At 41.8% G+C, this 72,089-nt stretch overlaps 1 protein-coding gene across 1 annotated transcript; it reads left to right on the top strand.

Annotated features, from left to right (window-relative positions):
- On the top strand, positions 21,679–69,158 carry LONRF1 (LON peptidase N-terminal domain and ring finger 1). The gene is made up of 12 exons (XM_018042095.1): positions 21,679–22,503; positions 46,560–46,678; positions 47,921–48,043; positions 51,028–51,177; positions 51,710–51,950; positions 52,051–52,147; positions 54,024–54,138; positions 57,110–57,231; positions 60,234–60,392; positions 60,506–60,668; positions 65,322–65,474; positions 67,789–69,158. Exons 1-12 carry the CDS (start codon positions 21,759–21,761, stop codon positions 67,945–67,947), a joined length of 2,346 nt encoding a protein of 781 aa, XP_017897584.1. The 5' UTR covers positions 21,679–21,758; the 3' UTR covers positions 67,948–69,158.

Below are 72,089 nucleotides of genomic sequence, written 5' to 3'. Positions count from 1 at the left end.
CCATAACTTTATACCTATTGAACATCTTTCCATTTCCCACTCCCTCCCCAAGAAGCCACCTGTGTACAAAGGCAGGGCCTCTAGCAGCTCGGATTCCCCAGTGACTCTGCGCAGCAGATCCAACCCCGTCCCCTCATCACCATCTTCCAACTCAGCATAGACTATTGCGTGAGGGAAGAGAAAACTATTACATTAACTGAAAAGTTACGGGAAATTTTTTTGTTTTAGCAGTTAATATCTTTGAACCAGTAAACACTTTCCTCCATCTATACTTTGTTCTCAGTTATTTTCTGAGAGACACAGAGCAACGTGGAGAGGCGGTTGGGGCCGGTGAGCCACAGAGAAGAGCGTGGGAAGTTTGCCAGTGAGATGGTGGTGCTGAGATCACCACCCCGAGGGTAGGGACACAGAGTCCCGTTCTGTGGTTTGAACAGCCCGTGAGGGTTTTGAGTCATGCAGTAGGCACAGTTATGAAGTATGCTCTTATATCTTTCTGCTTCGTGAGATGAAGGCTGATGACCCAGTGTTGCCAGGAATGCCTTGTGACATTTTTATCAGTGCAACTTTATCTTCACTGTTGGCGATGGGAAATCTGCCCTCATTCCATGTGTGTTTTCTGCCAATTCTTGGTTTTGGGCGATTCAAATGTTTCAGTTCTTTAGTGCTGAAACAGACGCCTCTTGAGGCATGTGGCCCACTCCAAAGATGTGCTCCTTCTCCAGGTCCCTTCTTTTCAGACTCCAGAAGAGTCCATCAGCCAGGGAAGAATCAAGATGGTTCACGTAAGAAGGAGGGGAAAGACAATACCAACCTCTGAGGGTCAGACCACAGTCAATAATTTTGGACATCTTTTCAGCCAGTGAAATGTTGCTTAGCCTATCTTTTTCATCCAATATTTAAATAATCACAATGGTAATACATTACATACGAGTGATGTAGGACAGGTTCAATTCAGTTCAGTCGCTCAGTCATGTCCAACTCTTTGCAACCCCATGAACCGCAGCACGCCAGGCCTCCCTATCCATCACCAACTCCCGGAATTTGGTCCATTGAATCAGTGATGCCATCCAGCCATCTCATCCCCTGTCATCCCCTTCTCCTCCTGCCATCAATCTTTCCCAGCATCAGGGTCTTTTCCAATGACTCAGCTCTTCCCATCAGGTGGCCAAAGTATTGGAGTTTCAGCTTCCACATCAGTCCTTCCAATGAACACCCAGGACTGATCTCCTTCAGAATGGACTGGTTGGATCTCCTTGCAGTCCAAGGGACTCTCAAGAGTCTTCTCCAACACCACAGTTCAAAAGCATCAATTCTTTGGTGCTCAGCTTTCTTTATAGTCCAACTCTCACATCCATGCATGACTACTGGAAAAACCATAGCCTCAACTAGATGGACCTTTGTTGGCAAAGTAACATCTCTGCTTTTTAATATGCTGTCTAGGTTGGTCATAACTTTTCTCCCAAGGAGTAAGAGTCTTTTTCATGGCTGCAGTCACCATCTGCAGTGATTTTGGAGCCCCCTGCAAAATAAAATCTGCCACTGTTTCAACTGTTTCTCCATCTATTTTCCATGAAATGATGGGACTGGATGCCATGATCTTTGTTTTCTGAATGTTGAGCTTTAACATGTGGGACAGGTTACAATAAAGATAGCTTTATTGTAAATTCTCTCATTGGTCAAAAATCATTCACTGTATATTCAGGAATAATACAAGGAAAAGCAAATTAAAGTGTACTGACAGAGGAGAAAAAAGTGGGGGGTCAAAGAAAAGGTTTAGATTTTTACAGCAAAGCAAACCAATACTGATAGATGTGTTTTGCATTTATGTATTTGCATTACCTTTCAGGTAGCCCCTAAAAATATAATTCCCATTGTGATTTATATACATATATATTTGTTTGGCTGCACCAAGTGTTCATTGTGGCATGTGGGATCCCTAGGTGCACCATGCGGGATCTGGTTCTCTGATCAGGGATTAAACCTGGGCCTCCTGTATTGGAAGCACGGAGTCTTAGCTGCTGGACCACCGGCGAAGTCCCTTCCATTGCATTTTTAAGTTAAACTATATTTTTATTCTCAAAAGTTTCTTATTTATCCTCTCTGCTTCAACTCTTCCCTCTCCAACCCAGCCTCTATACTGCAGTCAGAGTGTTCTGTTTAAAATATTAATAAGACCAGGCCAGTCCCCCTGCTTAAAACCTCTCAGTGGCTTTTCTTTTACCTGAAGTAAAATCCAAATCTTTTTTTACCTGAATGATCTGGATGCTGGCTCCTTTCCAACTTCTTGTCCTTCCATACTTTATCCCCATGAATTTCCTCAGCCACACCAGGTCTTCCTTCCATTGCTCAGACACATAGAATTATTCCTGACCTCGTACCCTTTGCCTTGGCCGATCCCTCAGTGCTGAAACTCTTCTCTGCCAGCTTGAAATAAGCAGACCCATCTCATGTTAACATCACCTCTCAATGTTAGTCTTTCTCAGAGTCCCTGTGGGTAAATTAGGTGCCCACTGCCAGGTTTTCAGTTACAGTGACATAGCTTACACACCTTGCACAGCACCGTGCCACACTGGAAGCACGACCTGGTCAGGAGACCAGACTGTCCCACTGGACCGGGAGGTGTCACTCAGCGTCGTGGCCGCAGCCGGGAGCACATTGCAGGCCCACGGTTAATGCACAAGAACAGACGCTGTACAGTCGTGGCAAACTGCACCTAACAGAACCTGTACCATCTTCACCACTTTTCAGTGTAGAGTGCCGTGACATTAAGCACATTATTGTAGTATCATCACCACCGTCCATCCACAGAACTCTTTTCATCCTGCAAAATGGGCTCAATTCATATTTATACAAAGAAGAGATGAGAGGTCCTTGGTCTCGTTTGTAAAGTGAAGACTGCTTTGCCATGGAAAACAATCACTCTCCCAGTTGAACCATTAGAGAAGTTCAGAGTGGAAAATATTTGGTTTTCACAAATAAGGTAAGTGATGGAGGCAAAAGAGCTCTAAAAATACTTGTAGACACAGGCTTGCGGAAATGAGGTATTCCTGATAGATCTGAGGGAAAAGCCTGGAAAAAGGTGAATAAGAAAGGAAGTGAATAATATAGAAATAGATGTGCATTTAAACTCTCTTAGCCTCTAGACACAGTAAGATCCTTTACAGATGAATGCTCGTTTAGATGTTGAATTTCCTTCTAACACGGGCTCTCAGAGGAGCCCGTGGCCATTTGATTACATAAACAAGTAATTGAAAGACAAGAAACCACCCAAGAGATGACTGGTATCTGGGAGGAATCATTTAGGCTTGATTCTTTTGAGACATCTCCAAAGCTGTAAGACTCGAAACTTGCTAATTGACTTGGAACTCTACTGTCAGACAAAATCCTGTGTGTGTTAACAATATTTTGCTAGGAGTTTTGAGTCTTGGGGAGGAGGAAGACATGTATATATAGATATAGATATAGATATAGATATAGATATAGATATAGATATAGATAGATAGATACTAAAAAGATAACTTAAATGCAATAAAAAAAAGAGTCAAAGCAAATTAGAGGGTGTAGAGCAGATATGTACAGATAATTATATACTTATGGGGTGCGCATAAACACTAATTAAAATAAGAGCTGAAGTGGTGAGGAAGACTGAAGTAATCAGGTCTAACCACAGGCAGGTCTAGTAGAACAGTATCTCCCAAAACACAGTGATTTAATATCTATATAAACACTTTTCTAAACTAACACAATTAGCATGAATGTAACTCAAATCTACATAATTTACAAGTGAATCCTTCAGACCTAACATTAAGCTCCGTAAATACCATTATAAATCATTATGTCTAAAATACTTCCTAACAAAGAATTCTTTCAAGAGAAAGGTGACCAGGTATTCAGCTAGGTCAGTTTTTTAAGTTTGACAAAGTTTTTTAAGCTTTGACAAATTTATAGTTCCTTTTATCAAAACCTAACCATAGGACTTCCCTGGTGGTCCAGTGGTTAAGACTCCATCTGTCAATGCAGGGGACAGGGCTTCGATCCCTGATCTGGGAGGATTCCACATGCCTTGGGGCAACTAAGTCCGAGTGCCTTAGAGCCCATGCTCTAGGCAACAGGAGAAGCTACCACGAAGAGAAGCCTGTGCACTGCAACTAGAGAAAGTCCACACACACCCACAAAGACCCAGTGCAGCCAAAACTAAATACAGTTAATTAAGTAATTAGAAAAACATAATCATAAATAGAAATTAAAGACAGACTACCATCAACCCAAAAGAAGCAGTAAAAATAAATGAACTGACTATGTATCTCCAGGGGGTATGCTCTCAAGGTGAGCATCTCTTACTATGAGATACCCTCTTCATAAGGCAGCACTGTCAGGAAGTGCTGAGCTGGGCAGAACTTCTCTGTTCTCATCAGTTATCACAGCATCTTTTGGCTATTGCTCTGCATATTGATGTTGCATAAACATGCTTATATAAGGAAAGGAGAGATAAACTCATAACCAGTGCATCACTGGCTAGGAGTCAGTTCCCTTCAGAGCATGCATCTGTTGAATTGTGCTTTATATACAACACAACATCCTGTTTCAGTAAGTTTGCACAATAAGGTGCAAGCTCTTTGGAGAGTGGCATCGAAATAGACAGTGTGGTTGTCGTTCAGTCATTCATTCGTGGCCAACTCTTTTCAACCTCATGGACTGCAGCACTCCAGGCTTCCCTGTCCTTCACTGTCTCCTGGAGTTTGCTCAAACTCATGTGCATTGAGTCGGTAATGCCATCCAACCATCTCGTTGTCCTGTCGTCCTCTTCTCTTCCTGCCTTCAATCTTCATCAGGGTCTTTTCCAATGAGTCAGCTCTTCGCATCAGGTGGCCAAAGTATTGGAACTTGAGTTTCAGCATCAATCCTTCCAATGAATATTCAGGGTTGATTTCCTTTACGATTGACTGGTTTGATCTCCTTGCTGTCCAAGGGACCCTCAAGAGTTTTCTCCAGCACCACATTTCAAAAGCATCAATTCTTTGGCGCTCAGTCTTCTTTATGATCCAGCTGTCACATTCATACATGACTACTGGAACCATAGCTTTGAATCTATGCATTTATTTCATCTTTAACTGGATGTCACTTCCTATTGCAGGGATCCTTTGTGTTCTACCTAGACACTAATGGTGTATGCTTGTTTTCTTTACCTCTAAAACAAAGTTGTTTATGTTTGTAAGAAAGCTGTGACTTATCTCTTTATTGTCCAGAGTAGCCCCCTTCTCTAGTTTCTTCCCCCCAAAATGCCCAGATACATCCTGGTTGCTATTAAGAACTTTGGCTCTGGGTTTGAATCTAGGCTCTACCTCTTATTAACTGTGCAACTTTGAAAGTTACTCAATGCAGTTTTGTCATGAGTAAAATGTGGTTAATGGTACCTGTCTCAAAGACTGTTAAGGGAAAGGAGATAATGCACATGCCTGTGTCACATAGTAGCTAATAAGTGGCATCTACTTTGACAATGGAATACCCAGTTGCATTTGATGATGTATAAGCTAGGTTGTGTTAAGGGAATACTTTGAAGGTGCTTTGTCACTAACATAAGCAAAGGCAGTCACCCAACCACAATGCTGCCTTCAGGAGGTTAAAGACCTCTTCTCTGTGGCTCAGACAGTAAAGCGTCTGCCTTCAATGTGGGAGACCTGGGTTCGATCCCTGGGTGGGGAGATCCTCTGGAGAAGGAAATGGCAACCCACTCCAGTACTCTTCTTGCCTGGAAAATTCCATGGACAGAGGAGCCTTGTAGGCTACAATCTGTGGGGTCACAAAGAGTCAGACACGACTGAGCAACTTCACTCTGCTACTTGCTGGGATGATGTTACTGTGTAGCATCACACCGTCTTCTTTATTTATTGAGATATAATTGATTTACAATATTGTATTAGTTCTGGGTGTACAACTTAGTGACTTGATATTTTTAGAGATTATACTCCATTTAAAGTTATTATAAAATATTTGATATGTTCCCTGTATTGTATATTACATCCTTGTAACTTATTTCTTTTGTACCCAATAGTTTGCACATCTTAATTTCCTACATTACCTCTTTCCTCCTCCCTCCTCTAATCCCTCTCTCCTCTCAAACAACTAGTTTGTTCTGTGTATCTGTGAGCCTGTTTCTATTTTGTTTTATTCATTTGTTTTATATTTAGATTCCACATATAAGTGTTTTTTCTCTGACTTATTTTCAAAGGTCTGGGTCCATCCATGCACGAGCAAATGGTAAAATTTCATTCTTTTTTATGGCTGAGTAATATTCCATTGTGTATATAGATACCACTTCTTCCATATCCTTTCATTTTCTGATGAGCACTTAGCTTGTTTCCATATGTTGGCTATCATAAATACTTCTTTGAACACTGGTGGGTGCATGTATCTTTTCTAATAGTATTTTCATTTTTTTCAGATAAATGCTCAGAAATGGAATTGCTGGATCATATGTAGTTATGTTTTTAGGGGTTTTTTTGGCTGTAAGTGAAGTGAAGTCGCTCAGTCGTGTCCGACTCTTTGCGAACCGAGGACTGTAGCCCACCAGGCTCCTCCGCCCATGGGATTCTCCAGGCAAGAATACTGGAGTGGGTTGCGATTTCCTTCTCCAGGGGATCTTCCCAACCCAGGGATCGAACCCAGGTCTCCTGCATTGCAGACAGATGCTTTACCGTCTGAGCCATTGCAGCATGCAGATCTTTAGTTGTGGCACGTGAACTCTTACTTGTGGCATATGGGATCTAGTTCCCCTATCAGGGATCCAAACCAGATCCCCTGCATTGGGAGCATGGAGTCTTAGCCACTGGACACACCGGGGAAGTCCTGTAATTTTCTTATGTAGCCACCACTTCACCACCTCTCTCCCACTCACTGTTGAAAAACAATATTCCTTTCTTACACATTTTATGGCACACTTACTTATATTTATATTATTAATGTCTACATTTTCGACAACTGTATAAAGCCCTGTGACGCTGGTGCATGCTGTATATTTTACCATGGTAATTATCTGAAGAATAAGAATAAAGGGGTGACCTCTACCCGCTCCCCTCTGCCACCTTGGGTTTGATGCCATTAACACCACTGCTCCTTTGTTAAGCACACAGCTGTGGTGACCGGGAGAGACAGTGTGCTTCCGTGAACACAGGATTTGCAGGCGGCATCCTGGACTTCTTAACCTGTAGTGTTAATAGAGGAGGTGGCCCCAGACACGATGGGAAGGCAGCTGCTGCAGACCTGGGGGCTGTCTCCTGCTCCCCGGAGCTCCATGGTTACCGGGCTCGGCTTCAGACACAGGTAAGTCGCTTGTGTTCCTCAGCTGGGATGGCCTGGCTACAAGTGTAAGGCTCCACTGATGGTCTTGAGGGCTAAACAAGGTTTTTCTGATGAGTAGAGTAATCTCTCAGAACTGACGGGGACACAGCTGAAGGGGGAAAGAGTGGCCAGTGCCAAGTTTCAGGTGGGGCTGTTGTTTGTTCTGACTAGATGGTTATCTTTACACACTTCAGCAGAAGCTGCCTGGTTAGCTCCAACGTCTTTGCAAGGCCCCGCTGCTTCTCTGGGTGTCTCACCACACCTGGCATGCTCCTCACAACTGGTCGGGCGAGCAGCATAGCACCAGGTCTTGCAAGGCTGGCACTGGTGTATAGGAGGCTCCCAGTCAGCATTTGCATATGGCGTGTCTGTTGATCACTTCTCTTGCTGATCTGGTTAGAGCCGCCCTTAAAGATCAGTGTGCACTTGAATTAGCACACCCTCCCTTGTGCAGCTGCAGCTTTCTGTGCAGGTGGTAATCACGCGTACAGCATGCAGCTTTCCCCTGGGTAATATGGTAACCTGGATGCATAGTTCATGGCCATCTGTTTTCAATATAGCTCTGCGTGGCTCCGCATATTGCAGGCCACGGGGTGTTCAGCAGGCCTGGCGGTCAGGTGGCTGAGCGCAAGGCCTCCTTCTTGCTCCAGAGCACCCTGGCAGGGGCAACTTGGAAGGGATGGGGGCGCTGATTACCCACCCTTCGTCCTTTCAGCCAGCTGGGTACGAGCCAAGGGTCTGGATCCGAACCGCGTGCATCCAAGGGCACAGAGAGAGACGTGGTGGCGCGTTCAGGAAGGGCCTCCCCCCGCCCCTGGCCTCATAGAGAGGCCCGTTCACCCTCTCACTCCTGAACCTGGGCCGAGATGCTTAACTGCTTGCCTTCCTCAAGCCCCCACCTAAAACACCCCGGGGGGCCACCTTTAATCCTCTGTGACCATTGTGACCTAGCGCCGTCACACCGCCCTTTGTCCTCGCCCCCCTGTAACCACCCCCCACCTCGCCCTCGGGGTAGGGACACTATCCACTGCCCACCCTCCACCCCAAACCCTGCCATGGCGCCGATGCCCTGGGAGGAAGCATGGTGCGCCTGCGTCGACTCCGCCTCCATAGGGCACTGCCCACTCCACTGTGGGCGGAACCAATGGAGGCCTTAATTATAAAAGTTGCTGCTGCTAAGTCGCTTCGGTCGTGTCCAACTCCGTGCGACCCCAGAGATGGCAGGGCATTAGGCTCCCCCGTCCATGGGATTCTCCAGGCAAGAACACTGAAGTGGGTTGCCATTTCCTTCTCCAATGCATGGAAGTGAAAAGTCAAAGTGAAGTCGCTCAGTCATGTCCGACTCTTCACGACCCCATGGACTGCAGCCCACCAGGCTCCTCTGTTCATGGGATTTTCCAGGCAAGAGTACTGGAGTTGGGTGCCATTACCTTCTCTGAATTATAAAAGTAGGTTTCACATATGGACCGAAACGACTTGGTTTTCCACTGGAAAAATATCAAAAAAGCAAGGATGTATTTGTGCAGAAATTACAGCCTCTCAGAGCTGGAAGGGAACTTAGAAATTATATATCAAACTCCCTCATCATACTCGGAATCGGAGAAACTTTTGCACATGGGTGCACAGTGTCCGAGTGGCTTGTGAAGTCGCTCAGTCATGTCTGACTCTTTTGCGACCCCATAGACTGTAGGCTGCCAGGCTCCTCGGTCAATGGAATTTTTCAGGCAAGACTACTGCAGTGAGTTGCCATTTCCTTCTCCAGAGGATCTTCCCGACCCAAGGATCAAACACGGGTCTCCCGCATTGCCGGCAGACGCTTTACCATCTGAGCCACCAGGTAAGCTTACTCTTCAGGTGGCTTACCCTCTGGGTAAAACCATTTTTGGCAGTACTGCCTGCAGCAGCGTCTTTTAACTCACACTGTCTCGGCTGTTAGAAACTTCTCTCACGTGTTTAAATGGCTCTATTTCCCCCCTCCCCAGAGAAACACAAAGCAGCTTTGATTTGTCATATAAACAATTCCAAGACATTCTTAAAGCAAGTTGCTTATGTAAACAGATATAAATGAAAGCTTCATAAATTCAGCTCTTGCTGACTGCATTTGAGTTATCTAGTTATATTTGGGGCCAGATAACTTGGCAACATCAAATTTAAGGGAAACAAAAATGGAGCTGTTTAGTTACTCAGAATACCCCTTCTGGTCAGAAAGGTTTGATCTGAATCTAAAAAAGCCTGCCTAAGGGACAGACCTTAATTTTTTTTAAACCTCTGTTGATGTACTAGGGGACATTGATGCAGTATAGTAATATCTGGATTAAGAAATCTTCTAAGGCCAAAGGCACTTGTAGCAACATTATCTTGGTCATAAATGCGTCTGTGGGAATCTTTGGTTCTTTTCACACTGGATCAGAAGTATTGTCACCTGAGATGTGAGTCAGAGATTTTAGGTCTGAATTTTCACAGACAGAAACCAGTGTCAGAATCGGGTTAAATTCAGTTCAGTTCAATTCAGTCGCTCAGTCGTGTCCAACTCTTTGCGACCCCATGAACCGCAGCACGCCAGGCCTCCCTGTCTATCACCAACTCCCGGAGTCCACCCAAACCCATGTCCATTGAGTCGGTGATGCCATCCAACCATCTCATCCTCGGTCGTCCCCTTCTTTCTTTCCCGGCATCAATCTTTCCCTGCCCTCAATCTTTCCCAGCATCAGGGTCTTTTCAAATGAGTCAGCTCTTAGCATCAGGTGGCCAAAGTATTGGAGTTTCAGCTTCCACATCAGTCCTTCCAATGAACACCCAGGACTGATCTCCTTTAGAATGGACTGGTTGGATCTCCTTGCAGTCCAAGGGACTCTCAAGAGTCTTCTCCAATACCACAGTTCAAAAGCATCAATTCTTTGGCACTCAGCTTTCTTTATAGTCCAACTCTCACATCCATACATGACCACTGGAAAAACCATAGCCTTGATTAGACGAACCTTTATTGGCAAAGTAACGTCTCTGCTTTTTAATATGCTGTCTAGGTTGGTCATAACTTTTCTTCCAAGGAGTAAGCGTCTTTTAATTTCATGGGTGCAATCACCATCTGCAGTGATTTTGGAGCCCCCAAAAATAAAGTCTGCCACTGTTTCCCCATATATTTCCCATGAAATGATGGGACCAGATGCCATGATCTTCGTTTTCTGAATGTTGAGCTTTAAGCCAACTTTTTCACTCTCCTCTTTCACTTTCATCAAGAGGCTCTTTTGTTCTTCTTTGCTTTCTGTCATAAGGGTGATATCATCTACATATCTGAGGTTATTGATATTTCTGTCGGCAATCTTGATTCCAGCTTGTGCTTTCTCCAGCCCAGCGTTTCTCATGATGTACTCTGCACAGAAGTTAAATAAGTAGGGGGACGATACACAGCCTTGACGTACTCCTTTTCCTATTTGGAACCAGTCTGTTGGTCCATGTCCAATTCTAACTGTTGCTTCCTGACCTGCATACAGGTTTCTCAAGAGGCAGGTCAGGTGCTTTGGTATTCCCATCTCTTTTAAAATTTTCCACAGTTTATTGTGATCCACAAAGTCAAAGGCTTTGGAATAGTCAATAAAGCAGAAATAGATGTTTTTATGGAACTCTTTTGCTTTTTCCATGATCCAGCAGATGTTGGCAATTTGATATCTGGTTCCTCTGCCTTTTTTCAAACCAGCTTGAACATCTGGAAGTTCACAGTTCACGTATTGCTGAAGCATGGCTTGGAGAATTTTGAGCATTACTTTGCTAGCGTGTGAGATGAGTGCGATTGTGCAGTAGTTTGAGCATTCTTTGGCATTACCTTTCTTTGGGATTGGAATGAAAACTGACCTTTTCCAGTCCTGTGGCCACTGCTGAGTTTTCCAAATTTGCTGACATATTGAGTGAGGCACCTTCACAGCATCATCTTTTAGAATTTGAAATAGCTCAATTGGAATTCCATCACCTCCACTAGCTTTGTTTGTAGTGATGCTTCCAGGATGTCTGGCTCTAAGTGAATGTGAGTGATCTCACCTTCGTAATTATCTGGGTCGTGAAGCTCTTTTTTGTACAGTTCTTCTGTGTATTCTTGCCACCTCTTCTTAATATCTTCTGCTTCTGTTAGGTCCATACCATTTCTGTCCTTTATTGAGCCCATCTTTGCATGAAATGTTCCCTTGGTATTTCTAATTTTCTTGAAGAGATCTCTAGTCTTTCCCATTCTATCGTTTTCCTCTATTTCTTTGCATTGATCACTGAAGAAGGCTTTCTTATCTTTCCTTGCTATTCTTTGAAACTCTGCATTCAAATGGGTATATCTTTCCTTTTCTCCTTTGCTTTTCACTTCCCTTCTTTTCACAGCTATTTGTAAGGCCTCCTCAGACAGCCATTTTGCTTTTTTGCATTTCTTTTTCTTGGTCTTGCTTCCTGTCTCCTGTACAGTGTCATGAACCTCCATCCATAGTTCATCAGGCACTATGTCTATCATATCTAGTCCCTTAAATCTATTTTTCACTTCCACTGTATAATCATAAGGGATTTGATTTAGGTCATACCTGAATGGTCTAGTGGTTTTCCTCACTTTCTTCAATTTAAGTCTGAATTTGGCAATAAGGAGTTCATGGTCTGAGCCACAGTCTACTCCCGGTCTTATTTTTGCTGACTGTATAGAGCTTCTCCATCTTTGGCTGCAAAGAATATAATCAATCTGATTTCGGTGTTGACCACCTGCTGATGTCCATGTGTAGAGTCTTTTCTTGTGTTGTTGGAAGAGGGTGTTTGCTATGACCAGTGCATTCTCTCAGCAGAACTCTGTTAGCATTTGCCGTTCTTCATTCTGTACTCCAAGGCCAAATTTGCCTGTTACTCCAGGTGTTTCTTGAGTTCCTACTTTTGCATTCCAGTCCCCTATAATGAAAAGGACATCTTTTGGGGGTGTTAGTTCTAAAAGGTCTTGTAGGTCTTCATAGAACTGTTCAACTTCAGCTTCTTCAGTGTTACTGGTCGGGGCAGTAGACTTGGATTACCGTGATATTGAATGGTTTGTCTTGGATACAAATAGAGATCATTCTGTCATTTTTGAGATTGCATCCAAGTACTGCGTTTTGGACTCTCTTGTTGACTATAATGGCTACCCCATTTCTTCTAAGGGATTCCTGCCCACAGTAGTAAATACAATGGTCATCTGAGTTAAATTCACGCATTCTAGTCCATCTTAGTTCGCTGAATTCTAGAATGTTGATGTTCACTCTTGTCATCTCCTGTTTGACCACTGCCAATTTTCCTTGATTCATGGACCTAACATTCCAGGTTCCTATGCAATATTGCTCTTTACAGCATCAGACCTTGCTTCTATCACCAATGCCATCCACAACTGGGTGCTGTTTTTGCTTTGGCTCCATCCCTTCATTCTTTCTGGAGTTATTTCTCCACTGATCTCCAGTAGCATATTGGGCACCTACCGACCTGGGGAGTTCCTCTTTCAGTATCCTATCATTTTGCCTTTTCATATTGTTCATGGGGTTCTCAAGGCAAGAATACTGAGATGGTTTGCCATTCCCTTCTCCAGTGGACCACATTCTGTCAGACCTCTCCACCATGACCCGTCCATCTTGGGTGGCCCCACATAGCATGGCTTAGTTTCATTAAGTTAGACAAGGCTGTGGTCCATGTGATCAGATTGGCTCATTGTCTGTGATTGTGGTTTCAGTCTGTCTGCCCTCTGATGGCAGCTGCGATGGCACATGAGCACAGCCGAGAGGAGCTACCCCACATCCACGGTCAGGGGCAGCGGCCAAGAGGAGCTACCCCACATCCAAGGTGAGGAGCAGCGACTGCACTTTGCTGGAGCAGCCATGAAAAGATACCCCACGTCCAAGGTAAGAGGAAACCCAAGTAAGACAGTAGGTGTTGAGAGAGGGCATCAGAAGGCAGACAGGTTAAATCAGTGGCCAGAATCCTGGGAGTTCCTATGAGCTAGTCAGCTAGCATGGGAAGGATCATCACACTGACACTTGTATACCAAAACATACTCTATGTTTCACGTTTTGCTTAGAGCTATGATCAAGATATTTCTGATCACAAGACATTTTATTCATAATTATCATGTGTTTTTGATTTGGTTTCATAATGGAGTCAATGGGATTAATTAAGGAGAGACATAAGAATATGGGAGCTATCCTACTGGGTTAGATTCCTGGACCATTCAGCCCAGGATCCTGTTACTAACAGAAAACTCAAAGGCTGGATCTTGGGAAAGCATCATTGTTTTTTGTTTTTTTTTACTAAATTAAATTTCTGTAGAGTCTCACTTGGGCTTCCCTGGTGGCTCAATGTAAAGAACCATTGACAACTCCTGCTTGCCAATGCAGGAGTCTCAGGTTCAGTCTCTGAGGTGGGAAGATCCCCTGGGGGAGGAAATGGCAACCTACTTCAGTATTCTTTCTCTGGAAATTCCATGGACAGAGGAACCTGGCGAGCTACAGTTCATGGTGTCGCAAAAGAGCCAGACATGAATTAGGAACTAAAGAGCAAGAGTCTGACCTCCTTTTGTAGTATTTTAATGTACCCATTCTTTAGCTTGTTTACAACTCTTTAATATATTTTGTTTATTTTTGTGATAACTAGTGTTCCATACTAGTTGAAAGAGTTCTTTATCTTGTTTATTTCATCAAGTTTGAAAGAGCATCCATTCTCATTTAAGTCTGAACGACTGTCTCCTCAACTAGATATGTTACATTGGTAGAGAAATAAAAGAGAGATTCTTCTCTCTATTGCATTTACCTAAACTAACCTGACCTGCAGCATGTGCTAGACATTGAAAAAAGATCACCTATAATGCATATCAACCTGTGTTTCATGCCTTTCTTCTCCTGTTTTTTCTCGTAACTTTCTTAACAACTAACCTGGTTGCTCATTCTACCATTGTGTCCTCGTCTTGACTCTGATCTGTATGTGTTCACCTCCTGGTTAGGAAGTCCTCCATCATCTGAGGTCATCATCTCTCCTTTCATGACACTGACCTTGTAGACGGCTTGGGACACAGATCACTGCCCTAACCCAGTCACAGGTGTCTTCCTACCTCACATGCTTCCATCTCCTTCACCAGCTCCAATACCCTCCCCATATAGCTAACATACTCCAGTCTTTCAGATGAAATTCTGCAAACATTCACCTTGTCCAAGTCACTCATTATTTTATGAATTACAACCTCAAATCCTTATGATTTATCTAATAACTCAGATTCTTAAAAAGTCACATATGAGCTGAAAATGAGTCAAGCAAAAATGCACCGCATGGCTTTATCCGCTAAACCAGGTGACAGCCCAGTCAAGCTGTATAACCTCAGAAATGTACAAAGGAAACAAAACCACATGGGAAAGAGATGGGAGCAGAGGCTCCTCTGCATTTGATGGGCCTGGGGACTTTACCAGATTGAAGGTCCATTCATGAACTTTCAAGGAGTAAATTCACTGGGTATTGTTTTTTGTTGTTTTTTTTTGTTGTTGTTGTTTTTTAGTATGCTGATGCTACAACTCTACTTCTACTTCTCTAGCTCAAATATTATTTTGTCAGATCCTGTCATAAGAAACCATGTTAGAGGTTCCATTCTATACGGTTAAATCCAGCTGTGATCGTACAGTGGTTCGTACACTGCATTGTGTATCCTTAAATCCATAGACTTCCAACTGTGGCACAAACAGCCAAAGCCATCCTAAGCAGAAGCTGAGCCCCAGAGCACACGTGTGTGTTCACTCTGTGCACCCTCTGTGTGTTGCACTAGAGCCCCTTCCTTATTCTTTCACTCCACAGTTTTTTTTTAAAATTGAGGCTCTATTTATGTGTTCTAGACATTGAAATGGCAACCCACTCCAGTACTCTTGCCTGGAAAATCCCCTGGATGGAGGGGCCTGGTGGGCTGCAGTCCATGGGGTCGCTAGGAGTCAGACACGACTGAGTGACTTCACTTTGACTTTTCACTTTCATACATTGGAGAAGGAAATGGCAACCCACTCCAGTGTTCTTGCCTGGAGAATCCCAGGGATGGGGAAGCCTGGTGGGTTGGACACGACTGAAGCGACTTAGCAGTAGCAGCAGACATTGAAAATCCAACAGAGAATAAAGCAGTTTATTACATAAAGTTTCCCTTGTAGAACTCATACTCTTGGGGGAGACAGACAATAAATAAGAGAAAGAAAACATAACAGTTATATTAGTGATAAAAGCTAAAGATAAAAAACCTGGAAAAAGAGATAGGGAGACTAGGCAAGACATCACAGGTGCCATTTGATCCAAAGTGTAAAGGAAGAAAGAAAGGCAGCCTGGAGATCTCTGGCAAAAGAGTATCCCTGACCGGGAGAACAGAAAGGACCAAGGTCCTGGTGAGCCCAGTGGGTCTGGAGAAGTGTGAGAAGAGGGAGAGCAAGTGGGCTGGAGGCTGGGACAGACCAAGTACTGACTTCCAGGTCATGGATGGGCCTTTGGATTTTCTTCTGAGTTAAAACGAGAAATAACTGCTGTGTTTCGAGGAGCAAACGGTTCGTGTTATAAGATGCTGGTAACAATGAAAGGGTGTCATGACAACAGCAGAGGCCAGTGGCAGGAATCTAGGTGCGAGATGCTGCTGGTGGCTGGGACCAGCGCGGTGTCAGGGGAGGAGCGAGATGGGGTCAGAGTCTGGATATATTCCTAAAGTAGAGTCCAAAGGATTTTCTGGCCCACCATTCATGAAGTGTGAGTGAAAGAGAGGAGTTGAGGATAACTCCCAGGAATTTTTGGACCCATATAAGCATCCCAGCAGATCTTCTCAAATGTTCAAAGATTTTCTGATACACCCAGGAGTTTAAGAAGCATTTCCAAATAACAGTAGTAGTAATAATGCTAGATTCTATCCAAATGAGTAGTGCTTTATAATTTTCAAGTTATTAAAGCTTTATTTGCCATATTAGACTGTTAGGTATTTGTTTTCTTGATTTATGTATACATATGTACATATATTTTTTGTTGGTTATAATTTTCTTTTTATCTGTTCCCACCTGCAAAATCTTCTCTCTTACCTAAAGAGTACCAAAACCCATGATGTTATTTTAGTAGAGATACTGATGGCTTGAGCCAGGTTGATGGTGGGGGTGGCAGGGAGTTGGGAAGCAGAGGGAGCAGAGAGGAGTCAGAGTCTGAATATATTTTAAAAGCAGAACTAGAAGGATTTTCTGGCAGGCCTGATCGGAGGTATGAAACACGAGAAATGAAGAACATAAATTGTCCTAGTGTGTTAATGGTAATGTCTTCTTATCTCTGATTAGGGTGAAGAGTATTAGGTGATAGCATTAATTTGTGTGTGACTCATTCAGCAGTTATTATCTAATGCCCTGAGTGCTTGAGACACATCAGTGAACAAGACAGGCAGAAATCCCAGTTCTCAAGGAGCTTACATTTTGGAGGACAGACATACACACTGTGTGTGTGTGTGCGTGTGTGTATATATATATATATATAATTTCAGGTGACAGTAAGTGCTAAGGTGAGGGGTGAGAGGAGAAGGAAGGAGCATAGACAATACCAGGGGATTTGTATGTGGTTAATTCTCAGAACTTGTTAAATAATGTGTGGAATTTATTCCTATGTCTGTTTCTGTTTAACAGCTTGATACTGGGAACTGCATTCATTTTATCAATTTGACTACCAGTAAAATAGAAGATGGGTTATGTCCTTAGCATTTCTATGTTCTTCAGAGTATTAGAAAAGAACTAAGGATGATGCTCTTGAGCCCTTTGATGGTGTTCCCCATGGGGATGGTGGTTTAGTCACTGAGTCGTGTCTGACTCTGCGACCATGGGCTGTAGCCCGCCAGGCCCTTCTGTCCATGGGATTTCCTAGGCAAGAATACTGGAGTGGGTTGCCATTTCCCTCTCCAGGAGATCTTCCTGACCCAGCGATCGAAGCCGGGTCTCCTGCACTGCAGGCATATTCTTTACATACTGAGCTACCAAGGATAACATTATTTTAATACTGGGCAATAAACTTGGTGAGACAGTAGTCATTGCAGGCCACTGGGTTTAGACATCTACTTACCATCACCTCTATTTAACCTACTCAGTTTGTGCTCATTAGGGCTCTTCACTTAGAACACCATTACTGCAATCATATACTGTATTTTTAGCATCTTATATAAACTTCCCCACAAATGCCCAAGTTATGTAACCAGCTCCCCTCCCCCAGGCTTTTCTCCAGCCTCTCAGAGACTGTTAGAAGGGGCGAGGAGGTGTGTGTGGTGGGGGATCTCTGTCCGGCAACTGAAAACGCTCACGTCCCAGGGCTGGTTCTCCCTCCTCAGGACACGGCTGAGTGTGCACCCATCAAGTGTGTTTCTCATCCCTCCTTTTCGCTTTTCAGCCTTCACCTTCTGCTGTTACATTTTCATCAGGTGTCACGTTGCTGCGCTCCTGTGCCTGGGAGACCATCTGCCTCCTCTCACTGTGTTCAAACCAACCCCCAGGACTCTGCTCCAGAGGCAGGAGGCACCTAAGAGAGTTCCAGTTCTGGCATTTCACAGGTGGCAGATGAGGCTCAGCGAGGCCAGAGGCTTCCTGCCTGGCACAGAGGCACAGACGCGGTCCAGGTCTGTGGATTGTCTAATGTGACTTTCATAAGCGAGCAGCTCCTTAGGACTCAGTATCCTGATGGCTGTAAAACGAGGGGCATGCCAGGTGGGCTCTAAACTCCCTTCCATCTGGGCCTTACGTATCAATATGCTATTGGCTACACACTGATTATATTTCATTTTAGAATTGACTGTTATCAATGCATTGACCAGAATGTTACTAACTGAAATGAATCAGGAAGAGGACATAATTTTGCTTGGCTCTTTAAAGCTTAAATTCTGTCTGTCTTCTTTTTTAATGGTAAGAATGTGAAGAAACAAATGGTAAATTCACCCACAGTTTAAAAAAAAAAGAAAAAGAAAAAAGGAGGTCCAGATACACATCTTCAGCTGACTCGTGCACAGGAAAAGCACTGTGTTACGTGATGCTTAAATAGTTTACCTAACTATATCAGGAAAAGGCTCCTTCTGGCGCAGTGGGGGCGGGGGAGGGCTGGGATACGCAGGGAATGATGGTGATAAGCATTTTCCAAATTAGGAAACAGATATGCTTTTCTTCGTACTCTTACATAACTGATCTATTTTAGAAGACAACACAAAAAAACTGAAATGAAATACAAATCTCATCATTTTACTACTTTGTTAGCAAAGGCACAAGCAAGTAACGCTGGAAGGGAAAGAAAGGAGAGTTTTACCCCATCCTATTCCTCTTGGTCTGGAGGTTACCTCCCCGCCCCCCGCCACCGCCCCACCTCATCCACCACACACACACACAGGATTCCCTCTCTTCCGTGGCAGGCTGCTGGGTGAGTCAGAGACCAAAGTCCAATTTAAAAAAAAAAATGAATGAAGAAAGATACTAATTTTTCTCTCCTCTGAACTGAAAACTCAGCCACATCAAAGTACATAACCTCTCGTGGTGGCACAGAATGACAGTAACTTGTCTTAGAGCCGGTGAGAGTTTTGCCCCAGACTTCCTGATTCAGAGGGAAATTGTGCAGCACACAAAGGCCACAGAGGCAGTACAACCTCTTACATAAATAAGTTACATAAATGAGAACCAGTTATGTAAATGTATAAACCAGCAAACACGAATTATAACCATTCACAAATGCCAAGGAGAACACAGCGAGATTCCTCCTACAGTCCCATCCCCTGCCCCCATATTATCAAAACTGTACTATTTTATTTCACACCAGATTCAGATGTGGCTATTTGTCACATTTATTGGGGAAAGAAATTCCAAAGGACAAATGATGTTTCATACTATTTTCTGAATATTATATTTTACTTTGGGGGGAGATCCCCTAGTTAAACCTGAATTAGATTTGATGAGAAATATAAGCAGATTTACCAACTTACACTTTTTTGTGTAATCATGAACCCCAGGTGTTAAGTAGTTACTATTGTGCATTCTGCAAGTGGCTGTTAAGGATAGGAATACATCACAAAAGTAAATGTCCATGGGCCTATGGATATTTGTTTTATTACTTATGATTTCAAGTTTCAGATGAGTTTGTGGGTATCTGACTAATGTCATCTTCAGTGTATTGAAGGATGGCAGTAACTCAGGGGCCCGGAATCAGATTCAGGGTTGTGCTTGTGAATCAATCACAATACACCCCACCTCCATTGATTGGAAGTTGCTCCTGGGGTTTCAGCTCCAATTTGCTTAGGTTCAGTGTGGATGATGAGTGAACTCCGCACCCTATAGGAACAGGAGCCTAGGCTTTTTCCTTGTTCCCTTGAGGGCAGGGAGATTTGCTAGTCGTGTAGTAGAAATACGTGTAACTCAAAGCAGTTTTGAGCCTAACTGCCTGTTCTGTATAAAGAGGGATGCTGATGGAACGTTAGCCAGGTTCAGACATAGCATGCTCAGGTTAATGTTCTCTTTAGCTGTTTTGAAAATCTCATGTGAAATATTTTTATTTAAGATCTAATAATAGCAGAAAGAGTAGAGTGATTTTAAACCTTTGTATATTTTTAGCTGTGTGATTTTGGGCAAATAGCTTTCCCTCTCTGGGCCATTGTTTCTAACCTTTGAAAAAAGGACAGCTTTAACAATCTATGCTGTGTGCTGTGTTTAGTCGCATAGTAGTGTCTGACTCTTTTTGACCCAATGAACTGTAGCCCGCCAGGTTCCTCTGTCCGCGGGGATTCTCCAGGCAAGAATACTGGAGTGGGTTGCTGTAACCTCTTACAGGGGATCTTGCCCACCCAGGGATCCAACCCAGGTCTCCCACATTGTAGGTGGATCCTTTACTGCCTGGGCCACCAGGGAAGCCCCTAACAATTTAGAACCCTACAATCAAATCTATCAATACTTTCAACAGAGAGCTATAAACTGGTTGCCACCAAGTTTCAAGGAAAGATAACCCATTATACAAAAACCAGATCATTTTCCTTCTTCCTGTGGGCAAAACTGCAGACCTTGCTTGGGTTGCAGTGGTATGGTAACTGCCTCGTGAAAAACATCCATCCTGGCGTTTTCTCTTTAAAAAATGCCAAATGTAGGCCTTAGCCAGTTGTGCAGTAGTAAATAAAATGTGGAGAGGAACCTGTGGGCTTCCTCCCTCGAGATGGGGGACTGAGTTTTAAACTAGAAAAGCAGCAGTAATTTGGCACCAAGCAAAATTGTCTTACACTCTTCAGGGAGTCATGTCAGGTAGGTAGTGTGTGTGTAGAATGTTAGTTGCTCAGTGTCTGACTTTGCGACCCCATGGGCTATAGCCGATCAGGCTCCTTTGTCCATGGGATTCTCCAGGCAAGAATACTGGAGTGGGTTGCCATGCCCTTCTCCAGGGGAGCTCTTCCCGACTCAGGGATGGAACCCAGGTCTCCCGCATTGCAGGCAGATTTCTTTACCATCTGAGCCACATTTCGTTCCTAAAGTTGACCTACTCTAGACTTAGGGAGTCACAAAGTCGTCCCACTGACTGTGCGCTTCCCTGAGACCTCGGCCTCTACGTGTCCATCTGTAAGTTGGGCATGAAAGAAGTCGCTCAGTCGTGTCCGACTCTTTGCGACCCCGTGGACTGTAGCCCACCAGGTTGCTCTGTCCATGGGATTCTGCAGGCAAGAATATTGGAGTGGGTTGCCATTTCCTTCTCCAGTGGATCTTCCCGACCCGGATATCGAACCCAGGTCTCCTGCATTGCAGGCGGACGCTTTAACCTCTGAGCCACCAGGGAAGTTGGGCATAAACCAGTAAAAATGCAGATGAGCACCGGACCTGTGGTAAACTACACTGGGAAGATCCCAGGGGACAGGAACGGGGGGGCGGGTCCCAACTTAGGTGGGTGTTTATGTCAGGAGAGGGATGGTGATTTGGGCCTCAGCCCAGCGAGGCCGGCTGCCGGGCGGAGAAGTGCCAGCGAAGAAGGGGTTAGGGGAGAATCTATGACTGGGGGGTGGGGGTGAGGGCCCCGCGGAGCAATCAGGTGGGGGATGGAGCCTCGGGCTCCTCCGTGCTTTGTTCAGTTACAAGCCAGGCCCCTCTTTCCGGAGAAGCCAATTAGATCCCCGCCGGGGGATCATCTGACCTCGCGCCTCCCGCCGGGAGGGGCTTCGACAGGGGCGGGGCCGGCGGTCGCCTCCTCCGGGACCCGGCCGCGGGCCGTTGCGGGGGAGTCCCGGGCGCCGCCGCGCAGCCCGGCCCCGCCCCGCGCCCGCCGCGCCCCGCCCTCGGGGCTTCCCGGGCGCGCGCCGCCCCGCCGTGTCCGCGCGCCACGCCCCCCTGCTCGCGGGCCGCGTGCGGAGCCGCGCACCCCGGAGGCTCGGGGACCGTGGCGGCGGGCGGCGGCAGAGCAGCCGTCCGCGGGCCATGTCTTCCCCGGCCGTAGCGAGGAGCTCCCCGGGAGGGAGCCAGGAGGTGGACTCGCGGCCGCAGAGGCAGGGCCGGTTTTGGGAAGTGGGCGGCGGCGGCGGCGACCGGCTGGAGCGCGCCGCCGCGGAGTCGGAGCGCTGGGAGCTGCTGCTCCGCCGGGGCGAGCTGCTGGCGCTGGGCGGCCACCTGAAGGGCGCGCTGGAGGCGTACGCGGCGGCGCTGCGCCGCGGGGCCCCGGTCAGGCCCGAGTGCCTCGGCACCCTGGTTGACTGCCTGGTGTTCAACTACCGGCTCCGCCACGGCTTGGGCTGGAGCGCGAGTCCGGCGGGGGGCGCCCACCGCGGCGTTAGCGCCGGCGGGCTGCTTAGCTGCCTGGGCTGCCGGGGCTTCCTCAGCGAGCCGGTTACCGTGCCCTGTGGCCACAGCTACTGCCGCCGCTGCCTGCGGAGAGAGCTCCGCGCGCGCTGCCGCCTCTGCCGGGACCGGCTGCCGCCCGCCGCGGCTGCCGATGCCCTGGGGACCTCCCCGCGGCCGCCTCCGGCCGCCGCCGCCACCGCCACCGCCACCGCCACCGCCTCCGCCTCCTCCGGCTTCAGGACCAGCGTCGTTCTCAACCACCTGGCCGAAAAGTGGTTCCCGGGCCAGCGGGAGCGAGCCCGGGCGGCCGGCCGGCTCGGGGAGCTGCTGCACCAGGGGCGCTACCGGGAGGCCCTGGCCGCCGCCTGCGAGGAGCTGCGAGCAGGTGAGCGCGCGGGCCCCGCGACCGCACCCTTCCTTCCCGACTCGCGGGGCGGCCCCAAGCTCGTCTGCGCCCCAGGCCGGCTGCCTCCCAGGGCTTGCGTCTTGGGGTCCCGGGTTGTGTGTGTTTTGGGGGGTGTGTGTGGGAAGGGGCGGCGCCCCGAGGTGCTTCGGTCACAATGGGGATCGCCCTCGAGCCGACTGTGACGCGGCGCGGGGTTTCCTACGCCTCGGCCTGGCGCTGTGGCGGGCGCGCCCCGAGTGGAGCAGCGCGGAGCGGGTGGCCGGGCGAGGCCGCGCGAGCGCGGGATGGGGAGGGTGTTGGGCGAGCCTGAGCGTCGGCTCGCTTCCTGCCGCGCTCTTTCCGGTAATTGGCCGCCCGGGCCGGGTCCGCCGCGGGGAGACTCCTTGCCGGGGCGGGCAAGTGGATCCCCAGCCGAGGATGGGCGTGCAACGTATATACCTTGGTCTCCCGCAAAAGTCACCCGGGCAATTGGAAGCCGCGGGAGGCAGAATTGCATAAGCCGGGGTGGGTGGGGGTGGTGGAGGGCGTTGTGTAACGGGTGACGTCGGGTGGGCGTGGCGGGAGCTGGGCGCCCGCACCCCGCACCCGGAGGCCCGGTCGGAGCTGCCCAGGGTTGTCCCAGTCTTGAATGAGAACGCCCGGAGACTTGCTGCCTCTTGATGGTTTCCACCTGTCTGTTTCACAGCGTGCTTATTTCAGAAACGCTTGTGCTTCCTTTCGAATGCACGTAGCTCACGGTGAAGATAATAGAGGTAGTCTCTGATGGAGTTCGTGGCCACGCTAGTGTTTGCCTTTCCGCACTCTTGATCAAGCTCTGGCGGCGAAGGGCCTCTGAAGATCTTTGGTCTGTTCTTTCGCCGCCAAGAAGCAGTTTCAGCCTGCTAACCTAGGCTAGCCACTTTTCTTAAGGTGGTTTGGGGCTGTGGAAAGAGACCTTGGCGGAGGTAGTTAGCTGTGTAAAATGAAGCGTTGTAAAATCGGTAGTTTTCTACCATGGGTATTACCTCCACCCCCACTCTTGGGACGTTATCAGGGGCAATATCTAGAGACGTTTTTGGTGACCACCCCTTGTGCGAGTGGAGTGGTGCTGGTACAAACAGTGGGCAGAGGCCACGGAGGCTCTTTCAGTATCCAGTGATGCGCGGGACAGTTTCCCACACAATGATCAAGGCCTGAAGTGTCAGTTTTGTCCTTGTTAACCCTTGTGTGAAATAAGCATATTTCAAGGTGGAATAGAATAATACTTGGAGAATTAACCACCAAGGAAGTAGAATTAATCACCAAGAAGATAAACTGACGTGAGGTTTGAGGTGCATTTATAAACTGTAACTGAAAGCATCTTGGAAGCTTTTTTTTTTTTTTTTTTAACCCTAAGCGCTCAGTCATTTTGAAGTAGTCATCATGTTAAGTCGTTGAATACCTTTAGAATTCAAACCGCAAACTTGGCATGCTTTCATATATTTTCAGTATCTTTACGGGCAGTAGCAGTTATAGAAGTAGCATGATAGACCCAGAACAAAACAGAACTATTCGGAAGACAAAATTCCTCAGCAGCTCATTCTCTCTGGGTGAATCGAGTTTGGATGGTCAACGAAGGACAGACCATCTAGGACGCGTTCCTCAAAATGAGGAAGCAGAAGCTGGGGCAGTGACACGACTGGTCCACAGTCACACATCCAGCTCATTGTGGAGGCAACACTGTGTCCTGAATTTCTCCTAAATGTTGGATCAGGATTCATCCTACCGTTAGGGCTCATCCCATGAAAATGTGTAGCATCAATTCCCAAGGAAGTTTTTTGCCACTAGTGTGAAATAAAGGAGAAACTTACTGACAGCCCTATTCATTATTAACTCCTACTGATTTAAATGGTTTGACCTCTTAAATTAGGCTTTTTGAAAAAATTCAGGTCCTAATCCACAGAAGAACAGGGAGTATTTACTAATTAAGATCTAGCTTAGCGTTCTATGACCAATAATGTTTTTAATTAAAGAAGATTTGGGCCTGGGATTGAGGATATTATTTTTTAACAGGAAAAGATTGAAATATCTACTCTTTCTCCTTTTTTTTCAATTTGCATAGACTACATGTGGGAATTTTGTCCGTTCAGCTGCTTCATTCTACTTTTGCAGGACTAGAACCCAAGACTCCTTTGACTTCGTCCATTTTCTCCTCAGTTTTAGGTCTTTGAAAAATCTGTAATTCCATACTCCGAAATGTGTCTGATTGGTACTAATGAGGATAACTTTTTTCATCCTTTGAATCTTTAGTACAAAGTAGGAAGAAAAAAAATCTTAGAGCTAACAAATTATAGTTGATGGAGTGCAGATATTATGTGTTTAACAGTTTATGAGGGTAAATAAAAAGGTTTAGTAGAGTTATAAATCTACTTGTGCAGTTAAGGTTTAACTTTTTGAGAGCTAGTTAGCTAGAAAGGCATTTGAAATGTGTTTGTATAATTGGACAGCTGTACCCCAGATACCTTCATTATTGCTAACAGTGGAAAAAGACTATAATTTCTTCGTATAATTCTTGCAATGAAACAAGTAAATACTATTAACTAGAAAAACTAATCAGTCTACAGTTAGCCCACACACATCCAAATTTAAGCCCTTTCAACAAGAAAGGAAAGCTAGAAAACCTTTGCCAAAATCAGAACGTTCCCATTGAGATTACATAAGTTTCTGTTGAATTGAAATATATTTAGATAACATTTAATCCATTGATCTTTTGGTATTAACTTTTGGATGTTTCATAACTTTGTCTTTTTGGTATTCAGGAATATTATGTAAAGATCTTTTCTGCTTTGGTTCTTTATACTTAAGACTCTTAAAATGATCCCACTCAGCTATGCTCTTTGTTTTATTTTTAATGAATTTTTACACTGGCTTGCCCCTTTCTCCACGAAGAAGACCAACAGAACAGTATAATTTATAATTTGAAATGGTTAGAAAGTAAATAAAAGTCACAGGGAAGAGAACATTTTATTTAAAACACTTGGAGAAAAAAGTTTTATTTTTAATATTCAAAAAAAATGTTTGGCTATGCTAGATCTTATTTGCAGCGTTCAGAATCTTCTGTTTGTTGAGGCATGTAGGTTCATTTTTGTTTTGTTTTTAGTTGTGGCATTTGGAATCTGTAGATGCAGCATGCGGGGATCTAGTTCCCTGACATGGGATCGAACCTGGGCCCCCTGCACTGGGAGTGCAGAGTCTTAGCCATTAGACCACTGGGAAATCTCTGTTTTGATTATTAGTTATGTATTCCTTGTCAGGTATTTCAAAATGTTTTATATCATTTCATTGTCACAAAGAATTCTATGGAGTACTATTATCCTCAGAGGGAAATTGAAGCGCCTGAGGTGCCTAGTACTGCCTAGTAGTTAGAGCTGTGCCTATTGGTGTCTAACGACCTGGGTTTGAATCCCAGTGCAGTCTCCACCTGCTCTGACCTCCCTGTTTTGCTTTCCTTATCTGAAAAGTGAGCAGTGTCTACCTCATAGATAACAATCGTAACAACAGCCTAGGCCTGTTGTGAGAATTAAGAGAGTCAAAACATGTGAAGTGCTCCGAATGGTGCCTGATGGATAAATACCCAGTAAATATTAATTAAAATATTCTTAAAATGTAAAATTTGTGCCCCAGCTAGGAGATGATTTAGCTAAAATTGAAATCTAAATCTTATAATATCAAGTCCTGTTCTTTTATCTCTACCACATTAATATTACCAGTGTATGTGTGCGGGCTAAGTTGCTTCAGTCGCGTCCAACTCTTTATGACCCTATGGTGGGTATCCTGCCAAGTTCCTCTGTCATGGAATTCTCCAGGCAAAAATACTGGAGTGGTTGCTGTTCCTGTCTCCAGGGGATCTTCCCAACTCATGGATCCAACTCGGATCTCCTGTTTTGCAGGCGGATTCTTTACCATCTGAGCCACCAGGGTATATTAACAGAGTGAGGGTTAAATCCTGATTCTGGCCTACATATGTTAATTAGTAGTAACATTTTAGCATATATCAATAAAATATAGATGCTGCAAGGCTTTCCTGATAAAAAGATTAGTCAAATTATGTGTATGTTAGGTGCTTAGTCATGTCCAACTCTTTGAGACCCGATCGACTGTAGCCCGCCAGGCTCCTCTGTCCCTGGGATTTTCCAGTCAAGGATACTGACATGAGTTTCCATTTCCTTCTGCAGGGGATTTTTCTAACCTAGGGATCAAACTGCATTTCAGGCAGATTCTTTACCATCTGAGCCACCAGGAAAAAAAGATTAGTCAAATTATAGGTAAATACTGAATACATTTAAAGAAAATATAAAAGGTTTTTTAACATTTTATTAGTCAATGAGGTTAACATGAAGAGATTTGAATTTAATTTATCCCCGCAAAGAGTCAGACAAGACTGTGTGAAACTCAGGCTTCACTTCAAACTTATGTATCCCTTGGAGTGGGGCAGGGCAACCCACTCCAGTATTCTTGCCTGGAGAATCCCATGGACAGAGAAGCCTAGCAGCCTGCATTCCATAGGGTGGCAAAGAGTTGTACGCAACTGAAGTGACTTACCATGCAAACTTATGTATGCCCTAACTTACTCTGCCAAATGCTTGAAACAGTAAACATTGACATTTATATGGTGGTTTATACTTCGCAACACATTTTCACTTCCATTAACTGAGGACTTCCCTGGTGGCTCAGACAGTAAAGCGTCTGTCTACAATGTGGGAGACCTGGGTTCGATCCCTGGGTCGGGAAGATCCGCTGGAGAAGGAAATGGCAATCCACTCTGGTACTGTTGCCTGGAAAATCCCATGGACAGAGGAGCCTGATAGGTTACAGTCCATGGGGTCGGAAAGAGTTGGACAGGACTGAGCGACAAAGATCATGCGAGATAGGAGAGCATGCATTAGTACCCCGAATACATAGAATGTAGAAAAAGAGCTCCAAGAAAGTGACTTTTTAAAGGCAAGCAAGTAACCAAGTTGCAACTGAAAGCAGAAACTGGGCATGTGGGTATTGCTTCTAAGACTGATTCATTTTAAAATGAGCATATAAATCTTAAGTGTTCTTGTTATTAACAAGTGTTTATTGAGTGCTTGCTCTATACTAGGCTTTGTTTTAGGTGTTGGAAATACAGAGGTGAATAAAATCAAGTGCCTGTCCTCAAGAGAGTTTGTGTTTTTTGTTTCTCTTAAAGTTGCAGCAAATTAGTATTTCTTGAAAATAGTTAGAAAAGGGGCTTGTTGCTTAACTGATTTCTAACAAACTGAATGTGTATCCTGTATATCTCTGATTCATCTTTCCTTTAATTCAGAAGTCCACTTTTAGGATTTTTGCAGTGTCTCACGGTCACTATTATAACAGCATTTTCTCATTGTTATAGAAAATGAAAAAGGGGGTTATATAAATAACTCTTAAGTGATCTGTTTAAAATAATTTCTATGTTTTTACTTTTTATTCATCAAGCAAATGATGAAAGATTGACCAAAGCTCAGTTATCATAGATTTCTCATTATTTATATATTAAACTTTGGTTTACTCAGTCTTGTTTTTATATTTAGTGAAATATTTCTGGAGGCTTAGGTGTATTCAAGTATAATTTTAAATGTATTTGTATAGTATTCTGCCTCTAATGGCTTCCCTGATAGCTCAGTTGGTAGAGTCCACCTACAGTGCAGAAGACCCAGGTTCGATTTCTGGGTTGGGGAAGGGATAGGCTGCCCACTCCAGTATTTGTGGGCTTCCCTTGTGGTCCAGCTGGTAGAGAATCTGCCTGCAATGTGGGAGACCTGGGTTCGATCCCTGGGTTGGGAAGATCCCCTGGAAAAGGGAAAGGCTACCCACTCCAGTATTCTGGCCTAGAGAATTTCATGGACTGTATAGTCCATGGGGGTCACAGAAAGTCAGACACGACTGAGCGACTTTCACTACTGCCTCTTGCATTATAAAGATATTTTTTGAAATTGTCATTATGTTTTACTATAGAAGGTGAATGATTTAAGAGAACTCTAAAATGCTAAGCAGAAGTTTCTGTTCAATTTTTTTTTTCTTTTTCTTGTGGTGTTAATAGAATAGGATCATTCTTTTTTCTTTTTCTCTTCCCCTCCTTTTGTGCAACCTGCATTACTAACCCCTAAAGATATATCCTCTGTCCATGGAATTCTCCAAGTAAGAATACTAGAGTGGGTAGCCATTTCCTTCTCCAGGGGATGTCCCCGACACAGGTATTGCACGCCGATTATTATCCTCTGAGCCATCAGGGAAGCCCAAAGATATTTCTTACCTGGTCTTTGAGGTATTTGAGTAAAAGAGGATATTTCTTACCTGGTCTATGAGGATTATTTGAGTAAAAGATGTAGAAAATACTTTACCTTGTATTAAGAACTGATGTCATTTATTTATCAACTTGTTTTGAAATATTTTGTAATTTAACAGTAATTGTTATTTATTGAGCGCTTATGTGCCGGGCCTTGTGTTAACTGTTAACATGCATCCCTTTAAGAAAATATTGTTTATTTGGCTGTGCTGGGTCTTAGTTGCCACACATAGGATCTTTGATCTTTAGTTGTGGCAGACTGGATCTAGTTCCCTGACCAGGAATCGAACCCATGCCTCCTTCATTGGGAGAGTGGAGTCTTAGCCACTCAACTACTAGGGACGTCCCCTCACAACAGTCTTAAGATGTAGGTATCTCTAGCATTTTATAGGTGAGGAGACAGAGGTTCAAAGAGTTAAATAAATGGTCAAAAGTGAATCAGAACCCAGATCTTCTGAATCTAGTGGTTATGATCTTAATTAGTACACCAAACTACTATTCCTGGACTTTATTAATCGCTAATAACTTGTCAGTCAGCAGCTCTTAGTTTAACTGTGATAACCAAGTTCTATAGAAAAAATTTGGTATTTCAGTTAGCCATTGGAATTCTTAAACTAGCTGAACATATAAATATAAAAAGAAAAGACACTCAAGAGGAATGATAAAAAGGAAATGAACAGGGAATTTTTATACTTACACATAAATAATTCAATAGCCAATAAATAGTTTTAAGGTCAAACTCACTGAGAAAAGGCACACTAAAATAATGATGCTGTTTTTCATTTGTATTTTTAAATTATTTTAAATGAAACAAAGATGAATATTTTTTAATGATTAAAAAGTTCACAAAGATAGACATTGTAAACCATTAGACACCTAATAACAAAGGAACAGATACATCAGAAGAAATATAAGGGAAAACAAAAAATATATAATCATAATGAGACATACTAACTTTTCTCTAAGAATATTTTATGAAGTGCAGAAAAAAGAAAGAATCAGAGCATCTTGAATGATATCGTTAATAACTTGAACGTAATTTGTTTAATTAATGTATATTAATCTGATATCCTACACAGATATATTTAAAATTTTGTATCTCGTATGTTGTTGTTAGTGTCCATAGGAGATTTAGAAAAAGTGGCAAAAAGATAAACATTACTAAATTTCAAAAAGTAGAATTTTTGGTGATTCAGTTATACATATACCCATATTATTTTTTAAATTTTCCATTACAAGATATTGACTATAGTTCCCTGTGCTATGCAATAAACTTTTGTTGCTTGTTTCATATGTATTTTTTAAAATTAGAAATCTAGCATTCTATTCATAATAAGTTGAACAAATGGAATCAAAATGTCAAAAATTTTTTAATTAGGCAAAAATTCATTTTCTAAAATATGTTATACATATTATTTATATATATATATGTATACTAAAGCTTTTCTACTGTGCTTGAGAAAGAACATCAAAAAAAAAGGGGGAGATGGAGAAATCGGAAATAATAAAGTAAATGAAATGGGAGCACTGAATATGAAATAGAAAAAGTGAAACAAACTAAATAAAAGTAAAAGCTCCTCATATAGTCCAGTTGTTTGTAAACATGGCTGCTCGTTAGAAGGAGAAGGCAATGGCAACCCACTCCAATACTCTTGCCTGGAAAATCACACGGACGGAGGAGCCTGGTGGGCTGCAGTCCATGGGGTCGCACAGAGTCGGATACGACTGAAGCGACTTAGCAGCAGCAGCAGCTCGTTAGAAACATATCTGGAGCTCTGGCAAAAAGAAAAAGCAATATCTGGGCATTCCCCCCCCCCCACAAAATGCCATGATAATTATGATATGTATCTGGATTTTAAAAAGTGATTACAGGTTTTCCTATTAAATGGTAGTTTTGGTGATACAGAATTCTATTTTTCTGTTGACCAGTCATGATACAGTGGTATTAAGTGGGTAATAGTTACATAATCACAGTAGTAAAAGATGTTTATCAGTTCTTACAATCAATAGCCAGACAAAAAATAAAAGATAATTACAGTTGCAAGCCATAATGGGAACATGATTAACCTAATAATATGAAATACATACAGTTTGGGGGGTCAAGCAGAGTGATGTGATAAGTGGAAGTGCACGTGTTTTCCGTGTGTTTTCATCTGCTCAGCCAGTCTGTCTCTTGGTTGGTCCTTTTAATTCATTTACATTTAAGGTGATTATCAATATGTATGATACTATTACTGTTTTTTTAATTTGGGGGGTTTATTTTCTGTAGGTAGGTCTTTCCCTTCTTTTGTTTCCTGCCTAGAGAAGTCCTTGAGCATTTGTTGTAAAGCTGGTTTGGTGGTGCTGAATTCTCTTTTGCTTGTCTGGAAAGCTTGTCATTTCTCCATCAGATCTGAAGGAGAGTCTTACTGGATAGAGTATTCTTGGTTGTTGGTTCTTCCCTTTCATAATATTTCATTTTAAGTATATCATGCCATTCCCTTCTGGATTATAGAGTTTCTGTTGAGAAATCAGCTGATAGCCTGATGGGAGTTCCCTTGTATGTTATTTGTCGTTTTTCCCTGGTCACTTTCAGTATTTTATCTTTGTCTTTAATTTTTGTCTGTTTGATTTGCTATGTGTCTTGGTGTGTTCCTCCTTGGGTTTATCCTTTCTGGGACACTCTGTGCTTCCTGGGCTTGGTTGACTATTTGCATTTCCATGTTAGGAAAGTTTTCAGCTATTATCTCTTAAAATATTTCCTCAGGTCTTGTCTTTTCTCCTTTTGGGACCCCTATAATGCAAATGTTGGTCTGTTTAATGTTGTCCCAGAGATCCCTTAGGCTGTCTTCATTTCTTTTCCTGCCTTTTTTATATCCTGTTCTGTGGCAGTGATTTCCACCATTCTGTCCTCCAGCTCATTTATCCTCTCTTCTGCCTCAGTTATTCTGCTGTGAATTCCTTCTAGAGTACTACTCATCTGTTTGTTTCTTTTTTAGTTCTTCTAGGTCTTTGGTAAACATTTTTTGCATCTTCTCAATCTTTGTTGCCATTTTTTTCCAAGATCCTGAATCATCTTCACTATCATTATTCTGAATTCTTTTTCTGGAAGGTTGCCTATCTCCTCTACATTTTAGTTGTTTTCCTGGGGTTTTGCCTTGTCCCTTCATCAAGGACATAACTTTCTGCTTTTTCATGCTGGTTGTGTGTTAGTCTCTCAGTCGTGTCTGCCTCCCTGCTCCCCATAGATTGTAGCCTGCCAGGCCCCAGGCTCCTCTCTCCATGGAATTCACCAGGCAAGAATACTGGAGTGGTTGCCATTCCCTTCTCCAGGGGATCTTCTCGACCCAGGGATCAACCCCGGGTCTCCCTGCATTGCAGGCAGATTCTTTACCATCTGAGCCACCAGGGAAGTCCTTAACTTTCTGAAATGTGGCTTGTTTTACTCGCTGTGGGATTGTGGTTCTACTTGCTTCTTCTGCCTGCCCTTTGATGGAGGAGGCTAAGAGGCTTGTGTAAGCTCCCTGGTGGTGGGGAAAACTGGGTCTTGCTCTGGTGGGGACGCCCTTGCTTACTGAAGCTTTAATCCAATTGTCTGTTGATGAGTGGGTTTTCGCTCCCTCCCTAGTAGTTGTTTGGCCTGAGGCGACCCAGCCCCCAGCTCTAAGGTCAGCTTAATGGCTACCTTCAGGAGGGTTTACACCAAGGGGGACCTTCCCAGCCTGCTGCCTCCAGTGTCTCACCCCTGTGCGTGGCCCCTGCTGACCCACACCTCCCCAGGAGAGCCTCACCCCAGCAGGTGGTTTCGGTTCAGTCTCCTGTGGAGTCGCTGCTCTTTTCCTCTGGGTCTTGGTGTGTGCGTGGTTTGGTTTGTGCCCTCCAAGACTGGAGTCTCTGTTCCCCCAGTGCTGTGGAAGTCTTGTAATCAAATCCCGCTGGCCTTCAAGGTCAGATTCCCTGGGGATTCCCAGTCCCTTGTCGGGTCCCCAGGCTGGGAAGCCTGACGTGGGGTTCCAGACCTTCACAACAGTGGGAGAACTTCTTTGGTATTACAGTTCTTAGGGTTCTCCAGTCTGTGCGTCACTCACCCGGCGGGTATGGGATTTGATTTTATCGTGATTGTGCCCCTCCCACTGTCTTGCTGCGGCTGCTTCTTTGTGTTTGAATGTGGGGTATCTGTTTTGGTAGGTTCCAGCATCCTCCTGTCGATGGTTGTTCAACAGCTAGTTGTGATTTTGGTGTTCTCTCAGGAGGAGGTGAGCGCACATCCTTCTTCATTCCTATTTTCCTAGGAAACAAAAACACACAGGTTCTGGGAGTGTAACATTTTTATAAAAGGAAGGTGAGCAGAATATATTGAAGACTTTGTATAATATATCTACATAGCTTTCTGCACACTCAGCTTTCTAGAAAATAAGGAAATGAGCTGATATGTAAAAGCTTATAGGTAAGTGTTCATTGCAGTACTTTTTATAGTAGCAAAAATTAGAATAGGGAATTTTACATAGATGGTATATATAATGGAATACTTTGCAACCATTAAGTATCTTGTGGATATAATCACATTGATAAAAAGCAGATTATACACAGTATGTATGGTATATTTCATAAAACTATACATTAAAAATGTAATCCACCCACACAGATAAAAAAATACAGGTTATATGCCAACACTGGTTATTTCTTAGTTCATGAGAGCATGAATTGAGGAGCTTAAGACGACAGATTTTAATGAATTGCTTTGTGGTAGTAAAAGGATCTTTGGTTCTTAATTTTCTGTATTTTTCAAAGTTTATAGGTAAATATTTTATAACACTTGTTATTCAAAACAAGTGTCTTGAAGATAAATGATGTGTACACACCTCTTACTATCCATCACCTACTGGAAAACAGATTTCTTTGAGAAGTCTCCACTTTGGAGAATTCTCTTCCTGCAGCCCATGCGGTACCTTGGACCACTTAAAGCTAGTTTCCTCAGATGTGTAGCAGAATTTTATTTCAGTTGTTTTATTGACCTAAGTACTGACGATACCACCATGTCGAAGAGAAGAGGGAATGAGGGCAAGGATTGACGAGCCCAAGGAGACAGATTTTAATGAATTTTCCCTGCTTCAGCAGACATTTATCAAAGCAGGAATAGAGGATACAGAGACAGTAAATAATGGAGGGAGCTCAAAAACAGATTTTTTTATAATTAAATAGATGCCACGCACATACAAGTGATGGAACACGATCGTAATAGCAAACACTTTCGTAATAGCAAACACTTAAGTAGAGCTTATAATGTACCAAGCCCTGTTGTAAGTACGCCCTGTGAGCCCTGTTATTAGCAAAGGTGAACAGCAGGAACTCTGGATCCAGGTGGCTGGAGGGAGCATCTAGAATCCTTCACTTACGAGCTGTTTGGTCTTGGGCAAGATACTTAAACTTTCTGTACTCAGTTTCTTTATAAAAATGTGAACAATGTTAGACCCCCATAGGATTGTTCTGAAGGCTGTAGATCATTTAGAACAGTTTATAGTTTTTGTTGTTACCAAATAACTGTATTAACTGAAAAAAATTATCATCTCACATATTTAAAATTCTTACCCTTTGCTCCTTTGTGTATATTTTTGCATTTAAAAAGTCTATTGAAAATTAGTTCAGTTCTTCCCTTAGGGGTAGTTTTTTTTTTGTAACTTTTATCAGCCATAAAAAGGAACAAATTTGAGTCAGTTGTAGTGAGGTGGATGAACCTAGAGCCTGTTATACAGAGTGAAGTAAGTCAGAAAAACAATACTGTATATTAACACATATACATGGAATCTAGAAAAATGGTACCGATGAACCTGTTTGTGGGGCAGAAATAGAACAGACTTGCGGACACTGGGGGAAGGAGAGGGTGGGACGAATTGAGAGAGTAGCATTGACAAATGCACACGGCCACATATAAAAGACAGAACGAGCACATATATAAAAGACAGAAAGAGCAGGAAGCAGCTGTATAGCCAGGAAGTTCAATTCACATGCCTTGTGATGACCTAGAGGGGTGGGATGGTGGGAGGAGGGAGGTCCAGGAGGGAGGGAGTATACACATACCTTTAGCTGATTTACTTTGTACAGCAGAAATCAACACAACATTCTAAAGCAGTTATCCTCTGAATAAAAATAAGTTTTTATTTTTATTGGAGTTAGGTTAACAGTGTGTTAGTTTCAGGTATATAGCAAAGCGATTTAATTATATATATACACGTATTGTTCTTAAATTCTTTTCCATTTAGTTTATTACAGAATATTGAGCAGAGTTCTCTGTGCTGTACAGTAGGTCCTTATTGGTTATCTGTTTCAAATGTGATGGTGGTGGTGGTTTACTTCTCAGTCGTGTCCAACTGTATGCAACCCCATGGACTGTAGCCCACCAGGCTCCTCTGTCCAGGGGATCTTCCTGACCCAGAAATTGAATTCAAGTCTCCTTCATTGGCAGGCAGATTCTGTATCTGTTTTGTAATAAGTTCATTTGTATCATTTTTTTTTTAGATGCCACATATAAGCAATATCATATGGTATTTTCTTGTCTTTTTCTGGCTTCACTTAGTACGCTAGTCTCTAAGTCCATCCATGCTGCTGCTGCTGGCACTGTATCATTCTTTTTTATGGCCGAATAGTATTCCACTGTGTCTATGTACCACATCTTTGTCCATCACCTGCAGATGGACATTTAGCTTGCTTTTGTGTCTTGCCTGTTGTAAATAGTGCTGCAGTGAACATTGGGGTACCTGTATCTTTTCAAATTCTGGTTTTCTCTGGATACATGTTACGGAATGAGATTGCTGAATCATATGGTAACTCTATTTTTAGTATGGAGATGTTCTTCATAGTGGCTGTACCAGTGTACATTCCTACCAACAGTGTAGGAAGTTTCCCTTTTCTCCACACCTTCTCCAGCGTTTATTGGTTTTGATGATGGGCATTCTGACTGATGTGAGGTGATATCTCATTGTTGTTTTGGTCTGCATTTCCCTAATAATTAGCCATGTTGAGCATCTTTTCATGTGCCTCTTGGCCATCTGTATGTCTTTGTTGGGGAAATGTCTGTTGAGACCTTCTGCCCATTTTTTGATTGTGGTTTGTTTTGGCATTGAGTTGCATGAGCTGTTTGCAGATTTTGAAGATTAATCCTTTGTCAGTTGTTTCATTTGCAGATATTTTCTCCCATTCTGTGCACGCGTGCGTGCTCAGTCATGTCTAGCTCTTAGAGACCTCATGGATTGTAGTCCGCAAGACTCCTCTGTTCATGGGATTTTCCAGGCAAGAGTACTGGAGTGGGTTGCCATTTCCTCCTCCAGGGGATCTTTCCGACCCAGGGATTGACCCTGAGTCTTCTGCGTTGGCAGGTGGATTCTTTACCACTGAACCGCCAGGGAAGCCCCATTTGGTGGGTTGTCTTTTTGTTTTATGGTTTCCTTTACTGTGAAGAAGTTTTTGATTTGATTAGGTCCCATTTATTTTTGGCTTTATTTCCGTTACTCTGGGAAGCGGATCTAAAAAGATATTGCTGAGATTTATGTCAGAGTATTTTCTCCCCATGTTTTCTTGAGAGAATTTTCTAATACCAGGCCTTACATTTAGGTCTTTTCTTTTTAAATTGGAGTATAATTCCTTTACAGTGTTATGTTAGTTTCTGCTGTGCAATAAAGTGAATCTCCCAACTCATCTCTCCCTCTCCTTTCTGCTCTATGTCCACGTGTCCGTGATCTATGACTCCCTCTCTATTCCTGCCCTGGATTTAGGTTCATCTGTACCATTTTTCTAGATTCCACATATATGCGTTAATACATGATACTTGTTTTTCTCTTTCTGACTTCACTCTGTATGACAGACTCTAGGTCCATCAACACCTCTACAGGTGACCCAGTTCCATTCCTTTTCATGGCTGATTAATATTCCATTGTATACATGTACCATATCTTCTTTATCAATTCATCTGTCTTTGGGCATTTGGTTTGCTTCCATGTCCTGACTATTGTAAGTACTGTTGCATTGAACGTTGGGTCATCTGTCTTTGGCCCTTTGCTTTGCTTCCATGTCCTGGCTATTGTGAGTACTGTTGCATTGAACGTTGGGGTACACGTGTCCTTTTGACTTACAGTTTTCCCAGGGTGTATGCCCAGAAGTGGGATTGCTGGGTCATATGGTAATTTTAGTTTTAGTTTTTTAAAGAACCTCCATACAATTCTCTACCATGGCTATATCAGTTTACATTCTCACCAACAGAGCAAGAAGGTTCCTTATTCTCCACACCCTCTCTAGCATTTATTGTTTGTAGATTTTTTTTTTTTTTTTACTTTACAATATTGTAGTGGTTTTCCCATACATTGACATGAATCTGCCACGGGTCTACATGTGCTCCCCATCCTGAACCCCCCTCCCTCCCCCCTCCCCATCCTATCCCTCCTGTATCATGCATTGAACCTGGACTGGCGATTTGTTTCATGTATGATAATTTACATGTTTCAATGCCATTCTCCCATATCATCCCGCCCTCGCCCTCTCCCACAGAGTCCAAAAGACTGTTCTGTACATCTGTGTCTCTTTTGCTGTCTCGCATACAGGGTTATCGTTACCATCTTTCTAAATTCCATATATATGTGTTAGTATACTGTATTGGTGTTTTTCTTTCTGGCTTCACTCTGTATAATCGGCTCCAGTTTCATCCACCTCATTAGAACTGATTCAAATGTATTCTTTTTAATGGCTCAGTAATATTTGATTGTGTATATGTACCACAGCTTTCTTATCCATTCATCTGCTGATGGACATCTAGATTGCTTCCATGTCCTGGCTGTTATAAACAGTGCTGTGATAAACATTGGGGTACACGTGTCTCTTTCAATTCTGGTTTCCTCGGTGTGTATGCCCAGCAATGGGATTGCCGGGTCGTATGGCAGTTCTGCTTTCAGTTTTTTAAGGAATCTTCACACTGTTCTCCATAGTGGCTGTACTAGTTTGCATTCCCATCAACAGTGTAAGAGGGTTCCCTTTTCTCCACACCCTTTCCAGCATTTATTGCTTGTAGACTTTTGGATTGCAGCCATTCTGACTGGCGTGAAATGGTACCTCATTGTGGTTTTGATTTGCATTTCTCTGGTAATGAGTGATGTTGAGCATCTTTTCATGTGTTTGTTAGTCATCTGTATGTCTTCTTTGGAGAAATGTCTGTTTAGTTCTTTGGTCTACTCTTTGACTGGGTTGTTGATTTTCCTGGAATTGAGCTGCAGGAGTTGCTTGTATATTTTTAAGATTAATTCTTTGTCTGTTGCTTTGTTTGCTGTTATTTTCTCCCATTCTGAAGGCTGTCTTTTCACCTTGCTTATAGTTTCTTTTGTTGTGCAGAAGCTTTTAATTAGGTCCTATTTATTTATTTTTGCTTTTATTTCCAATATTCTGGGAGGTGGGTCATAGAGGATCCTGCTGTGGTTTATGTTGGAGAGTGTTTTGCCTGTGTTTTCTTCTAGGAGTTTTATAGTTTCTCGTCTTACGTTTAGATCTTTAATCCATTTTGAGTTTATTTTTGTGTATGATGTTAGAAAGTGTTCTAGTTTCGTTCTTTTACAAGTGGTTGACCAATTTTCCTAGCACCACTTGTTAAAGAAATTGTCTTTTCTCCATTGTATATTCTTGCCTCCTTTGTCAAAGATAAGGTGTCCATAGGTGCGTGGATTTATCTCTGGGCTTTCTATTTTGTTCCATTGATCTATATTTCTGTCTTTGTGCCTGTACCATACTGTCTTGATAACTGTGGCTTTGTAGTAGAGCCTGAAGTCAGGCAGGTTGACTCCTCCAGTTCCATTCTTCTTTCTCAAGATTGCTTTGGCTATTCTAGGTTTTTTGTATTTCCATACAAATTGTGAAATTATTTGTTCTAGTTCTGTGAAAAAAACTGTTGATAGCTTGATAGGGATTGCATTGAATCTATAGATTGCTTTGGGTAGTATACTCATTTTCACTATATTGATTCTTCTGACCCATGAACACGGTATATTTCTCCATCTATTTGTGTCCTCTTTGATTTCTTTTACCAGTGTTTTATAGATATAGGTCTTTAGTTTCTTTAGGTAGATATATTCCTAAGTATTTTATTTTATTTTATTTTTTGTTTTAATGGTGAATGGAATTACTAGAGCTAATCAATGTTTGTAGATTTTTTGATGATGGCCATTCTGACTGGTATGAACTAATACTTTGTTGTAGTTTTGATTTTCATTTCTCTAATAATTGGTGATGTTGAGTGTCTTTTCATGTGCCTTTTGCCCATCTGTATGTCTTTTCAGAAAGACGTCTGTTTAAGTCTTCCAGCCATTTTTGATTGGGCTAATGTTTTTGATATTGAGCTGCATGTTGTTGTTCTTGTTTTTTGGTCACTCAGTCAGCTTTTTGTGACCCCGTGGACTGTAGCACACCAGGCTTCCCTGTGCTTCACTACCTCCCAGTGCTTGCTCAAACTCATGTCCATTGAGTCAGTGAGGCAATCCAACCATCTCATCCTCTGTCACCCCCTTCTCCTCCTACCTTCAGTCTTTCCCAGCATTAGGGTCTTTTCCAGTGAGTTGGCTCTTTGCATCAGATGGCCAAAGTATTGGAGCTTCAGCATCAGTCCTTCCAATGAATATTGAGAGTTGGTTTTCCTTTAGGATTGACTGATTTGATCTTACAGTACAAGGGACTCTCAAGAGTCTTCTCCAACACCGCAGTCTGAAAGCATCAATTCTTTGGCACTCAGACTTTTTTTTATGGTCCAGCTCTTGTATTGGTACACAACTACTGGAAAAACCATAGCTTTGACTCTGCAGCAAAATGATATCTCTGCTTTTGATGTCTCTCCATTTTCTTTTCTCAGGATTTCTTCGGCTATTTGGAGTCTTTTGTGTTTTCATACAAATTGTAAATTTTTTTGTTCTAAATCTGTAAAGAATTCCATTGGGAATTTGTTAGGGATTGCATTGAATCTGTAGATTGCTTTGGGTGGTATAATCATTTTCATAGAATTGATTCTTCGAGTCCAGGAACATGGTATATTTCTCCATCTGTTTGTGTCATCTTTGATTTCTTTTTAATCAGTGTTTGATAGTTTTCTGAGTACAGGCCTTTTGTCTCTATAGATAGGTTTATTTCTGAGTATTTTAGTCTTTCTCTTTCAATGGTAAATGGGATTGTTTCCTTTAATTACTCTTGCAGATCTTTTGTTATTAGTGTATAGGAATGCAGGAGATTTCTGTGCAGTAATGTTGTATCCTGCAGCTTTACCAAATTCATTGATTAGCTCTAGTATTTTTTTAGTGGCATCTGTAGGGTTTTCTATGTATAGTATGATGGAATTTGCAGACAGTGACAGTTTTACTTCTTCTTTTCCAGTTTTTACTGCCTTTATTTCTTTTTCTCTGATTGCCATGGCTAGGACTTCTAAAACTATGTTGAATAAAAATGGTGAAAGCAGACATTCTTGTCTTGTTCCTCTAGAGGAAATGCTTTTAGTTTTCACCATTGAGAATGATGTTTGCTGTGGTTTGTCATACATGGCCTTCATTACGTTGATGTCTGTTCCCTCTTTGCCCGCTTTCTAAATGGATGTTGAATTTTGTCAGAAGTTTTTCCTGCATCTATTGAGATTATCATAGGGTTTTTTTATTCTTTAATTTGTTAATATGAAGTATCATATTGATGTTTTGAAGAATCTTTGCATTCATGGGATAAATCCCACTTGATCATAGTGTTTGATTAATGTGTTGTTGGATTCTCTTTGCTAGTATTTTGTTGAGGATTTTTGCATTTATGTTCATCAGTGATACTGGTCTGTAATTTTCTTTTTTTGTGGTATCTTTGTCTGGTTTTGCTATCAGGGTGATTGTGGCCTCATGGAATGAATTCCCTCTGCAGTTTTTTGGACGAGTTTGAGCAGGATGGGTGTTAATTCCCTAAATAAATGATAGAATTGGTCTGTGAAACCATCTGGTCCTGGACTTTGTTGGAAGATTTTTAATTACAGTTTCAATTTCGTTACCTGTGATTGGTCTGTTTATAGTTTCAAATTCTTCTTCATTCAGTTTTGGAAAGTTGTATCGTTTTAAGAATTTGTCCATTTCATCCAGGTTGTCCCATTTTATTGGCATATAGATGCTTGTAGTAGTTAGTCGGTTATGATCATTGTATTTCTGTGGTGTCAGATGTTATTTCTCATTTTTCATTTAATTTTAGTATTTGAGTCCTCTCCCTTTTTTTCTTTGAATCTGGCTAAAGCCAAAGGTTTATCAATTTTATCTTCTCAAATAACCAGCATTTAGTTCTATTGATTGCTATTATTTTCCTCTTTTCTATTTATTTCTGCTCTGATCTTTATGATTTCTTTCCTACTGACTTTGTGTTTTCTTTGTCCTTCCTTCTCTGGTTGCATTAGATGTCAGGTTAGACTGAGATTTTTCTTGTTTCTTGATTGTTAGAACCGTTTGAATTGTTTTTGCTGCCTCCCGTAAGTTGTGGATCATCGTGGGTTTCTTTTTTGGTTGTGCTGGGACTTCATTGCTGTGTAGGCGTTTTCTCTAGTTGCAGCGAGTGGGGCCTGCTCTCTAGTTGCAGTGCACAGGCTTCTAATTGTGGCTGCTTCTCTTGGTGTGGAGCACAGGCTCTAGATGCACGGGCTTCAGTAGTTGTGGCTACCGGGCTCAAGAGCACAGGCTCAACAGTTGTGGTGCACTGGCTTAGTTGCTGCGGGGCATGTGGGATCCCAGACCGGGAATCAAACTCATGTCTCCTGCATTGGCAGGTGCATTCTTTACCACTGAGACACCAGAAAAACCATTTGTTTCTGTGTATTTTTTTTTCCTTTGATTTCTTTAGTGATCTCTCAGTTATTGGCAGCACGCTATTTAGCCTCTGTGTTTGTGTGTGGTTTTTTTTTTTTTTACAGTTCTTTTGCAGTGTCAGATATAATTTCTCATTTTTCTCCCTGTAATTGATTTCTAATCTCATAACATTGTGGTTGGAAAAGATGCTTGAGACTATTTCAGTTTTCTTAAATTTTCTTTGTCCTGATCTGTGACCCAAGATGTGATCTATCCTGGAGAATGTTCTGTGTGCACTTGGGAAGAATGTGTATTCTGCTGCTTTCGGGTGGAATGTCTTGTACTGTGCTTAATCGCACAGTTGTGTCTGACTCTTTGTGACCCCATGGACTTTAGCCCACCAGGCTTCTCTGTCCATATGGATTCTCCAGGCAAGAATACTGGAGTGGGTTGCCATGCCCTCCTTCAGGGCATCTTTCCAACCCAGGGATCGAACCCAGGTCTCCCACACTGCAGGCGGATTCTTTACTGTCTGAGCCACCAGGGAAGCCCCAGAATGTCCTGTAAATAGCAATTAAATCTATCTGGTCTGTTGTGTCATTTAAAGTTTGTGTTTCTATATTTATTTTCTGTCTGGATGATCTGTCCATTGGTGTAAGTGGGGTGTTAAAATCCCACATTATTGTGTTACTGTCGATTACCCCTTTTATGGCTGTTAACACTTATCTTATATATTGAGGTGCTCCTATGTTGGATGCATAAGTATTTATAATTGTTGTATCTTCTTCTTGAATTGATCCCTTGATCATTCTATAGTGTCCTTTCTTATCTCTTATAACAGTCTTTATTTTAAAGTCTGTTTTATCTGATATGAGTATTGCTTTTGATTCCTATTTGCATGGAATATCTTTTTCCATCCCCTCACTTTCAGTCTGTATGTGTCCCTAGGTCTAAAGTGGGTCTCTTGTATACAGCTTGTATATGGATCTTGTGTTTGTATCTGTTCAGCTAGCCCTTGTCTTTTGGTTGGAGCATTTAATCCATTTACATTCAAAGTAATTATCAATATGTATGTTCATGGGTTTTTTCCTTCTCTTGTGTTTCCCGCCTAGAGAAGTTCCTTTAACATTTGTTGTACAGTTGGTTTGGTGGTGCTGAATTCTCTTAGCTTTTGCTTGTCTATGAATCTTTACATTTAGGTCTTTAATCCATTTTGAGCTTATTTTTATGTGTGGTGTTCTAATTTCATTTTTAACCTGCAGCTGTCCAGTTTTCCCAGCACTGTTTATTAAAGAGACTGTCTTTTCTCCACTGTATAGTCTTGCGTCCTTTGTTGACCACAGGTGGAAAAAAACTCAGATTTTATAGCTGAGGAAACTGAGGTACAGAGGTAATTTGCCCCAGTTCACAGTGAGTGAGTGGAGGAGCAGAAGTTGCAGCCAGGCTGTCTGGCTTCCAGGCTCTGAATCCTTCTGGAATGCCAAGTGGCAGTAGATGCAAACGAAAGCATCTTGGAGAAGAGGTTGGTGAGCTGAGTATTGGATCAGAAAAAGTTGTCCAGACAGAGGGGAGTTGCGTAGGGGGAGTCTCACAAGGAGGAAGCTCTGTGAAAAGGAAGGAGGCATGAGGTAGAAAAAGGCGTGCATTGGGCTGAGTAGCTAGGTCCTCTTGGGACTCACCGGGAGGCTCATATTGATGGGAAATAAGGCTGGAGAGATGGGCAGGACCCAGGCATGCAGGAACTTGGATGTTGTGCTAAATAACTATATCTGTGGATGGTGAGGTACGTATAGATAAAACTGGAGGCAGAGTGTGCAGTTAGCAAGCTGTTACAATAGTCTTAGCTTAATTTTGGCTTTCAAAACGTTGTTATTAGCAATTGGATTGGAAAAGACCCGGGATGGATTGGGGAAATACTAGAGGAGGTAAAACTGGCTGTGGCAAAGGTTAGCTTTGGACAGTCAGTGTTACCGACAGAGCAGCACACATATCCTTCTGGGGGTGCTGAGGTGTGGGAAGTGTACTGAGCCTGAGGAAAAGCGCAGCTGCCTGTTGGAAATCTGATGCAGCTGGAGGTAGGGTGGAAAAAAGAAGAGGTAGGAGTTAAATCCTGCCCAGTACACTCGGCCCTGACACATCCTTATATTTCTGAGTCTGTGATGCGCCAGGCACTGCATACCTGCAGCCGTGGACTGAGGGGCGGGCCCTCCCCGGTGGCTCGTGCAGAGGGGTGATCAGTTCATCCCAGGGTCCGCGGGACCTCGCACGGAGCAGATCATAAATATCTGTTGCCTGTTAAACACTTGAGTTAATGACACAGCCTGGCTGATGGCATTTTTTTTGCAGTTGCCTTTCCCACAAGTGGACACAGAGGGCAGATGTTCTGTATCCTTATACTATTCAGAGGGCTTCAATCATGCATTGGTGGTTGTTTTTTTTTTTTTTTATTTTGAATTAGGAAGGACTTGAAGGAAACAAGTGGGGTGGCCCTAATCTCTTTAATAATGTTCTGGGAGTTTGAACTCAACTGATGAGGCTCCCCCCTCCCCAACAGTCAGTCAAAATCACTATTCCATTGGCATGTGAAATGCTCAGTAAGAACAGAACCTACAAGGATTTGGGGAACAAGAGTTTTAAGATTTGACCCTCCTGTCGTCTCCGTCACGGGTCTACCACGCTTCTCATCCCAGGAGACACCAGCTTTCCAGGGAGCCTGGGTAGCTTGAGCTCCTTGGTTGCATCCTCGGAGGGGAGGAGCATGATGGACTGACCTGGCGCCATAAAGATGGAGGTCTCCCCAGCCCCTTCCTGCTGCGCTGCCCTGGGGAAGCTGCGTGAAGGGTAGTGCCAAGCGGTAAAGACCTTGATCAGAGCGTAGGGTACTCACGAGGTCCCCATGGGCGCTATCTCCAGGGTCGTGTGGGGGTACCTGCTGTAAAAGGAAACACATGAGAAGAAAAACAGTCCAGTAAGGGATCCGAGTGTGGAGGGGGCTGCTGGTTGTGACTGAAGCCCCTCTCTCTGGAGGTGCCGGAGCACAGGCGGGTCCTAGGGGTGCTGTTGGCAGGACCCTAGCTGTGCCCGACGTGGTCCCCATCCTCTCCAGCTCAGGGAGCTGGACGCTGCTGTGGTGACCACTCCTTAGACCGGCTGGGCACCTGCTGCTCCCGGTTTCCCGGACTCCAGTTGTGCTTGTCTGGTCAGGACCACGTGATGCCATTTCACAAGAAAATGGGATTTCCTAATGTGACTGTAAGCTCCTCAGAGACAAGGAGAAAGTATCATCTTTGAAACCCCTCCAGCATCTATCTATCTTGGTGCTGAGACTCCTCATTCTTGATTGATTAATCACATGGAGCTTTCAGTTTCTATGAGTTTTTGTTCAGATAATGATTTACAATTATATTGCTTTAAGAAACGAAAGATGAAATGTTCCAGACATGTCTTTTTCTGCTTAGGAAGTAAGAACTATTTTCATGAAATACTAATTTTATTCTTAAAATTTTTTCATTGGTATAAATTTGAGGTAACAGTTTGAGTTCTCAAGTACCAGCAACTGGAAAAGGCCTGTCTGATTAATTGTTAAATCAAGAGTTATCTGTAAAAAAGCAATCATTTAAAAACTAGAGTAAAGGAAGCTATTAAGGAGTTTTATTATAGTTTTTGTTTTGTTTGCCCAGGACGGTGGGTGGTAAGGTCTTTATGCCCTTCCCACAACGAATGCTGTATTTTATAAGCATACGTTTTGGAAGCCTTTAAAGATGAATAATAGCTTTAAAAAGAAGAGTCAAGTTAATGTCATCTGTAGATAATTGAAAATTGATTTCTGGCTTACACTTCAGTTTCAGAATCCATGTACCTGTAGTAATTTTTTTAACCTTTTTTTATTGGAATATAATTGCTTTACAGTGTTGTGTTTCTGCTATACACTGAAGTGAAGCAGCTGTAAGTATACAAAATCCTTTCCTTCTTGGGCCTGCCTCCAGCCCTCAGACCATTAAAGGGCACTGAGCTGAGTTCCCTGCGCCGCTCCGCAGGTTCCCACACGCAGTTTCACGCATGGCAGTGTATCTGTGTCCATCCTGACCTCTCAGTTTGTCCCACCCTCCCTTTCTCCCCTCTGGCGCCCATGTGTCCATCCTCTGCATCTGAGTCTGTAGGAAATAGGTTCATCTGTACCATCTTCCTAGATTCCACGTGACCTGTAGGAATTGATAATAGTACCATCAGTGAACCAGCTAAGCGTCTGAAGTTTTAGTGCCTTTGGATACGAGTTCGCTTTCTCAAGTAGAGACAGAGAGCATAGTGAAATTATCACCTAAAGCTTTTTACCCTCAAATATTTGAAAGTAAGTCATTCTGGGGCCATCCAGTCCTGTTCTTATTAATGGCAGGAATTTAAAAAATTTTCCCTCTTAAGAAACCTGACTCTTGTCAACCCACTTCCTCCAGAAACAGGACCACCGTGTCCTCTCATAAGATCGTGCCTCGGTCAGTCTTTGTAACTATGGGAATTCTGTGTGCAGTAGTTAACACATGTAGTCATTTATAAAGATTTCAAAATCAGATATAAAAAAAGATTTACCACAAAAAGACAAATCTTCTAAACATCTGAGAAACATCTTCTAAATCTTTGCCTATGTTAGGAAAACATTCAGTTTCTTAGGGGTGATCATATTATCAAAATATTTTCAGTTTTTTTAAAAAAAATCAGTTTCCTCCACGAAAACAATCTAACCATAAGGATTTGCTGTAAGTTAGAGAAATGTCAGTATGCCAGTGGGTTGCACCTGTACTGTGCTTGGCTCACTGCCTTTGCGTCAGTGGTTATTGACTAGAATCGCTGAGTCCGTTCTTACTTTAGTATGATGTTTCTGTGGATTATACAGTAATCTTTTAAAAATAATCAAGCCTTCATAACATTGATTTCAGAGCCCAGCGACTTGACTCTGAAAATCTACAGAGCTGAATCGTATGCTGGTCTCCAGGAGTTTAAAGCAGCCATAGAAGATTTAAATGCAGTTCTCTTTCAGCTGCCAAATTGGCCTGAGGTAAAATTACTGTTTTACATTTGCATGCATTTAAGAAGTTCCACTGTAGGGAATATGCATTTCAATTATGATTGTAAGTCACAACGAAATGGATTGGGCGATTTCTTTTAAATATATGGAATAGTTCTAGAAGTCTGAGGTCAATATTTTGAGTGGATGAATATCATCTGACAGTTTTTTAGACTATAAGAAACATTTGTTTCCTAACTAGAGAACAACTTGACTTCGAGGCACAGGGAAAAAAAAAAAAAAAGAGTTTAATATACAGCATTTCCTCAAAGAGGTACTATTGTGGAGATGAACCCAAAGAAGTTATCAGTGGAGGAGGTTTATTAAAGGAGAGAGAAGAGCTTCTGTGGCTGAACAGTTGACTGAGGCATTATGATGGGAACTGGGTGATGAGGCAGTCGTTCAGTACGGTAGATGGGGGCCTTGCCCATGGTCTTTTGAAAAAAGATTTGCAGCATGTGTATATTATATAATCGGTTTACGAATTCTCCTTTTTACCAATACTGTCAAGGCAAATCAATCCATCTCCCATGTATGTTATTTAAGTTAAAAATCATCTTTTAATGTGACTTTTTTTCTGCATTCAAAGCTATACCTTTGAGGACTGTATAGTAAGGATGCTCTAAAATTTATAAATTAATAAAGAAAATGATTCAGAATCTCATGATGACATGACCAGTTGGTACAAGTCAAATCAGTGTTAAGAATACAGGGGGAAATGATTTGTACAGACAGCTTTGGTGGCGGCAATGGTTTAGTCGCTAAGTCATGTCTGACTCTTGCGAGACCCCATGGGCTGTAGCCCACCAGGCTCCTCTGTCCGTGGGATTCTCCAGGCAAGAATACTGGAGTGGGTTGCCATGCACTCCTACAGGGGATCTTCCCAACCCGAGGATCGAACCCAGGTCTCCTGCGTTGCAGAACTCTTTTGCCAACTGAGCCACCAGGGAAGCTCTTAAAACCATTAAACAGGAAAGAATCCTCTGGACTTACCATTGGTGGGATATAATTAGAAATGTGGCTTTGGAGTCATTTTCTGGACCTCATAATCATAGGTGCCTATCCCGGGTAGGGTGTAAATGTGCCTGTAAAATGCTTTGGGCTCCTGAGAGTCATTCAGAGTTTCAAAATGAACATTTCCAAGCAGAACTTTTATTTTTAACCTAACGTGATATTGATGTTTCAAAAAACAATTCCATCCATAAAAGTTGGGTATGTGTGCTTTTATTGAAGGTGTACTTCAGGAAAGGAAAAGTCCTCCACGATGCTGGTTTTTTAGGTGATGCCTTACAACTGTTTCTTCAGTGCTTAGCGCTCGATGAAGATTTCGCACCTGCAAAGCTAGAAGTAGAAAAGGTAAAACGTTTAACAACTCTAACACTTCCAGCCAGTTTACCGACAACACAGGTCTTTTTGCAAATGCCCGCTAGACTTTTGGGGTAAGGACATAAGGGGTGTCCATAAGTCAGATTTAGTAGCAGTTTGATGAGGGGTTTTCAGGTTCAGTATGCTTATTAGCATATTGAGTTCTTACCCAAATCAGAACATTTCAGAGAGAGTTAAATGCATTACTTTCGCCTAGTTAAATTTAGATGTTCTCTAATAGTCTGTTCCATGGGAGCCAGACCAGTCATTCCTAATTAAACATTGTTGTCATGATGTTCCTGCTCAGGAATTTTTATTGGCTTCCTTTGCCTTTCATTTCAGGTCTCAACTTTGCTTGCTTTCCGTGGTTGCCAATAGTACTGCCCCACTCAATTTATTTTGCCTTAATTTTCTCAGTATTCCATACATCACTTTCCAGAGTTTGTTCAGTGGTAGGTGTTAATTAAAAGGAAAAGGGGTTCTCTGATCAAATGACTCTGGGAAACACTGGGTTAAACCAATCAAACAGATTTCTTCAGCCCCTCTCAAGAGTTTTTGCTTTGCTAGCATGACAACAGCATTCAGCTTTTGCCAGATTTACTCACAGAACATCTGGGAAGACTGGAGTCTCTGAAAAATGTTCTGGGAAAATCTATCCTAATAAAATTTCAGTGCCCAGTCATGTTGTTTCCTTCAGTGTCCCCCAAAGAGGCCACAGCGTTAATTGCGTTTTTAGTGTTGCTCAGAACGTGGCTTTTTGTCAGAGTCATCTCGGGTGCATGGTAAACACAGAGATTTCCTGGGTCCCACCACAGACCTTTGGAATTAGAATCTCTGGAATTAGAGTATAATTTAACAAGCACCTCAGGAGATTCTTATGTACCTTAAAGTAAGAGAACTTTGGGATTTTTCTTGCATTCCAAATGCTTTATGAATAAGCCAACATCCTCCATGAAGTTTGTTTGCATACATGTTCCAGCCACTGATTTAACAAAAGATGGTTTACTGTTGTGTGTATTCTTAACCGTGCTCTCTTTGTTAAAGTGATCTCCCTGGTGAGACTGCAGACTTTATAAGGGCTTATAGTTTTGCATTTTCCGTGCTGCTGGGTATCCTTACTTTCCTGTAATTATTTGTTGGTTAATAAGGTCAAGTGAATGCAAAATACCCACAGCCTTGTAATATTTCTTTTTGGGGGGTAAATGGTGGTATAATTTACATATAATGAAAGGCATTTTATAGTTCAGTGAGTTTTGAGAAATTGTACACATGTAACAACACCCCAGTCAAGATACAGACTCTTTCAGATCACCCTGGAAAGCTCCCTCGTCTCCTCTGCAGCAGATCCCCTCTTTCTGTGCTTCCAGAGGGAGCTACTGCTCAGACCTCTAGTGCCACAGACTAGTTCTGCCTGTTCTGGACCTTCACATACACTGTATATACTCTTTTTTCGCTCAACATGTTTTTGAGACACATCTAGCAACTTTTTTTCTTTTTTATTGTTCACCAAGTATCCTGTGGTATGAACATATCACAGTTTGTGATAAATACAGTTAGTGGTGATTTTCATTTGGATTGTTTCTAATTGTTGCCACGAACAATCTTTTACAAGTCATTTTGTGGACATACGTTTTTATCTCTCTTCAGTAAATACCTAGGAGTCAAGTAACTGTCTTCTAGGGTGAGGGTATGTTTAATACCTTTTTTTTTTTTTTTAATCGGGAAATATAAAAACATATCCAAATTCTTTAGTGATTGTTCATTAAATGGTTTATTGCTTGAGCACCTACAGGTACACACACTTCCATTAATACCATGTATATTTCCTTTTTATTTACATTATAAAGATTTCTGGAAAATTCTGACTTTTGTGCCTTGAGAGATAGAACAGCTGAAAAACCAAACTTCCAAATTGAGACTTTAAGAAATGTGTCTATGCTGTACAGATACACACAGCTTATTTGACAAGCAAACAAATTTGAATCCCTCTCATTTCCTTGTAGCCAGTCTGTTCCTCTGTTGTAATCCCCTTGTTGGAGAGTTTGAGGTATTTCTGAGAGAAGCACCCAGAGTTTAGATACTGTAGCTGCCTCCGTTTGGGTCGGCTGCCATGGGGTGCCCTCGATAATGCCGGGGATGGTGACTGACCATACAGGTCACTGGTTCAGGGAGAAGCTAGATTCACTGTAAACACATGGAATTTTAGTTCTGTGGTTAAAGGTCCAAGTTCACATAAACAGTCTAAGTTCAGCCTCAGAATATACATTGGGATGAACCATTAACTATATTGACAGGATGGGACTTGCTGGTGGTCAGAGGTAAATATTTCCCACTTCTCTTTAAGATCTCTTCTTTCTACAAACCTTATATATACATGTCAGCCTTTACCTTGGGCACCTTCTCAGACCACTAGTCTAATCACCCCTGAGCCCTCCTTTTGAACCATTTCTTTGATGCGGTTTGACCCCCTTGGAGGCACACCTTGGTTTTGGCAGGACTTTTAAAATCAACATGGAAGTCCTTGTTTTTTTTGCTTAACCTGTTCCCTCCCTGCCCGTTAAAAATAATATTAGCTGTAAATTTTCTTTTTTGTAGTTGATGTATAGCTGACTTACAATATTATTAGCTTTAAGTGTACAACAGTGATTGGATATTTTTATAGTTTATACTCCATATGAAATTTTCCAGAAATTCTTAAATATTGAATGAGTGAGGTGAGTGAGAGTCGCTTAGTCTTGTCTGACTCTTGCAACCCCATGGACTATACAGTCCATGGAATTCTCTAGGCCAGAGTATTGGGGTGGGTAGCCTTTCCCTTCTCCAGGGGATCTTCCCAACCCAGGGATTCCCACATTGCAGGCAGATTCTTTACCAGCTGAGCCACAAGAGAAGCCCTCTTGAATATTAAGTAACTAAATTATCCTTAATAAAATATTTTATATTTTTCATTATTCTTTATGATACCTTCCTTACAGATTTTATGTGATTTATTGTCACCTGAAAACTTAAAAGAAGGCCTGAAGGACTCTTCCTGGAATTCATTACCATGTATTAAAAACAAACCTTTCAGTTTTCCTTCAGTGATGGAAGAGTCTCACTCTGCCAGTGAGCTGAGCCCAGAGCAGGTAAGGGGTGAGAAGGGACGGTCATAGGCTTAGTGTATCCATTTTCTTGACAAGATCTTCGCTTTCCTAGTTTCAAATATTAATACTAAAATCTATGTAGGTACTAACTTAGTAAGGCTTATCTTAATAGGATTCTATCTGTGACCTTTTATTTTACACTAAAAACTTTTATGTGACATACCTACTCATTAATCACAATGTTACATCACCTGAATGTCAGAAACGTTTGTCTCTTGGAAAAAAACAACATTGTATTTATCTTAATTTCCTTGTAGTAGAAACAACTATATTAGCATAACTACTTAAACCTCATTATGATAGAAGTCAGCTTGATGTCCAGGTCTCTCTAAGTACTGACAGAAGTCCTTTACTTGCCAGGGTTTTAGCATTAAAAGTTGGTTTTGTTTTAAATGAACAATAAAATAAACCTTTCAAGACATCACAGTTTCATTTCAGTTTGGTTCTTGGCGAGAGCAATAAGGGCAGTAAAAACATACAGTCAGTTACCCTTATTTGTTGCATTTTTTTGTAGAATGAAGAAATAGCAGAGGTCACCTCAGAGCCTGTCAAAGGAAGCCTAAACCGTGCTCGGTCAGCACAGGCTATAAATTCAACAGACATGCCTGCCAGAGAGGACTGTTTAAAAAGAGTGTCCTCGGAACCCTCACTTTGCATTCAAGAGAAAGGTGTTCTGCTGAAAAGAAAGTTGTCTCTTTTAGACCAGGATGTGATTGTAAATGAAGATGGAAGAAATAAGCTGAAAAGACAGGGAGGTAAAAATTTCACTACACTCACAGAAAACACATTGATTTATTCAGAATGGCTTCCAAATTTTTTCCTAAAAAATATGACCCCATCTCTTTGTTTTAATAGAAATTCCCACTGAAGTCTGTACGTTCTCATTAACTTATGGTGATGTCCCAGAAGAATTAATAGATGTCTCAGATTTTGAGTGTTCTCTCTGCATGAGGTAAGTTTGTCAAATTTTATGAGATGAATATTTTATATTAATGTAAATAAATAAGTACAGAGTAGATAAAGGTAATCTACTCTGTAAGAACTGGACTTTCTTGGACTGCAAGGAGATCAAACCAGTCTAACCTAAAGGAAATCAGTCCTGAATATTCACTGGAAGGACTGATGCAGAAGCTGAAACTCCAATACTTTGGCCACCTGACACGAAGAACTGACTGCTTGGAAAAGACTCTGATGCTGGGAGGGATTGGGGGCAGGAGGAGCAGGGGACAGCCGAGGATGAGATGGCTGGATGGCATCACCGACTCGATGGACATGAGTTTGAGCGAACTCTGGGAGTTGGTGATGGACAGGGAAGCCTGGTGTGCTGCAGTCCACGGCGTTGCAAAGAGTCGGACACGACTGAGCGACTGAACTGAACTCTAAGAATAAGCAGTGTGAAGTAACAGAGTAGTGAATTAAAAACCAAAAGATAAGAATTTTAGTCCTTGGTTTTCCTTTCACATCATGGGCAAATAATATAATCTCTGAACCTTATTTAGCTTTTCCTTACTTAGAAGGGGCTTCCCTGGTGGGCCCATTCCCTTTCTTTACCATGACTGAGCAGCTAACTTTGACTTTTCACTTGGAAGGTGGTGTCAGGATTTGTGTGTGTGTGCACGTGCACAAGTGCTCAGCCTCTCTGTCGTGTCTGACTCTGCGACCCTGTGGACTGTAGCCCACCAGGTTCCTCTGGCCATGGAGTTCTCCAGGCGAGAATACTGCAGGGGGGTTCCATTTCCTTCTACAGGGCATCTTCCCAACCCAGGGATTGAACCCGCATCTCTCACGTCTCCACTGGCAGGCAGATTCTTTACCACCATGCTATATTTAAGTCTTATAAGAATCAAGTGACTAAAATATAGAAAGTATCTGAGGAATTGTACTGTAAAAGCCATACATGTTATTACTGAGACTCCATGGTTTTAGATTTGGGAAAGAATACAGTGATGTGTGTATGTGATTCTGTCTTGTTTATGTATCTTAACTCCAAAATCCTTTTTAAGTAACACTGGATAAGGATTTCCATTATGTAAATGCTTGTAATTCTAAGACTGATAATTTGGAAAGAACATTTTCCATTTATGAAAATTGTGGTGGAGGCAAGGGAACAGTGTGTCAAGCACCTGGAACTGGCCACACCAGGTATTTCTGAGCCACGTCCCTGGATCCTGACGCTTGGCTGCTTCATCTTGAGGTGAGGGGATCAGACCCCGATGATTTCTGAAGTACCTATACATCTAACAATACTTCTGGGAACTCCCAAAAAGTATTGTGTTTCAGGAAATAACTAAAATGTAAGGAAAATTAAGTTTTTCCATATTGTTTGAGTACCACATCTGGTTTTGAGCATCAGTTTTCTGTAGGATTCAATGGTAATATTTAGTGGATTATTTTGAATGAATTTCATATAGTAAGGCTTTTATAAGCTTCATAAGAAAACCAGTTTTAAAGTGGTGAGTGTATACAAAAACAAATGAATAGGTAATGATACAGTTTACAGTGTTAATCTTGCACTAGTCTGGTGTGTATTTTAGAAGTACTGCCCATCTCAGTTTGGACCAGCCCCGTTTCAAGGCTGCAGTAGCCCCTGTGAGTGGTGGTGATATTAGTCCCCACAGCTCCAAGCAGGGTACCCCTGATGATGGTGAACTTTTAAACAGTTCAGGAGGCTGTACCTGGCATTTACCACTGGTCCTTCCCTCCTCTCGTGCCTGTCAAGCCCTCCTTCCTCTTCTAAACAGAAGCTAGTGTTACGGTTACATTATTTTTTCAGTTTTTCCAGTGGACAGCTTATGGTGAAAACTAACATGTATTCTGGTTGATTTCAGGTTGTTTTTTGAGCCAGTGACAACCCCTTGTGGACATTCATTCTGTAAGAACTGTCTTGAGCGTTGTTTAGATCACACACCATATTGTCCTCTTTGCAAAGAAAGCTTAAAAGAGGTAAACATTTGTGTATTTGTTTATTGCTCTTATGTGTAGCAACATGGTTTGATTTCTATTTAGCCACAGAAATAATGATTATTAGGTTCAGAATATATTACATTATACATATTGATTGACCAAAGGGGATCATGCATGTCTCATTACCCATCTGCTAGTATTGGAGGAAAGTGAGTTTGGAGAGGGTGGGAGAAAGCAGTCTGAAGACCGAATCCCCATACTTAATTTTTTAAATAAATGAGGTATGATCAAGTACCTGGTCAGGAATATGTTGATTTTAATGACAGTATTGGGGAATCTCAACTGCCCTGCCGCCCACCCCCATTTTTAGGTTGGATTTCAGGCCTCAGTCAATCCCCTTAACACCTGGACCAACTGTCCAGTAGGACTTGCTACATTGATGGAAATGCCCTGTATCTATGCTGTCCAACATGGTAGCTATTGGCCACATGTGTGGGAGGGACTGTACTTTTAATTAATTTACATTTAAGTAGGCACGTGTGAGTAGTGGCTCCCACATTGGACAGTGCAGCTCTAGAAAGTGGTAGCCTGGCAAGGAGAGGGAGGCACAGCTTCCCACACCCCTCCTTGTCTGGCGGGTGGTCTGCACCGATCACCTGCATTAGGAAAACAGCTGGATCTCAGGTGGGTCTCTTCTGTAACCAGTGGGAGGGCAGCACCCTCTTCAGTCCTGCTTGATGTCCTCAAAGGTGAGGCCAGAGCCTTAGAATTCTTGTTGCAGTGGTAGCATTGATCCAGGAGGGTGATTCTGTCTCTAGATTTTAAGAAAGAAAGTGTCTTGCAAATACGATGTAGAAATTTGATGAAAACCATTTTGCTATTAAAAATAGTTATTTCCTATGTAGAAAGCATAGCTCTGTACGGATATCATACAGCATATATGTATTGTTACATTTCATACAGCATAGCAACCCTATATGTAGTAGAACACAAAACAGAATGTTTACAGAGTCGGGAAACCTAAAATAAATCTTTATTCTTAAAGAGTTTTACATTTCCAACTTTTAGACTCTGTTTTCAGATAAAGTACTCTAAAACATGCTATCTTTCCTGGTTTTTCAGAGTTTTTTGATATGCTTATATATTTACTATGCTTTAAATTTAGAGTTATCACACCTTAAATGTCTGAAGTTCTAAGGAAAACAAAGTAAGGATGTTATTTAGAAACTTAACGTACTGTTTAAAAATAACTTTATCCTCTGTCCTGACTTGAAGACACCATGTATAATTGGTAAAGTCTAAATATACATTTACACGGATAAAATGGATATGCTCTAGTTTTCTGCTCTTCCTACTTACTTTGCTCATTTTTTCATCTGAATGCATTTCAGAGATGTGATTTTCATAGCAGCGTACTAGTCCAATGATACAACATTTTTCTGTTTTGGAGCATTTAAGTTTTTTTTTTTTTTTAGTATATGATGGTCAGTGTCTTTGACTCTTTCCTTAGGATAAATTCCTGGGAGAAAATTATTGGATCAAAGGTCATATATTTTAAGACTCTTAAAACCAATTGCCAAATTGCCTAGGTTTCAAGTAATGTACAAATTTAGATCCTTACCAGTAATGAAAGAGAAGCCATATTTCCCAAATTTAATACATGAGTCTTAAGTTTTAAAACGTCTTTATTACTTTGAAATTGCTTTTATATCTCTAATTTGATTAATTTTATAATAAACTCTTAAGTTATCTATATATATGTGTATATTATCTGCTCAAGAGTACATCTGTCCAGTTGTTCTAAAGGTATGTTCCCCCGACCAGCAGCATCTATATCTCCTGGGAACTTGTTAAAAATACGGATTCACAGACCCTTCCCCAGAGCCATTAAATCAGAACCTGGTGAGGGCTCAGCAGTCTGCACTTTGAACAAGCCACGGTTCATGCTGAAGTTTAAAAACCACAAGTACAAGCCCTTTGCCCACCATTCATATTTTCTACTCTGTACTTCATTAGATACTGACAAAACCCTTATTTTTGCTGGATCTAGAGGAAAAGCTGGTTTCTCTTTATCTTGTGGTTGTCTCACAAGAGTTTTCCTCATTATTTTATTAAGCAAATTGGTATTGGACATATATATACACACACACACATATGTTTTGTTCAGAATTCTGTGTACACACTCTGAACTGGTCCCTGGCTCTATGCAGTTCTTAGTTTAGTTACACAGATATAATATATCCCTGTCCAGCTAATATAGTGCAGGGTATGGTAGCTGCCTTCTATACATTAAAGGTTATTCCTAGGAGACAGAAAAATAATTAAGGAACACTTTATACAAAAGGTAAAATTGCAGCCAGACCTTGAAGGATAGTCAGATGGCTTTTGGCAGTTGGAAGAGAGAGTAACACAAAAATGTATCAGAGTTCAGAGTATTATGGGAGTGGCACAAACGTACCACCTTACCCAGAGGGTGACTCACATGGGAAAAGCAGCCTCTTGATAAGATAAGGGCATCAATAGTCATAGTGGGATGACAGCAGAAGAAAAATCTGAAAGAAAAGTTATCTGGAACAAAAAAAGGGAACAACTTTGCTTTTCTTAAATAAGGCAAATTCATTATTTTCTTTATTCCTTATTTTTGCTTCTCGACTAAAATGCTAGTTTCAGATACGCATGCACTGTCAGAAGGAACTTACCTTTGGTGTGGGAGACAGCAGGAGCAGGGCTGACTGCTGTTGATGGTGTGTGATCCTAGCAAGACAAGGGTCGTCTTATCTACAGAACTTGTTTCAGGTGCAGACTTACCTTGAATGCTCTTGAGCTAAGCTTCAGGCAGGTTTTCCAGTTTAACGGCATCCATTGTATTGTTCCCTGCTTTTCCTAATGAATTCAGAACTGACCGTGTAAATATGTAATAAAGGCTTTACTATATGAGTTAAACTGTTTTACCTGTTTTGTACTGTAGGGGGAAAAAAGTGCTGGAATGTAAAATAATATTGTCTTTCAGTATCTAGCAGATAGGAGGTACTGTGTCACACAGCTGTTGGAAGATTTAATAGTGAAGTATCTGCCTGATGAGCTGTCTGAGAGAAAAAAAATATATGATGAAGAAACTGCTGAACTCTCACAGTAAGTTTCTTCTCATACAAATTAACATAATCAAATCAAACTACTACCCTCTGAAATAATGAGGAGAAGCCTCCGCACAGCCAGCTGGGTTCTGTCTGTAGTTCAACCCAGTCTAGTCAAAGGCATATCGTAAACAAATATTGGTTAATTTCCCCTGTCTTCAACATTCAGAAGTTTTCAGGTTTATTTGGTAACTTCCAGATGTTCTGTTGGGAGTGACTTCCTGACAGCTCTCCACACTGAAGCAGTCTTTTAGCTGGGGGGCAGCCGAGGGCGGGGTGTTCCTCCAGGGACGTCAGGCTGGTGGAGGTGGTTGCTGGGAACTGCAGCCCTCAACTATCAGTCCCCACCCACAGGAGAAAGTAGAGGGTAAGTGGCCTGGATTGGCAGGGGGAGTAGCCAATCAGAGCTTTGCAAGGGGGTGGGACCTTGAGACCTGAGATTGAAATTGGAAGGGATGACTTTAGGGGCTAAAATCTCAATGAAGATACTGACTGTTCGCATAATTGACTTAGTATCAGGAAGGTGAAAAACCTGGTGGTACCTTTGGGATTCAGTGGTGCAGGGTACTACTGAGAGCACATAGAAAGCTAATCAGGGCTGGGTAATTTGGATCTGGTTTTGTTGCTCTGTGTGTTGGTTTCTCACACTTTTCTTCTTTTCTCTTCCCTCCATGACTTGACCTCTTGCACCATTTTCTGCAGTCTCCAAGTTTCTTTACTGGGTTTCTAATTTCTTAACTCTTCTTTGTTCCCACTTTAACTGGACACTGAAGACCAAAATTGTAATTTTTACATGCTATTTCTAGTTTTTTTAAAACATAAATTTAAATTAAAACATTTTCTGTTTCTCACTAAGAAAAAAATAACTGTGCTTTACAGACCTTTTGTTTTTAGTATGTGTCCACCAAATGTTGTCATTGGGTCAGTGGCCTTCAGTAGAAGAAAGGTTTCTATCTTTTCTTTATAGAAGTTGACAGTGGTTTGTCTTCTGATGGAACTGATATTTTATTGTGACTTTGTGATGGAAAATATTCTAATGTGTGGAGTATAGACCTTTTGGACCAACACTGCAAAAATCTGGATACAAGAAAGCTTCAGATTTATTTTTAAAATACTTAAACACAATGACAGGACCAGACCACCACCACCACCCCCCCAACACACACACACAGACTGGAATTCATGAATGACAGTAGTGATGCAAGGGAAGCTGCATGTGATGGAGAGATGCCTTGGGAATCTTGCTGTGTACTAACTGGGCTGTTTTCTTAAGGGTAGCTCATTCTGTGGTAGTTAACAAGCTTTGCTAATTAAAAGATATACTGGGTTGTGTCCCCCCACCCTGGTTTTTATGTTCATAAGAGTGCTTCAGTTCAGTTCAGTTTAGTCACTCAGTCGTGTCCGACTCTTTGCGACCCCATGAATCGCAGCACGCCAGGCCTCCCTGTCCATTACCACCTCTCGGAGTTCACTCAGACTCACGGCCGAGTCCATGATGCCATCCAGCCATCTCATCCTCGGTCGTCCCCTTCTCCTCCTGCCCCCAATCCCTCCCAGCATCAGAGTCTTTGCCAATGAGTCAACTCTTCGCATGAGATGGCCGAAGTACTGGAGTTTCAGCTTTAGCATCATTCCTTCCAAAGAAGTCCCAGGGCTGATCTCCTTCAGAATGGACTGGTTGGATCTCCTTGCAGTCCAAGGGACTCTCAAGAGTCTTCTCCAACACCACAGTTCAAAAGCATCAATTCTTTGGCGCTCAGCCTTCTTCACAGTCCAACTCTCACATCCATACATGACCACAGGAAAAACCATAGCCTTGACTAGACGGACCTTAGTCGGCAAAGTAATGTCTCTGCTTTTGAATATACTATCTAGGTTGGTCATAACTTTTCTTCCAAGGAGTAATAGTGATGGTAAAAGATACAGTTTCAAAAGTAGAGGAATTAGGACTTGTATGTTAAACATGTATTACATATAGACTTCACATTGTCTTTTTGAAGAAAGAGTAGAAAATATTAGTTGTGGGGTGGGGTGGGCAGGGAGTTACAGCCATAATTTGTAACTCAAAGGTAATCACCACTGGCATTTTGGCATATGTCCTTCCTAATTTTAATATATATAAATACATTATAAACAAATATGGGATTATTTTACTATTATTTAATACCTTCCTTTTCTCATTAATCTAAAGTCTATAGTATCTCATTTTATGGTTACATCATAATTTATTTTACTGGTTGTCTCTTTTTGCTTCTAAGTTTTGGCTACTATACACGTTGAACATTTTTACAATACTTGCAGAAAAAAGTGCACCTGTTGATTCAAAGGATATGAATATTTAAAAAAAATTTTTGATGTATGTAGCCAAATTCTTCTTTGGTATGGTTGTACTATTTCAAACTGCCCCCGTCAACTGCCAGTTTTCCCCCATACCCTTGCCAAAGGGTTTCTTTAGATTAATGAGAAACTGAGCACTGCCTTTATCCTTCATATTTCCTGCCAATCTGGGAATGAAACTGTATCACTTTAATTATTTGGAAAAAATTGTATGCCATTGAATTACCTGCTTTTGTTAGTAAGGAAATATTTTAGTGACTACAAAGTTTTTTAAATGTTTTTTGTCCTTTGCAGGAGCTCACTTATTGTTGTCTAAGAGTAAGTGTTTTATGGATAGAAGATAGTAACTGTCATGTTACAAATATTTTAAACATTTTTAATATAAAATAGTTACAATCAATTGCTTTTTTATTCATAAAAGTACATAGCTCTATATGACAACTTTATAAATTTGAATTTACTTGTAAGAGGATTGCAGACAGTTTTAGGATTAATATTGTATCAACATGAGCTTAAATGAAGGGGATGTTGATTCTTATTCCTGCCAAGAATGAAAATTACCTGATTTTAGAGTACATTTTTGTTTTCTACTATTTATTGAAAGTTTCACTCATTTTTGTTGTATCTTCTGATATATAATAGTGCAATTTTTTTCTTCTTCAGCTTGACCAAGAATGTTCCAATATTTGTTTGCACTATGGCCTATCCCACTGTGCCTTGCCCTCTTCATGTATTTGAGCCAAGATACAGATTGATGATTCGAAGAAGTATACAGACTGGAACTAAACAGTTTGGGATGTGCGTCAGTGATGCACAGAATAGGTATGCTTTTTGTCTAAATGTTTTTATTGATTCTTGAATTTTCTGTGAATATTGCTGAGAACGTGCATGTCTGTGGCTTGAACTTTTGGTACTAACTGGAGTTTTTCTTCTAGTTTTGCAGATTATGGTTGTATGTTACAAATTAGAAATGTACATTTCTTGCCTGATGGACGGTCTGTGGTTGATACCGTTGGAGGAAAGCGGTTTAGGGTTTTAAAAAGAGGAATGAAAGATGGATATTGCACTGCAGACATTGAATACCTGGAAGATATTAAGGTATTAAAACCTACCCTTTTCAGCATTGGTATACTCTGTCCTAGGCATTGTACAGGCGTGAAAGCTGCAGTTTTCTAGGCACATTAACCAGTTCTTCCTGTCAGAGACCCTCATCAATACTTAAGCAAATTAGCTCCATTACCTTCTTCTCATTCTTTGTTTTGAAATTTTTATTTTATAATGGAGGAGAGCTGATGAACAATGTTGTGACAGTTTCAGGTGGACCTTTATATCATCTTGCTCTTAATTACTGTGAGTTCCCAGAGACCTTGGGAGACCACAGCCTAGACTTTGTTCATTTCTACTTCCTTGACAACCACCACCGTGCCTAGAATGTAGTCACATGTGTAGCTGCACGGCAGTTACTTAACAAAAGCAGGGTGTTGAACTTCCAACCTAAGTTATGAAACCTGCTAAGTCCTGCCCTTTTAAATTAATTAGTAGTCAAAGCTGATACAGTCAGCAGTAGATTGAACTTCGGTGTAAAAGTAAACATGAAATCCTTGAATGGTTCTCTATATTAAGATATGCTTAAGATAACCTCAGTGATAACATAGACACAAACTCTAGAGCATCACAGATACAGCACTGTCAGTATAATTATAGGTGATATCTTACCTGGGGAGGGTTACTGTGATAATTTTCTTGAATGGGGTTGATGCTACCCTTTTAACGTTTCTAGTGCCTGCTTTAGCATCTGCAGTTAGTTTAGGTACCAGAAAAATGATTTGAGATACTATAAATATCAAATTAAAGGCAATTTTCTTTGGAAGGGCATTAGAAAATGAGAAAATCTTGTGTTATCACTTGTTCATTGATCTGCTTGATCATCCCAAGCAGCATTTACTGAGTGTTAGCATTGGGCATTTCTACAAACAGTAGCTCACTGAATTTTCAAAAGTCAGATAGCAGGTAAGGAAAGTAGGATTCAGGAGTTTTAATTAGTAATAATTTGCCAAGACGATAATAATTTAAAGCCCGCTCTCTGGCTTCACGTGCTGTGTTTCATCATTGCAGTCTTGATAAGCTTCTCTGCTGATAAACTTCATTAAATCTGCTACTGCCTATCCTATTTTATTATAAAGATGCTATGGGAAAACTTTGTGCAGTGAGCTAGAAGTATTGAGTTAGAATTAGATATAGTCTGTGTCTTAGCATATTTGATTAATGGACTCATTTCCTAAAGGTGATATTTTTTGTAAAACTAATAAACTTGGTTTTGTGTAAATTTACATCTCCATATATTGGATTTGCTGACAAAATTCCTTGACTATATATGTATATGACATATAAATATGACAGTATGATAGAATATTGAAAGTATTAGGGATTTGATGTTTAGAATTGAATTCTCTATGTTGTAGTTATAGGAATGTCTAAATTTTTCTTCACCTTAGTGCCTCATCTGTGTAATGATTTCTTGTTCATTCTGGGAAACCATCTCAAATTTGTTTTTTATATCAAGGCTATTTTTTCCCTTGGTGTTGTAATTCTGTTTTCTGTCTTTCAATAACATTTTAGATTCTGTTATTGCAAGGAAATTCCATAACTTTTTAGCTTCTGCCAGCTTTTTAGCTCCTTTTTCTAACCAAGACTCATGATTTTTATCATTCCTTGTTTACCAAAGTTCATGGTTTGGTCCCTTGAATTTTATAAGGCTGGAAACTAGATACTTTTTTCTTTTGTAATAGTTTTAACAAGTAACATGTTTATTTTTTTAATCAAGATTTTAAAAATTGAAGTATAGTAGATTTACAGTGTTCTGTTAATTTCTGCTGAATTGTGAAGTGATTCATTTATACATAAAATATTAAAAAATGTAAATATTTTCCGTTTTCATTTATTATAGAATACTGAGCATAGTTCTCTGTGCTATATAGTAGGACCTTGTTCATCCATTCTATATATAAAAGCTTACATCTGCTAACCCCTCCCTCATCCCTTCACCAATCCCCTCTCCCTTGGCAACGACCAGTGTATCCTCTGTATCCATGGTTCTGTTCCATTGGTTCATTTGTGTCAAATTTTGAATTCCACATGTAAGTGATACCTCATGGTATTTGTCTTTCTCTTTCTGCCTTCACTTCACTGTAGTTGCAGCCATGTTGCTACAAATGGCATTTTTAAGGTTTTTATGCCTGAGTAGTATGGTATGTATGTACCACATTTTTTTTTTAACTTTTCATTTTATATTGGAGTATAGCCGATTAACTATATTGTGATAGTTTCAAGTGGACAGCAGTGGGAATCAGCCATAGCTATATATACCCATTTCCCCCAAACTCCCTCCCCATTTTAGGCTGCCACATTATACTGAGTAGATTTCCCTGTGCATACAGTAAGGCCTTGTTGGTTACACATTAGCAGTGCGTGCCACATCTTGATGCATTCATTGTTTCCGTGTCTTGGCTACTGTGGGTAGTGCTGCTGTGAACACAGGGGTGCATGTATGTTTTTGAATTATAGTTTTATCAGGATGTATGCCCAGAAGTACGATTGCTGGATCATAGGGTAATTCTGTTTTTAGTACGGTTTGGCATAGGAGCTGTTCCAACTTAGGTTCCCACCAGTAATGAAGGAGGGTTCCCTTTCCTCTACACCCTCTCTGGCATTTGTTCTTTGTAGACTTCTAATGATGGCCATTCTGGCCACTGTGAGGTGGTACCTCATTGTAGTTTTGATCTGCATTTCTGTAATAATTAGCAGTGATGAGCATCTTTTTGTTTTTATTTCTGTTTCCTAGGGAGACTGACTTAAGAGAACCTAGGGGAATGTTTTGCCTGTGACCTCCTCTAGGAAATTTTATGGTGTCATGTCTTAGGTTTAAATCTTTAAGGTATTTTGAGTTTATATTTTTCTGTATGTGGCTGTCCAACTTTTCCAATACCTCTTGCCTCCTTTATCAAAGATGAATTGACTGCAGGTTTCTGGGTTTATTTCTGGGCTCTCCATTTCCATTCTGTTGATCCATACGTCTGCTTTTGTACCAATACCCCCTCAGTGGCATTAAGCATATCCACACTGTTGTGAAAAATCAGATGCTTTTTCATCTTTGGTTTTATTTTTCAAGTCATTAAAAAATTAGAAAGTTACATTCTTTTGTCTCTTGTGTACTATAGTCTTACCTTTTACATATCAGGATGTTTTTTAGAGTCTCATTGTTTGTATGCTAAGTCATCCTTGACATATGAAAGGCTGACTAAGGCCGCATTTGTTCAGATGCATCAATGTACGTGAAATACAGTGCTCTCTGGCACAGAGCGAGTGGGATATGAGTGTGTGGTAAAGAAATCAATATCAGACGGATGATACACACACACTCAATCTTCCCACCTGTGTTTTCTGTGCCTAGTCTTTGGGATCTTAGGCTAGAAGGCTGAGCATTTAATTTTGTATTTGCGGTTTGATGAACCAGTAGTCCAAAGAGCGTACAGAGGGGATGGAGGTAGGACTTTACAGCAGAATTTCATCACTGCATAATGTATTCTCTATCTTTTGATATTCTGGCTTTATTATGCTAAGTTATTGCGTGTTTTGTTTTGTTTTTTTGACCCGACTCCCTGGTAAAAGTTGTAATTACACTTGTCCTCTGTCCTCTTCCTACTTTTGCCACAGCAGATCTGCACCTGAGACCTCCTCCAGTCTTACCTTTCGTTGTAGCAACTGTATTCTTCTGCTTTTCTGTTCCACTGTTTTCGAAGGCCCTTGATCCATAGAGATGAGTTCCCAGTCCCTGTAGACCTTTATCTGAGAACTCACTCTCCATCTTGCCCCTCCCAGCTGGACTGCTAACTCGGCAAGGCCAGGTTAGCTGTGCTGGGAGGTCAGGCCTTGCTCTCTTTCTTAGTCTGGCCTATTGATACTATGTGAGGCAGAAATGTATAGTGTATGGGGTTTACTGTGTTCATAAGAATAATACTCCTGAGCATATGCCCAGAGAAAAACATGGTCTGAAAGGATCCATACACCCCAGTGTTCACTGCATCACTGTTTACAATAGCCAAGACTTGGAAGCAACTTAAATGCCCATCAACAGAGGAGTGGTACCTATCTGCAGTGGAATATTACATAGCCGTTAAAAAGTAGGAAACAATGCCATTTGCAGCAACATGGATGGACCTAGAGATTTTCTTGCTGAGTGAAGTCAGTCAGACAGAGGAGGAGAAATATCATATGACATCCCTTGTATGTGGAAATCTAAAAAGAAACGAGACAAATGAACTTATTTACAAAACAGACTCAGAGAATGAACTTATGGTTTCCAGGAGGGAGGAATGCAAGGGAGAGATAGTTTGGGAGATTGAGGTCGACATGTACACTCTGGTTTATTTGCCATGGATAACCAACAAGGACCTCCTGTAGAGCACAGGCAACTCTGTTCAATGTGATGTGGCAGCCTGGAAGGGAGGGGAGTTTGGGGGAGGATGGATACGTATATACCTATGGCTGAGTCCCTTTGCTGTCCACCTGAAACTATCACAACATTGTTAATCAGCTATATTCCAAAAAAAATGGAAAGCTTTTTTAAAAAAATAACACTCTAATCCAGCATTGGGACAGGTATTCCTTTTTTAATATTTTTCCCCCACTTCTATAACGTTGGTAGTGTGGATGGGAAGACTAAACACAGACATCTTACTGTTGTATTTTTAGGTTGAGAATGAAGATGAAATAGAGAACCTCCGGCAACTTCATGATTTGGTCTACTCTCAAGCCTGCAGCTGGTTTCAGAATTTAAGAGACAGATTTCGAAGCCAGATTCTTCAGCACTTTGGATCAATGCCTGGGCGGGAGGAAAACCTCCAGGTACGATGGCTTTGATACTGTTTCCAAAAGTTTCACTCTGTGTGTAAACTCAAATTGGTAGATTTTTAAGTTTCTTCATCTTTAGAGTTTCATTCAACATTTCTTTGGCCTGGTCCTTAGACTCATGACCATATATTTCTAGCACAGTGGTACCCACTGCATCTTATATAGGAAGAGAAAGGAAACAGGTGTGAGCTGAGATGTCTGTTAGGAGTGAGTGCCAGAAAAGGAGAAAGGCCCTCTAGTGAGGGATAAGGAGTCAAATGTGGGACATAGGAGGTCGGATCAAGATCCCACAGACACATCAAACTTATATCTACCTATGGAACAATTCTCACAGAACACCTACTGAATGCTGATGGAAAGACCTCAGACTTCGAAGAGGCAAGGAAATCTCCATATAACCGGGCAGGAAAGGAAAAACGAGAGAAGGGAAGTGGGATGGGACCTGCGCCCCTGGGAGGGAGCCATGATGGAGAAACGGTTCCTGGGAGGTCCCTCACTGGCAGGGAGGCCAGCAGGGAAGAGGGGGCGCTTCCGAGGTCAGAGCCTGAAGAGGCTGAGGTGTGACACTCCCTGCTGGGGGAGCACGGAAAGATGCCTGGGCTGCCAGAGAGGCAGGACGCCATTGTTGGAGGCACAGGACCACCATAGGAGCTTCTGTCAGGCAGCAGGGGGCTGACTACACGAGCTCCGGGGGTGTTAGCCGCGTCCTGGACTCCGGAGGTGGTCACACTCGCTGCTGCCCCCGAGGGTTCCCTGAGTGGGCACCAACCCCCGCCCTTCCAGAAGCATCCATGAGCCGTGTGCCCCCAGTGAGGGGCGACGACCAGGCAGCCTGAGGAAAGAGGCAGCGGGCGTCCAAACCAAACAGATTTTTGGCTCCGGCCAAAATCTATTAAACCCACACAAGCTGTGCAGGGGTGCTCCCACTTGTAAATAGCCGTCCGAGACTACAGTGCCTACTTGTTTCTTCTAAACCCAGAGTAAGAGAAATGTAAGTAAAATGAAGACGCAGAGGAGGCACTCCCAGTAAACAGACCCAAGAGAATTCCCCAAGAGAACAATGAAATACAGGCCTCTTCAGTCTACTAGACAGCAGGTTCAAAAAGGAGGCAGTGAAAATAGTTGAAGGAATTAAGAAGGGCTATCAACATAAATGCAGATTGTTCTAGAAAGGAACTAGAAACTATAAAGAGGAGCTGAGAAAAATTAGAAAACTCACTTGCTGAGATGAAAGCTAAGCTGAAGGCAATGAATAGCAGAATGAATCATGAAGAGAGAATAAGAAAAGAATAAGTGTTCTGGAAGACAGAATAATGGAAATGACCCAATCAAAACAGCAGACAGGAAGCCAAATGAAAAAAAAAAAAAAGGGCAATATAAGATCCCTATGGGATAAAATAAAGTGGGCCAGTCTATGCATAATAGGGATTTCAGACGGGAATGAAAGAGAAAAGGGGATCAAAAATGGATTTGAAGAAATTATGACTGAAAACTTTGCAAATCTAAAGAAGGAAACACCAGGTACAGGAAGCACAGAGGATCCCAAACTAACCTACACCAAGACATGTTATAATTAAAATGGCAAAAGTGTCAGGATTCTAAAGGTAACAAGAGAAAAACAGAGTTAATTACAAGGGACCCCCCCCATCCCCATTTGGCTGTCAACTGGTGTCTCTACAGAAACACTGCAGGCCAGAAAGGAGTGGCAAGATATATTCGAAGCGCTGAAAAGGAAGAACCTGCAACCTAGGATACTTGACCCAGCAAGGTTATCATTTAGAATAGAAGGAAAGACAATTTCATAGAAAAGCAAAAAGTAAAAGAATACAGCAATTACTAAACCTGTCCTAAAAGAAATAATGAAAAGTCTTTTCTAAATAGACATCCAAAAAAGTTCATTCTCTTCAAGTGCACATACTAGGACACAGAGCTAACCTCATTCACCAAATAAAGAGTATAGAAATCAGAAATCAACTACAGGAAAAGAAGTGAGAATGATTAAATAGAAACTGAACAGTATGCTACTAAAAAACCAATCGGTCAATGAGGAAATCAAGACTACTACCTCACACAGGTCATTTAAAAAGGCCACAAGTAACAAATGTTGGAGAGGGAGTGGAGAAAAGGGAACGTTGGTGGGAATGTAAGTTGCTACAGCCACGATGGAAAACGGTAGGGAGATTTTATTTAGAAAGAGAATCTGACACTGTGAACGGCTCAATCCAGATTAGCTTGGTGGTGGTATGTTGCTTCTGGGCCTACACAACTACTTGTTTTGTTAACATTATAAAATGTGGGTTCTTCTTAGGCAATCCCTAATGGACCGGCCTGGTGTTGGTGGCTTCTTGCTGTCCTTCCCGTTGACCCCCGCTATCAGCTGTCGGTTTTGTCAATGAAGTCTTTGAAAGAACGGTTGACAAAGATACAGCATATACTGACTTATTTTTCCAGAGACCAATCTAAGTAACCAACTGCTTGGATCCTCCTCTAAAATTACCCTAATCTGGCTGGGGTGACGGCCAGGTTGTCTGCTGCCTTTGCACATCCAGTGCTGGTTTGAGAAACGTAAGGAAACTGTTTTCTTTTTGTTTTTTTGTTTTTCTTCTTCTTCAACCTCCTGAGTCATGTGGTTCTGCAAACGAATACCTTCAACTAGGATTTAGACCACTAAGAACTTGCACAGAAAAAACACACTGAATGTGTGTTAAACCTCTACATTGTGATGAAGTTGCACTATGTACCATACTCTAAATGAAATGAGAACTGTGTGTGTATGTGGGGTGGGTGTGTGCGTGTGTGTGTCTCTGCACGTGTGGGTAGTATGAGTGCATTTTCTCTGGCTTTAAAATTTAAAAAAAAAAAAAAAAAAAGCCATAGAGAGCAGTACTTGCCGAGGGTCATTTATTGCCCAAGTTTACAACAGTAGCGATACAAGTTTTTGCAAATTGAATTTGCCTCAGATTTCTCTGTCCTAATGCTTACTTTGCACAAGTATTTAAGCTATGGTATTGAGTATCACTCTTTGTCGGAAATACCGCTCTTGCTGAACCGTCTTGACCATTGACTATGACACAGTTTCTTATTTATGTAAATACTTGCATCCCAATAGCCGATGGGCATCGGATGCAGAACCTAGAGCCAGTTTTCAGGAACAACTGCAAACCTGACTTGGTACTGTGCATCTATTCATAAAACACTTAAAACTGTGAAAATATGGTTTACACTTAACTGTACATAAAGGTAAATGGAGAACTCAGTTCAGTACCAGTTCATTTGTACATTTTAGGGGGGGGGGCTTTTCACATTAACTGCCCATCTGTGTAATTTATAGTTTGACATGATGTGTTTGTTTAAAAAAATTACATAGTATAAACCCATTAAGGATCTGAGGGAAGAGAAGAAGCTTAATGTAGAACTAAGCTTTTAAAGTATGTTGTTTTTTTTTAATCCTGGTCTTGGTGCCAATGTTAGTTATGCCTTATTCATATCACAGTTAGGTCACTATGCTGTGACATGGTCTGTATTCATGCTGCCCTAGATACTTTTGTAATTATTTGTTGCAGATTTGTGACTGTCCCTCTTAACTTTCTTTTATGTAAGTAATTTGTAAAAAGTTTCTTAAAAATTTTGCTTTTGCTTATTTAATTTTGAATAAAAGCTAAATTCATAATACTTTTTTCTTAATTATTAGGTCAGTGTCAAAAAAAAGAACATGAGTTTTCTTTACTGTTTTGTGTTATGAGATGTAAATAATACAGCTTTCAAAATATTTTTGAAATGTTTATTTGGTCGTCTTTTGACCAAACAGTGAAGTGTCTTAAAGAAGCTCTAGGCCCATCCTCTAAAACACATTTGGCAACCTCTTAAAAGATTTGTTCCTAGTTGCTATATGATTCAGGGAGCTCAACCTGGTGCTTTGTGACAATCTAGAGGGGTGGGTCGGGGTGGGAAGGGGAGGTTCAAGAGGGACAGGACATATATATACCTTTGGTTGATTCATATTGATGTATGGCAGAAATGAACACAACATTGTAAAGTGATTATCCTCCAGTTAAAAATAGTTTTTAAAAATCTATTTCCCTTAAGGATAAAGATAAGACTCTTACTGATTCCTCTTGACCAAAGTTTTAACTAGTTAGGTCCCCAGTAGCCCTAGAATTTTTCAAATATAAATAAGTCATCTTAATATCGAATGTTTTTATTTTTCAAAAAGGCAGAAATGACTGCCTAGATAGAGGGCCACCCTTTGTCCCCACAATTATGCTACTCAAGAATCTTGAATAGTTGTACAGAAAATATTCAAAGAATGAGCAGTTTCCCAAAAGTACCGTATGAATAGTTTCTGAAGTATTAGATTGCACTTTCTTGTAATAAACTATCTAATGTCTGTTAAATAGTGTCTGGGCGGTATCAATGAAGAGTTTACCTGGATAGTTCTCAAATTATGTGTCACGTGGCAGTAGGCGTTACTGGTGTTATATCTGCATCTGTGGTATGTTTCTGCAGTGTGTCTGCACACACAGCAGCAGCAGTAAATGGTCTCTGTCTGTATACACGTGCTTTCTAATGGAAATTCATGGGTTTTATTTATCACTTGACCCTGGTTTTGTGGTAAATGATCTCCGATAATTACTGTGTCTATAGATTTTTTTTAATCTTTGGAAATCTTTTTCCTCCTATAATTCCCATTCAGTTTATCGGGGGCGGGGGGGGGGGGTCAGTGGGGGAAGAGCAGAAGAATCTAACATATTTTCTCTTGTCACTTTAAGTGACTAAGTTCTGTCAGGAATTCCATATTTCAAGCCAAGGTAGCTGGTTGTTGCTCTTCCCTTCTTAAACACTTGTCTCTACATGTGCAGTTCTTCCTATTCCTCAAGGTCAACTTGAATACCTTCACCCAGCTAGCACCCTGAATCCATAGCACTTTCCTTATAGCATTTATGGGGGATACCTGAATTAAATACATAAAGCCTCTCGAGTATTGAGACTAATGTCTAGCAGTTTAGACAAATGTAATCTCCAAGACATAGGTTGACCACTGAACAGAGTTGAAATAAATGCCAATTAAAAAGGGAAGTTGGATGAAGATGTTTAGATTGAGAAAATACCTTTATCTTGTTTTCCTCCCCAAGTTCAAAACAGTGACAGTAAAGAAAATGAAATCTAATGGCGCTGCAAAACCAAAGTCAGTGTGTTCTGGGGGAATTTCTGAGATTTGGAAACAGGATCTGATATAGAAGACCAGAGGAGAGCATAGTTTTATAGAAATGGAGAACTACAGGGGAGCCCCAGACTGGTAGAGAATCTCAGGCAGATTCCTTGGGGAGGTGGCTGGATAGTCTGGCCTGTTCCCACTTGGCCTAGGCAGCAGGCAGCAACAGCAGCTGTTCTCAGGCCAAAGCACTGAATGTGGGCGTTGGGCCAGAGAAGACCACGAAACCATAAATAGCCACAGATCCCCAAAGGGGTGGCGAGCCCTCAGGCACAGACAGCAAGCTACCAACCTCCCTCACGTAGGCTGTGTCCCAGCCTTCTCCACGGTCAGCAGAAGCAGGCTGCCTGGGACTGAACCAGAGTAGCCACAGGAAGGAACAAAGGCAAGTAGACAGTCAACTCCTATGAATTTGCGGAAAGACACTAAACAAAATGACAAATCCTGTGCCCTTTGATTGGAGGACGTGCAATTCCAAAAACTACCTGGGGATCTAAAATATGTTCCTCAGACAGTCCTTGGCAACCAGTGAGTGGGTCATAAAAATAAGCAGATGAGTTAACCAGAATGAATTCAGACAGAGGATGAAGGGATGAGGCGGAGGGTGGGTTGGAGTCCTTTCCAGAACACAGTGGAGAGGTGGGTAGAGGCAGTGAAAGTGCTCCGTTGTGTTCAGCTCTTTGTGACCCCATGGACTGCAGCCCGCCAGGCTCCTCTCTCCATGGGATTCTCCAGGCGAGAATACTCCAGAGAGGTGCTATTTCCTCCTACAGGGGATCTTCCTGACCCAGGGATGGAACCTGCGTCTTTTGCGTCTCCTGCAATGGCAGGTGGATTCTTTACCACTGGCACCACCTGGAAAGCCTAGTTTTTTGAATCAGTGAATGAATCATAAAAATATACTAAGCAGGTGAGTTAAACAGAAGGATAAATTCAGACACAGGATGAAAGAATGAGGCAGAAGGTGGGTTGGGGTCCTTTCCAGAACACAGTGCAGAGGTCAGTAGAGCAAGGTAGGAGGGAAAGATCAAGACATGGCAGAGAGATCCTAAGTTTTCATGTCTATCTGTACAACTTTTAAGACGAGCAGAGAAAGAACAAGTAATTGACTCAAGAGTAATAAAACAACCTACGGGCTTTCTTAGGGAATGGAGGTCATCCATTTAAATGGGACAATAAAGCAAACTTAGGTGACTAAGAACAGACAAAATAGCAATAACTCAAATTGGCTCATCGATCCACAGGGAGATGACTGGCTCAATGAGATGAATTTTCTTCCTAAGCCAACATGTAAATGCCAACATTTTTTAAAAAAAGAAGACATTTATGACCAGCTTAATAAATGAGTTCTCTTACCTGCCTCCAGATACTTTTTGGCTGTTCACCAAAATTTAAAT

Source organism: Capra hircus, chromosome 27, assembly GCF_001704415.2.
Source record: "Capra hircus breed San Clemente chromosome 27, ASM170441v1, whole genome shotgun sequence".
Taxonomy (NCBI): domain Eukaryota; kingdom Metazoa; phylum Chordata; class Mammalia; order Artiodactyla; family Bovidae; genus Capra; species Capra hircus.
This window is presented reverse-complemented; position numbering and strand designations above follow the sequence as displayed.

What these genes read in the sequence shown, in the direction of transcription:
- LONRF1 (XM_018042095.1), top strand. Translation starts at nt 21,759, where the DNA reads ATGTCTTCCCCGGCCGTAGCGAGGAGCTCCCCGGGAGGGAGCCAGGAG. An exon ending in AGCTGCCAAATTGGCCTGAG is followed by an intron (nt 46,679 to 47,920) that starts GTAAAATTACTG and finishes CTTTTATTGAAG; the next exon opens with GTGTACTTCAGGAAAGGAAA. An exon ending in GAAACTGCTGAACTCTCACA is followed by an intron (nt 57,232 to 60,233) that starts GTAAGTTTCTTC and finishes TTTCTTCTTCAG; the next exon opens with CTTGACCAAGAATGTTCCAA.